At 42.7% G+C, this 72,089-nt stretch overlaps 1 protein-coding gene and 2 long non-coding RNA genes across 4 annotated transcripts in view; 1 reads left to right on the top strand and 2 right to left on the bottom strand.

The window, feature by feature from the left end:
• The window catches only part of LOC130167298 (uncharacterized), a 9,711-nt gene extending 8,654 nt beyond the window's left edge, over positions 1-1,057 (bottom strand). The window contains exon 1 of the long non-coding RNA XR_008827260.1: positions 986-1,057. This is a non-coding gene — a long non-coding RNA (uncharacterized LOC130167298). The remainder of the gene's footprint in view (positions 1-985) is intronic.
• Positions 1,058-14,718: 13,661 nt separating this feature from the next.
• Positions 14,719-62,145, bottom strand: LOC130168280 (uncharacterized). Of its 2 annotated transcripts, none has more exons than XR_008827407.1 (3): positions 61,642-62,145; positions 18,607-18,710; positions 14,719-15,882 (listed from the first exon to the last, which is right to left on the bottom strand). It is a non-coding gene; the product is annotated as an uncharacterized LOC130168280 (long non-coding RNA). The 2 variants fall into 2 exon arrangements; XR_008827408.1 differs by lacking the exon at positions 61,642-62,145 and adding an exon at positions 21,076-21,206.
• lhx1a (LIM homeobox 1a) lies at positions 21,401-30,576 on the top strand. The gene is made up of 5 exons (XM_056375016.1): positions 21,401-22,395; positions 24,375-24,598; positions 25,211-25,494; positions 27,326-27,491; positions 28,500-30,576. Exons 1-5 carry the CDS (start codon positions 22,226-22,228, stop codon positions 28,877-28,879), a joined length of 1,224 nt encoding a protein of 407 aa, XP_056230991.1. The 5' UTR covers positions 21,401-22,225; the 3' UTR covers positions 28,880-30,576.
• Positions 62,146-72,089: the final 9,944 nt, after the last annotated feature.

Genomic DNA, 72,089 nt, shown 5'->3' with positions numbered 1-72,089 from the left:
TCGCCATCAGCCAATGAAAGAGTGAATTAAAATTCATTTTAAAAATCAAATGATTTGTCTTTATGCAGCCGTGGAAACTCAAAGCTGCAGCAGAGGTGCATCTCTCCTGGTGGATGGAAGATATAAATTATTTGCTCCACACTCCACACTACATACTATATTATATATTTATATATACTATTAGTATATATGAAATAAACAGACTTAACTGCACAATACTGACAGGAAATGATACAACAACTAAATTTATAATGACATATCAATTTAATCATTAAAGAGACAGAAATTACTCCAAAATACTGAAGTTTTTTTTTCCACTTTGTGTTTTTTGAGCATCATTCAAAATCAGTTTTCATTTTTTGGTCCAGTTGTGAGTAGAACCACACGTTCACTTTTACTTTTACTCATCAACTTCATTGGTGAGACACAGCAATACAACCCTCAGTTAGGTTTGTTGCTAGGCGACCTCTGACAGGACGACAGGAGCCAACGAGGAAGTCACGTGACGTATTGTAAAGAGCGGTAAAGTCCGTGTCAGGGGGAGTTTGTGGTGGATGGGTGAACATGGACACGTGTGAAAGCAGCAGTTTATGTTGTTTCTATTATCCATGACCGTTTGTTGTTATTATTGTAACCATGACGACAAAGATCGTCTAATGTTGAGGAAGCACTTATTTTAACCCAAATCAACATCTTTTCCTAACCCTAACCAGGCCATGACCGTTATCATGGTAACCACGGCGACTCTTGGTACAGTCCACTCCGGTCGTATCGTTGTTACCGTGACAGTGAAAGTCTGGTACGCTCCTATTGGTCGTATCTGACCAGTACGGTGGTTGAGGATGGAGGTTGTTGCTGCCTGACCCTAACCACCATTGACACTGAACTCCTCGCTGCTGTTCTCCAGTGGGGAACACATCCTGCACCTTCTCTGATTTCTTGTTTTCTCCTTGTAAAATCTTCATTAAGAAAATAAATGTCCTACCTTCTGGAGAGTTTGTGTTTTCAGCAGCGTGCTACGTGGTAGTAGTGACCAGAAACGCTCAGCTCCCGGGAGGTGATGCAAAACCTGGATCTGGATCAGGAGTCCAGTGTGCACAGACAGAGAGCAGAGACAGTACAGTGCATTTAGTTACAGAAAGAACTGGTGTGCTGCAGACAGAACAACGAACCAGCAGGATATTTTCAGTCTTAAAAGTCACAATTAGAAGCATGTAGTTGAGCTCACGGGCCAGGTGAGCGACGTGCACACGTGCTGCTCTGCGGGGCCCGAGTTTACACGCTTTCTTTCCTCCTTTCTCTCCGCTCTTGTATCCGGATCGCTGGTCTGTCTGAGAGAGTGAAATTCACAAAGAAATGCAAAACAGCATTCTGTTGCTCTGCGTGATCGGCTCCTAAAGAGACCTAAAGCACTGGCTAGAGTGTTTTGGCAGACATAACACACATCCTTTCATTCCACCTGGGTATTAGAAGTTCTTCCTGTGCGCGTCCCCTTTTGAAAAACCCCAGACTTCAATTATCCATACGGCATTGGAAAGGTATCAATGAAGAACCCGGCGGTGACATCCGCAACTTTCCACACTGTTCTTTAATGATGAATAGATGCAGATTATATTTCTTTTTGTGTCGTCTCTTCTCCGCCATCGCCCTCACCTAAACCCCCGCCACCACCCATCGAGGTAAAAGAAGGTGTCTTGTTGAAATCCCTCCCAGCTCAGAGCGGTGCCTAATCTTGAGTTAGTGGTTGTGTGGATGCAGCATTGACAGGTCTCTCTCTCTCTCTCTCTCTCTCTGTCTGTCTGTCTGTCTGTATGTGGCATTTGGCAGACTCCCCTATTAGTCTCCAGGTTTAGCGGCAGGAAGCGGCGAGATGCTTCAGCGTACTTACCACTCTAACAATCGGGGATGGAGGCTGTGGGGGTAACACTGCAGCTGAAAATACAGCATCCGCCTCCTTTGTTGGGCGATAAGGGAAAGGTGGAGGGTGGGGGGTGGTGGAGGGATACATGCACACAAGGAGCGATCTTGGGAGCTGAACAAATCTGAGAGCGGCATTATGGGTTGGTAAACATGAATGCCATAAGAGGCTGCAGGATTTGCCGTTTTCCTATTTTCTTTTCTTTCTTTTTTTTTCTTTTGGAGGGCTGGAGCGCCAGGCACAATGATGAGATGGAGGTGGTGCGAGTGGAGAGATGGAATGAGACAGACAAAATGAAAGGCAGGAAAAGAAAGAAAGGGATAAAGCAGACAAGAAAGTGAGAGGGGGGTTGGGGGGGGGGTAGGACAGTGACTGAGGAAAGGAAAAGGCCTGACGGAGGAGGAGATGAGGAGAGGGCAGAGGTAACCGAGCACAGAGGAAAAGTTGAATGTAGTAGCTCTTTCATGCACTTTCACCCCCCTCCAGACGTGGCGTCGCTCCACGGGTTCGGTCTGTGGCTGCAGCTCGCCACCACGAAACTGTTTTAAAACGCTGAGTCCACATCATCAGGAACAGAGGCTGATGAAACCCCCTCAGAAAACCACAGATCCACGCAGCGATCAAGATCACGGACGACCCTCTCCACCCAACGCAACATCTTCTCCAGTTTCCCAGCAACACCAGCGCCAAGCCCAGTAACAACAATGGTGGACTACATCTTCTCTTTACACGTGTGGCTCTTGGGTTTTTGACACCTATGAATATCAGATCTGCCCAAACTCCACTGCCACTTAACCATTTAATCTTGTCCTTTAATTAGATATTATCTGTTGTATAATCGTTTTTAAAAGCACAGTGAACGACCTCTGTGTGTGATGACGTGCCACACAAACATTTTGATGTTGATTTTGAACATTTCCTAATTTAAGGCAGCAGTCACAACGTTTTAGTTGGTGTTGGTCATGATAATCCCCGAGCCTCTGACAGAAGTGGTTCTTTGGTTCTGGAGCAGCAAAGTTTCTGGGTTCTTTGTCTTTTGAAACATGAAGGCGGGTTCTGAACTGGGGCCCGAGTGTCATCTTGTGACAACAGGACTTGTCCTGACCCCTCTGCTTGCTGCTCTGGCATGTCCAGAGAGCAGCCGCCGGTCCAGTTGAGTCCGGTTCAGCGCCCCCCCCCCCCCCCCCCAAAGGCAACAGATGTTGTGGTGTTTGCTGCTTCATCTTTTCTTTCCCTGCACATTGTCACTCATCCACTTTTCAGCAGCTCATTTTCAAACCTCGCATGTCGGAGTCGTCTGGAGAGAATTTCCACTTTTTTTTCTTTTTTTTTCATTATCAAAGTGATGTTTAAAAAGTAGACAGAGTGAGACGCACTGAACATCTCTGCGCATACAAAAGCCTTTAATCTGCAGTGCTTGTGTCTGTTGTGATCTCGATTTGTTCTGGTCTCTGTCTTGACTCGGATCTCCTTTGAAGCTGGTCTTAAAATTGACTTGATGTTCTTCTCCACAGATCCACATCCACAACAGCCGGCTGAGTTTAAAGCGTGTATTTGGACTAGCGGGGAGAAGTACATAACAGCTGCGTCCCTGCCAGCGTTCAGTGTTTTGGCTTGAGGGAAAGGAGAACTCTCACCCTGCCGTCGGCTGCTCGGTGGAGATAAAAGATTCTGAGTTTTTTTCACCTGCGTTTGTCTCTGCCACTCTGTATCTGGGAATTACACCAGGGAGCCGGTCGATAACGCCACTACAATCAGGCTCGCCACAGTGAGTAGCGTGTTCTCCTTTCAGGGCTGTCACAGAGGAAAGACAATGCAGCACACCTGTAGGCTCCACCGAGAGCTTCCTCTGTTTTATTGTCAGCTCAGCGTGCTGGGACTGAGGCGAGAGCCGCCGCTCGCCCCTCTGGATACTCTCTTACAGCGCACAGAAAACACTGCAGACTCTCTCTGTGAGACACGTGCTGCTCATGTGCAAAATACACATGCTACTGCTGAGGTGGAGGCTCGTTTCCAAATAAAACATAATATACAGCTGAATGGTAATCTTGTACCTCCAGTTTCACTTACCCACTATTTCTGTAGCTTTCTACTACTTATAATTTTGTTTTGTTTTCTTTAATCTGATTTTATTTATTCATTTATTGCAGGTTCTCACATTGTGTTACTGGTGTTGAGAGCAGGTATGCTGCACACCTTTCAGCAGCTGTGACGATAGTGACATTGCTCTGTGTATTTCCCCACAGGACGGGCAGAGAAGGGAACAGCTTATTTATTTCCATTATATGTCAGATATCTGATGTTTTCTCCCAGATGACTCTATTTCTGTTTCTTCTTACTGAAGACAAACATGAACCAGGTGTTTCGCTCTTCTGCTGCTTTGTTTCAGGCATTTATTAGACAGACGGACAAGAGACTGGTGACAGGAAATGGTCAGAGAAAGATGGCGGTCTGAACCTCCTGTGGTGCCGATATTTTATTTTCGATTAGCTAACTTTGCTAGCATTGTCAACACTTCCAATTTAAACGTCTTATTTTGAAAAACATGCAGGAAGTGAGGCGTAAGAATCAATCGTACCTTTATTAATCAACATCATCGCAGCAGAAAATGAAGAACGGAGCTGAACCGGAGCCGGGCCTCTGCTGGGACAATGTCATCTGAGTGACAGAATTACTGTTGACAAACTGATCAATAGGGATCAATAAACCGATAGAATGCACAGAGGAGTGGCGTGACAGCGGGCCTGAATGAGTGTTGTAGAAACACTGTAAATCTGAAGTTGGCTAAAATCATATTAACTATAACTAGTCGGCTGCTAACCGCCGTGCTGACTAGTATCTTTAGTTGTGTCAGACACGAACACGCTGCAGATCTGAACCTTCAGATTAATAATCCATCAGAGGGAACTCATCTGGATTTATTCTTTTATGCTCCATGGTGACAAGTGGCTGATTGTGAGGCGTTCGTGTGCTGCTGCCAGGCTCAGAAATCTGAGAGATGAGAGTCGAGAATTAAACTTGTGACGCAGAGAATGTGAATTGGTTGTTGTTGTTGTTTTTAATCTTGTGTGATATTAAAAGACACTAGAACAACCGCAGCGCATCAATATCCCAACAATGTGAGTGTCAATGACATTGTGAGCAGCCGTGACTTAAACCTGGAGTCCACACACTGATGAAAGGCGAACAGGATGCTGAACTTAACTGAACCTTTGCTTTGTTGCCTACAGACACGAGAGGAGCAGCGTCTTCAGACAGCAGGTCTGTCTCCCTTGACGTAGTCGAGCGCCGCACCTTGACAGCGGTGGATGTCTGTTAACGTTTAGGTCACGTGTGGCTTCTGTTTCGTTCATGTATGATGAGACAGAAGCGTCCAACCGGACACGGTGAGGTGAAGTGTAATGTGGAAGTCCCAGGTCATGTGTGGACGTGAGTTTCTCCACGCGCTGCTTCGATCGTGTCACACGGACTGAACTGTTACAAACACATAATGAGATATGGCACAAAAGCAAACTAACCTAAGGTGAAGGCCGCGTGGAGAACGTCCTGGCTGCTGCCCTTTTATATCCTGAGGCCACTCCCTCTTCAGGTGTGAGCTGGGACCCTCTCAACACCGGCACTGCTGGAAGACAGACACCTGGAGGAGACTGGGAAGGAAGACAGGAGAGAGATGGAGAGACGCCGGCTGCAACATCTACCACTACGTCCCCCGCGCTCCTCCTGCTCAGTATTTATTCATTATTCTCAGCTGTAGTTTGCAGTTGCTCTGAGGGGATTAATAAAGTTGTGTTGTGTATCTTTGTATCATCTGAATGAATGATGGAGCGTCTTCCTTTCCATCCTAATTCTGCCTCTCTGAATTTCTACTTTTCCCTAAAGAGCCGCGGAGCCTAAAACAAACTTTATTATCCTCAGCAAACGAACACACACACACACACACACACACACACACACACACACACACTCTGCAGCTGCGAAGCAAAACATGGTCAGTGTGGATTTTATTGATGCTACATCATTAACCATTAAAACACACTTGTTTTCCAGAGGTGAGAGCGATGCAACTTTGACACAGTGTGTACGCACGCCAGCTAGAGAAATGAAAAATCATTTCTCATTTCATTGCTGCCTCTAAACTAACGGTGATTGCGAGTGAAGGATAAAAAGTTCTCTGCTTAAATGAGTTCACGCTGGTTTTTCTCTGCAGATTCCTTTTTGTTTTTTCCTCCCCGCGTTCGTCTTTTTTATTCAAGTTCTACTGAGTTTCATCTTCTCTTTGCATCATGATAATCATCCCAAAAAAAAAAAAAAAGCTTGCAACTTGTGAACTTGAGGAGCGCCCCCACCCCTCCCCTCTCAGAGGACAAACACACACACACACACACACACACACACACACACACACACACACACACACACACATAGACTTGCACTCACGCATAAAGAGTGGCAGGGATCTTATGCATTCACGGGCTGATGATTCCGATAATCCGAGTTCAAATACAATTCCTGGATCACAGGATTTAAATGACATTATATAGAAATTAGATTTCACATCTAGAGCAACTGAACCTCCCCCGATCCCATCGCTTTCTAATTATGCTACTTTCCCCTGAATCTGCACCAGACTCTTTCTTCTGCTTCCCCCCCCCCCTTTTTTTTTGTTCATTCTGCTTGAATACAGACCGGGATATTCTTTAGCAGCACAATGCATCTATTACAATAGAAAGTAACCCAGGAGCTGCTATATATTCCCAGCGATGGCTCCCCGGTGAATTGGCAGCGTGTTTGATTCACGGTGGGCCGCAGTGTTACAGAAAGCGGGGGGGGGGGGGGATCCAGTCGTCTACCTGTAACTGACACAGTGAGTGTTTACAGCAGGTTTCAGCTGAATTCATTCTACATCAGTGTTTAAACTGATCTCACACAGGTGATACGAGTTCTTCCGATTCCCCAAAGTGATGCGAGTGTTGACGCGACCGAGGCCGAGGTCAGATTTTATTTACGTTTACACACATTTTAAAGGCGGTCTGAAGATCATCTACGCCACACTGAAGTCTACTGAGTGTGTGTTTGCCCACATAGTAAAAAAAAAAGGGAACCAAACTGAATCAGTCTTCTGTAGATTTAATGGGTCCAGAGTCTCAACGGCCTCTGAATATACTGAGGCTTGAACCGTATTCTTCATATTATAGAAGAGACGTGGGACTGGGATCAGGTTACAGCCGCTTCATGGAGTAAGTACGTTCATAAGTTCTCAGTAATTACTAGCTAGTTTCAAATGAGTGATTTATTTCATCGGGCCATCTTGAGAAATGGGATTAGCCAGCAAAGACTTCAGTCATGTGTAAATCAGTTGCTAGGAAACATCTGGAAATGTCATCCAATCAAAATCAGAGTAAACAGGAAGTCACTGCAGCATCACAAGGGGAGATAACTTCCAAAAATCTAAGTGTTAGTTTTGGCTCATGTCTGCACACGGAGAGAAATACAGTGTGTGTGAACTTGACTGACATTATTTTATCATTTATAATAATAATAATAAAGCATAAAGTTTATAATGTTAGTCAAGTTGAGTACTTTTTGTGAAATGTTACATAAACTTTTAATTAAATTTAATCAGATTTATATTGATATTAAACGTGTTGTTGACCGTGTATTCTGTGTTCACCCTGATCGGCGTGTATTAGCTAACGTTAGCTGTGTTTAGCTGGTTCAGTTGGCAACACAACAGCCACACCTGGAGGTTGTGGGTGCAGTACAATCGTCTCTATGTAAGAATTAGTTCACGAGGTTCAAACCGGATTAATTTAGTGACGCGTGAACTTCCACTGAGTAAACGCTAATTCACAAGCTTCACAAGTTCCTACTGCACGAGAGACCAGGGTCCACGTCCTGGTCTGCACATGGGATTTGTTTTTGACAGTAAGAATAATATGGAATAACTAGATTTATCATGTGAACCTTAATATTTCTGATTGATCTTTCGGTGACGGTGTAAATGCTGCCAAATAAGACAGACTGAATATTGGCAACTTACTTGGCAAATGGTCAGATTTAAAGATGAATATCATCCTTAAAACATCAGTACTGCCCCCCACTCCCCTCCCCCCTCCCCTATCTTGGTTACATATCCATCAGTGGCTATCAGCCGTTTCAGTGTTTGTCATAAGAGGAGTGCGGGACTGTGTACTGTGTGTGACCAGGCTGAGATGGACCCAGATAAAAGGATTCTGCCAAGTCCTGATTAGATCTGCTCCCATGTTTGTCTTCCAGTATCAGGGATTACATGATTTGTGTGTTGCAGGGTGTTAACTCTCCCACCTACGCCCCCGACGGGGAGCGCATTCCAGCAAACTCCATGCAAATGAAGCCACCATCTTCTCTCTGGTGTGTCCCCCTGGAGCTGCTTTAACTCTGCCCCCCCGCCCTCCCAACCGAAGCACCGCAGATCATCTCCCCTATTAATGAGCTGCATGATGCCAAATAATCATCAGAGAAACAGGCAATCGATGAAATGCCAGGAGTGAGATTAACTTGTTTAATAAAAGCCAATTTACTTTGTAATGTGAGAGTTTGTGAAAAGACAGGTTTGTAGAAAACACAAAAGCAAACGATGAATCTGAGATCTGCAGACTTACGTGATCAGATCCAGATACTAACGTGATGTACACGTTGGCAGCTAAGTAGCAAAAAAAATGTAAAATTGAAATTTAAAAATGATGTTTTAAAGTCATTTTTTCATTGAATGAACTCCAGCTGCACATTAACACTGAGCTGAGTCCGTCACTGGTCACAGATTATTTTAAGCATTAAAACTTCATTAATGTTCATAATACGGACTCATAAACCCCCCCCACATACACACACTACTTCACTTTAAAGTTTATTATAGTTCAGTACTGTTAATAGATATTTATACATTTTATAGTATACTTTCATTTCTCAGCAGTATATAAACACACACTAGTAGATGTAGGAAAACATAAGGACATTTTAAATGTGCAGTAATAATTATAACTTTTATGAAGACGTATTATGTAACGGGTTCGCGGGTCAGAAAAGGTGAGAAACTCTAGTTTACCTGCTGGTTAAGATCTGAACTGTTGTTTTGTGTGTATGGGAAGAAAACAACAAACACTGGCAGCTCACGCACTTAAACATCCCTGAGTAGGTCAGTGATCAGAAACATGGACATTATTTTTAATTCTAGAGGAGAATCCAAAGTTTCAAAGACTCAAAACATGTCAGAACTTTGAGGAAGTCTAAGACGTTTACATATTTCTATTCCCATAAAAGAAATGTGTCATGGGTTTGAATATTGTCGTCACAGGAAACTTTCAGCCAGAACGTGACGACTCTGACGACCTTAAGACGACCTGAGAGAAAACCTGTGAGTTAATTTCAGTGTCGTCGTCAGAACCTTGAGGCTTTAAGCCGAAGCTTTGTAGAAACATGAACTACGACTGTAAGTTGCATGAGAGGGCAGCGACCACAGTCTGTGTGTTTACTACATGGGAATAAATCACACGTGACGTCCAATAGGCTGCAGTCCTCTCACGCCTCCTCCTCCTCCCTCGGGGGCTCAGCTGGACGTCCTAAGCGGGGGTCAAGGTGGGTGCTGTTCTCTGAAACTACTGCTGACCATCAGTTTGCCGAGCCGGCTAATTTACAGCCCACCCTCCTCCTCCTCCTCCTCCACCCTAACGTCCAACCTCCAGCAACCTCCCCCAACGACCACCCACCCCTCCTCCAAACAACACTTTCCCTCTGTGCACACACTCTCTCTTTCTCTCCGCCCTCTCTCTATTTATCTCTATTTCTCTCCTTCTCTCTGGCCGGGTGTGAAGACACCAGCGGCACGCTCCAGTAGAGACAAATCAGACCTTGCCGGCCATGTCATCGTAAAACATCCCCCAGGAAGGTTGTGACCCCCTCACCCTTTCAACTCATCTGCAGGCATAGCGAGTCGGGAGAGGAGGAGGGTTCTCCATGCAGCGGCATAACTACCTCATCCACGTTTATCAGAGGAGAGGAATCTGGAAAACATATGAAGTGAATACGAGCTCAGCAGGGAGGGAAATACGACTAAATACTGTCCAACACATGCATTGTACGCAACGCACTGTGGAAAATCAATGCAGAGGAAATGCCAATAAATACTAGGTGACTGTTCGCAGTCACCTTGCTCCTGTGTACGGTATTTATGTCCCGGTTAAAGGATCACTGAGCTCCCTACACACAGACCTGATAGAACCACCGGAGATCCCACAGCTCAGTCAGCAGGAGAATATCTATCTGCAACTCCAAATCATATATTTAGTAGTATATTTTTTCATATTGAGTCACTGTAGACTGTTGACTGTCAGCACCATCATTTCTCCTGAAAACTAAAGTATGGATAAAGGAACAGTTCAATTTTAGGGATGTTAATTGAACTGCTGGGAGCGTTTGGTTAGCCTAGCTTAGCATAAAGGCTGGAAGCAGGGAAACATTCACCTTTGCTCTGCATTGACCTGCGTTTGAACATGTTTAAAATGGCAGTTTGTAGTTTTTAGTTATACGTCAGTGCAGTGATCGTGAGCAGCTTCCTGAAGCCTTGTTGCTATGGTGAGGTTGCCAGGGTTGCTACCATCGTACCTGCACAGAAACCAAACCCTAAACCTGTGATCACTGGCCCTTTCTGACAACAGAAGTACTGTTGTTTGTCAAGAAATAGCTCCTGATCTTTACTCCCTGTGAAAACTACAAAAATACTTTGGACAGAGCCAGCATAACCTTTCAAATCTCTAATCTTAAAGCTAAGCTAGGCTAACCACATCCTTACTCCAGCTCATAATGTCATAATTTTGTCATCTCAGTTTTAGAAAGACTAGATACAAGTAATGTTGGACTATTCCTATCAATCTTTTCTGATTATATTTTCGGCCCTTGAGGACTTGGCTAATGTTAGGGAATCCCTGAACATGCAAAATGTCAACATTGATTCGATAAGACAGAAAGCGTTGACTTTAATATTTAACCAAAACCACCGTTTTCCAAACAGAAACTCTAATCTACAAAAACACCTCGTTGGTCTCGGCCTTCCAGAATGACTTAGTGAGTATTTTCTAAACTGGAACCCCAATCAGCAGGAAGAGACTGTCCACGGCTCGTCTGTGCAGCAGGTATTTATGACCCGTAATATCATCGTATCGGAGGGTTGACAACGTATGCGGTTGCTGGTTGATGGAGGAGTTGCTGAGCGGGAAGCATCTTCTGCGCTGCATGTGACCGGGTTCAGATTATGAAGAAGATCGTGCTTCTAGTTCAGAGGAAAGCAGTGTTGGCTGTTGATGGAGACAGGAAGCAGAGTGGGACTTCATCAAGAGAACGCCAACTGATGGACGACCACATGAGATTCAGTGTTGGGATGCTCATGTTTTCTTAAGGAGGAAGTCTGTGAGTTCTTTGTTTTGTAGTTTGATGCCTTTAGCATTTTTTTCTGAGGTGTTTTCTTTCTTTTTTTTTTGTTTTCATCTTAGGTGCTAACAACTGAGTGAAATGGTATTTTTGCTTCCAAACAATCACTTTTCAAGCTCTCCTTTAACTGCTCAACTTGGTTGTACAAAGCATCGCTCTTTACTCCTGGAAAAGATCACCCTGCCTCTTCTAAAAACACACACACACACACACACACACACACACATTCAACCTCATCCAGCGTCAGACTCCCTGTTGCTCTAACCTGATGGAGCCATCAGCCAGAAGCCAGACAGGGAGCAGTTGTTCTCATGGTCTCATCCCTGCTGCAGAGCCTTGACACAGGGAGAGACAAACAATTTGGCCTCCCTCCCACAGTCACAGCTCTGGGAGCCAGCAGGGGAGGCGACTAGGGGTTTGGTGTGTGTACGAGTGCGTGACAGAGAGAGAGAGGCCCCTCGGTGTAGGTGCCTTTCAGTCAGTGAAAAAGAAAAGACAAGTCATATTTCTGAGAGTGAGTGTGAGCTCCAGAATGGCAAATGTCAGATACAAGCATAGAGGATCTATTTGCAGCCAAATAATTTCCTCCATGAATGTTAAAGGCATTTGCTTTCAACAAGTGGGATATATTTCAACTGTATTCTTTGCATATAGACAACCTCTTTTGTCCTTTGCAGGAACAGAGGGTGTGCGCATGCAGGTTGTTTGGTCAGCTTTGAATATTACCTCTGGCACGGTAAGACCGCGAGGCTTTTGACACAGGGGCTAGGACAAAGGGAAATGGGGTCGTGTGGTGAAATGGTTAATGTGAATCTTAATAGAGGCGGCAATGTCATTATCTCCAAATCCCTCTCGACCGGGGGGTCGCGCCGTCGACGGCCACTTTACATCCCGAGCGTGTCGGGCCGAGAGACCGGGGGCATGACTGCCAATCCCATCCGGAGGATTTGTGTCCTCCTCCACCAAATTCAGTGAGCGCATGCAGGCTCATAAAGGTGTTGAGAATTGAGGAATTTGTCTGGGAGACATGGCCAAAGTCAACAAGCTAGTTTTGCCTTTCAGCTGCAAGAAGGAAAGGAGGGACGGGGGGGGAGGGGTCCAGGCCTTGTGAGGCAACCCAGATCCGGATTCTCCGGCCACTGAAGCAGGCCTGAGCAGAGGAAGGCTGCCTGCCCTTAAATGAGAGTCAGATTTACACACTGCCATGGTTTCAACCAACCCATGATAATCCCTTCCCAGAAATAAATTGTCCCATTAAAATGAAATGTTGCCCATATAGGTTTAATAAATTGAAAACGCTTGTTTGAATCCTCGGTAATTTGGACAGAATCCCAAGCACATAGCAAAGGCTCCAGCAAAATAAGATTATTTGCTGTGTATTATAATGTATGCAGCAGTTTTTATGCGACCAAACAGTGTCAGTGAACCCCCCAATGAAATGTGTGCTTATTTATATGCAGTTATTCAGGTATGCAGTAAATTCCAATTACTTCTTAAGATTTCTATTTAGCATGAGGGGGAAATGTGACAGGGAAGCTCTGTGTTTTGAGCAGCATTGTAAATCTCGTTAACTCTTTGCAGCATATAGCGAGAAATCTGCATTCATGTCAGGCAGCGAGCAGTGCATACGATTTGAACAACTAGCTAATAGTCCTGTACGGGGACGAGTTATAGGGGGGGTGGGGGGGTCTGAAGTAGATTGAGTTAATGTGGAGATTTCAAGGCTGATTCCAGCAGATTTGTTTGTGTGATGATGCTTATATTTTGTAACGCTGTTCAAAATCTGGAAATGCATTAATACACTGAATGTAAATTGTTGGAAGAGAGAAGCTTCTGAAACAGCGTTCAGACGTCACAACTCCCCAATAAAACCTCGACTGTTGAATAATGTTCAGGGTTTGCGCTGTATAAACCACTGCCGACCCCCCCACATGCACTTATTTATAAAATAATGTTGGAATACATTAGATCTTTAAATGAAAAAATATTTTAAAACAATTCAATAAATGAATTGTGTGAGATTTTTCTGATGCGGTGATCGGGGATGAATTTATAACTTCCTTGGCTGCTCAGTTAATTTTAGCAAAAGTGCAAAATGTCCTGTTTGTACTTTTCATTATAATTTTGTTATTTATTAAAATTCAAAATATCAAAAATTTTACTGAGTTGATTTATCTCATTCTTCACCCTGAACTATGTTTGAAAAAATTGTGACTCCGGTTCTATTAACTAACTTTTTTCCAGAGCTTTAAAGCAACGACGACAACACGAGTTTCAGTCAGTTGTCGTCACTGGTTGAAAGCTCTGGAAATACTAGTAAGTTAACATTAAAATGACTCACTGTTTTTCTGTCAAATTAAGAGTTAATTTGGTTGTTTGCTGGTTTATTGATATGAGCTCACTGCCTTCCTGAAGCCACTAGTAGGACCTATGATAACATAAATGAAGGTCAGGTGGAGGTGGGTGGGGGTACTCTGGGGGCTGCTCTGCCTACGGCCCCATGATGACTAGAACCGGACCTGGATTTTCAGCAAACCAGTGCATCATTCCACCGGAGGCGTGTGTGTATCTGACGTTATATGTTCTACTGTGTCATGAGTTCTCAGTCCATGATGATAACATGAGTTTGATTCAGTGTCATCGCTGGTTGAAAGCTCCAGGAAAAGATCATAAATAATTTAATTAATTCAATAACTGTAATTATAGTTTATTGCAGATTTACAGAATTAATCTTGAAACTGTTAGTGGATTTAATTTTCCTTTTTTTTGGTTGTTTATTTTTTGGGGGGAGGTGGGGGAGATGTTTACCTTACTTACTTTCAGCACACCATATTCCTCATGGCTCTAATGTGATCTGTACTAATACAGAGGAAGTTTTTTTTTTTTTTTTTTGGGGGGGGGGGGGGGGGGGGGGGCTGGATAAAAGCTGGGAGCAGCTCATTCACAGCTCCATCTGTGTCTTTGACTGTGTGCTTGTGTACATGAGGTACCGACTCATTCAGGGGCTTTTCCACAAATGATCACTGGCTGAAAGCTCCGGGAAACCAGTCAAACAGATTCATTTAATTTACTCAATAATTGTAAAAATTATTTACTGTTGTTCTTTATACTGATTTTATATAATGGGGTGGGGGGTCCAATCAAGACTGGGACCAGCCCTGGAATTTTATCAAAAGGCCAAAACTGAGAAATAATGTTCTGCTCTAACTGAGTCTTTAACTGTGATATGAGCTTCAGTGTGTGAGTTGAGGCCGGATGCTTCGGTCCTCCATTCCCCCCCCCCACCACCACCACCAGTACTCAGTCCCCCGTGTTGGACCCCCAGGGGCCCTAAATCCCCGCTGCTCTTCCCTGCAGCCCCCCTCTGACGTGCAGCATGCCGAGGCGAGCAGCGCTTTGCCTATGCATTAGCCATCCATTTCCCGCGGCTGACACCTCTCCAACATAAAACCGTAAGGCAGAGGTAAAATATGTCTCTCCTGGCGAAAATAAAGCTTTGTCTGCCTGCTGATCTATTGGATATAAAAATAAAGCCGCGGCTTTGATGCGGGCTTTACCTTATGCGCGCGCCTTTCTTTTTTCTTTTCTTTTTTTTTTTTTTTGCGCACACAAAAGCGCCAATGAAGATGGATCGCGCGGGGATCGGTTCGCGGTGCGTCCGGCACAGCAGCAGCAGCAGCCTCGCTCACTCCACTTCTTCTTCCTCTTCTTCCTCCTCCTCTTCCTCCTCCTCCTTCCCTCTCTCTTTTTTACTCAGACGTCGTTGAGGACTGTTTGTTATTGATCAGTGAATGTCGATAATTATACAGGGATTTCCAGACTAATCGGCTTTGGAAAAGTTGTGCGCGTTCACATTAAAGAATAATGAGAGGCTTCTTGATTCTTGTTTTATGTCACTGATTTTTTCTTTTCTTTTCCATGGGACGTGAGAAAAATTTCCAGGTTCCATCTGTGACATCTGAGATTCCACAATAATACTGGAAGACCATTTGTACGGGCCTATAAATACAGTTAGACAATGCACTTGCAGGATTTCTCCCTCTAAACACATCTGGAGATTACAGGATATAACGTAGGCCACGAAATATTCACTTCTACTAATGGTTTGAAGAATGTATGTGACTATGATATAATAAAGCAGCTGTATTCGCTACAAAACCACCTTTAAAATAAATCAGAGTTTAGCTTTTATTCTTTGAGTTTCAATAAAAATCATCCACCACAGAGCATAAATCATCTGAGGCCACTCAGTCCTGCAGCAGCTCACAAAAAGAGGCTTCAGGAGGAAGTATTATTTTGAAATTCAGCAGCATTAAATCACATTTTCAGAATCGTTCTCAGCTTTTTGTTGTATTTAATCAGTCTGTTTTTTTTTTTTTATTCCATTTATTTTATTTTAGGTTTTGATTAGAATTCAGGTTTTATATTGAGGGGGAACCTTTAAGACGGGTTTCTGCTGGCTTCCTTCAGTGAGCTTTTCCACAGGCCCTGTTTGCTTGGTGCTGTAAAACAAAAACACACCACATGTTTCAGGTAGAAGCAGAAAATCACAGGAACATTTTTTTTTCTTTTGTGTGATTTATAAATATATAAAGGTGAAATTAGAGGCGGGCTGGAGAACGATGCGCAGGTATTCTCCTCCTCATCTCTTCATTAATATCCGATAAAAACAGCAGCTGTGGAGCAGTGTGCTCGGGCCGCTCTCCTCTGCTCTGCTGTATATTTGAACCCAGGTATCAGCAGCGGCCAGTTCTCCCTCTCTCACGCTTCCGGGCTTTTTTTTTTTTTTTTTTTTTTTTTTTTTTTTTTTTTTTATTTCAGAGCGCAGAAATCCGTTGCGGCGGCTGCAGCAGCGGCAGCCGCATTGGCGGCATGAAGCAGCAGCTATCTGCCGCTCTGCAGCCGTGCAGCTCGTCCCCTGAGCATTGGCCAGCGGGCGATAATATCTCAAAGGGAGTGGTTATCGCCACACATTATATTATAATCATTAGTGATCCTGGCCCTTTCACCCCGACTGCAGAATAAGCGCCGAGTACCATTAATCTAAACTAGAGGAAGAAGCTTCAGAGGCTGCGCCTGCACGGTGTTCATCTCTCACTGACTCTGTCTGGAGCATTTTAATGTGAAGAAATGAAGCTTTTTTACTTTTGATTTGCAGTGAAGGTTCTGCTCACTGTTCTCAGCCTCGTGTGGTGGAGGTGATGCAGGTTCTGTCATTTGTTCTGTTGTGCCTTTAAGAAATCTGCAGATCCGTTCTGTATCTGTAAATACTGATTTATAGGTTGATTTTAATGGTTTGAAAATACGTTCAAAGGCACTGAAACAATGTTTTTCTACATAGATAGATAGATAGATAGATAGATAGATAGATAGATAGATACTCAAAATAAAAACAAATATAATTAATATATACAATAAAAGCCTTAATCCAGTTTTACTTATACTGGAATAAAACTGGCTGTTTCTAACGTTTTATTCCGAAATAACGCCGGAAATGAACGTGACTTAAGGTCGTAATAATACAACAGTAACAATAATAGTATCATGGCCTGTAAACCCTTTCGTTACCGGATTGAATTCGCCCCCTAGAGGAGTGAGCAGGACCCTGGTGGTGGTGGTGGTGATGGTGGCCTTGTTTCTGGGTGACCTCGGAGACTCACACTGGGTCACTGTTCTGGAACCAAAGCCCCCCCCCTAACCCCACCCCTCCCTTCCCCGAATTCACCGAGTCACATGATCTCCTTGAGAAAACGCACAGACAGTGAAGACAGTGGAAGTTGTAGCTGTGGATAGTTGAGGAGCTCAGATCAGGACAAGCTTCTGAATATCGGCTAGAGTGTGTGTGTGTGTGTGTGTGTGTGTGTGTGTGTGTGTGTGTGTGTGTGTGTGTGTGTGTGTGTGTGTGTGTGGATGGAGTGGGGGGGAGTTGACTGACTGAGAAGGGACAGCTGTAGGGAGATGATCTATAAATCCCATTGGATTTCTCTCAGCACAGGCTGGGACCGGAGTTGAAAAGTCTGGAAAATGTTTGCGTAGAGTTGCTGTTGGCTCAATAATCCACGTCGAGTTCACATCGGCATATGTTTGGCCGCTGATCTACAGGAGGAGGAGGAGGAGGAGGAGGAGGAGGAGGAGGAGGAGGGTGGATGGACACAGCTTAGTCAGTGGACTGTGGGACTCTGCGTGCTCTGCGTTAGCTGCTGCAGCCTCCACACTCCCGAGGGTCAGAACAGAATTTCCCCAGATGTGTGTCAGCTACCGGGGCCTTCTCCTTCTCTGCTGCGTGAGCGTGGCGCGCTGGATGGATGGATGGATTTCAGTCCTGGGAGTGCGTGATAATGCGGTGCAGAATGATTGACAGGCTGGGGGAAGGCAGCCCACCTTCCTCCCCCTCCCCCTCCCCAGTCAGTTCATGAATATAACGGTAAACTTTGCGTCAAAATGTGCGCGCTTTTCACGCAGTTTGCGCAGCCAAGACAAAAGTTGACAGGTGATAAATGTTTACAGAAAGCACCGATAAGCACAGAAAAAACTTTCTATATGTGCACGTGTTGGGTCAAAATATTCCATTTAAACATTATTTTATAGCTTTTGAATTGCAGATTATTTTCTTTCTTTTTTTTTTCTTTTTCTTTAAGAAAAATACATTTTTGTATTTTTTTTTTTTTCGTTTCAAAAATTCCTCTTTGTAATTTCAAGTTAATTAAATCAAGATTGAAATAATTTCTTCTATTCCACAAGGTGGAGTTTCCGAGCAGGAATAAAGATGAAAATGTACATGATATAAACTGAGCGACTTTCACGGGAAGGAGTTTTTTTATTCCTGGAATAAACGCGTTAATAAAACACGATGATCAGCTCTTGTTATGAGTTGTATGAAATATTCTTTTGTAAATAAAAAAAATATAAAAGGGTGCAGCAGCAGAACAGAGCAGCGGACCGGTACCTCCACCCACCGCCACCTCCCACACCTCCACCCCGGTTCACTCAGTCGATCAAAGCTCCAGTCGGGAGTGATATTTCTCTCTGTATCACGGGAGTCACGCTTTGGCCCCCCCGGGCTCCCTGGCCCCGCTATAAGGTCACAGCCCCTGTTTTCTCAGCCCGGTCACTACATGTATCTCATTCTCATGTTTTAAACACCTTTTACCCCCCCCCCCCCCCACCCGCCCCCCCCCCCCCCCCACCACCACCACCACCACCACCACCACCACCCATCTAATCACCTGCTCGCCTCAGTATATTTAGTCTTTACTCCACAGTCCTCTCCTTCCTCTAAAGCCGAGCTCCTCTCACACTGCTGCGGTGACATTGTGTCACTAAACTGAGCCTGGAGGAGAGAGGGGAGACAAATAAACGTGTCATGATTAGAATTAATGATTGCATGCATCTTCACAGCCTCATTCATTATCTCAGATTAATTATCTCGCAGTGTACCAGTTCACTTGTCTGCACTTCATAAACCCCAAATCTCCTGGGCTGCTTTACAGCACTGTGGCCCTGATACAAGAATATCCCCTTCTCTTAACTGCTGGTAGCGTGGCCTGTAGTGGACAAAATTACACTCTGGAGGAAGTAAAACAAACGCATTCAATAGAAAATGTGAATAAAATAATAGCAACGTTAATAAAAAAAAAAAAAAAAACGTGAATTCCAGATTAATTCCTGTGTTTAGATTTTAATTTTCAGCTGCTGTTATTGCTGCGATTTTTGTTTTCTGAGCAGGCCTGCTGAAAGGCCTCCCGCCATCACATCCAGCTCCACTCACTGAGATTAAAGCGAGAAAAAAAAGGAAGTTTTGTTTTCCCTAACACAGAAGCTGCGCCTGCAAATTCCAATTTACAACTTCTTGCCTGCATCAGAATGAAAATATGAGTGAGAATAAAAAATCTATCGCTGCTGACGGATTACAGTGGTAAGGTTAAAACCATTTTTGCATTTAATAGTGTCTCTGCCTGGAGGGGAGTTGAGATATTTTTAAGCCTATAGCCTATATTTTGATTTCCTTCTATTCGTGGATTAATCTGCCTCTGTGGAGCCTGGCTTTTTCCCCTCTCTGGCTTATTCTAAATCAGGCAGAGATTATCCCTACTGACAGACTATCAAGGCATCTTCTACACATGGAAATAACAACAACTTTTGTCGTTTTACATGCTGCATTTACAAGTTTGTGTAGTAGTGGAGGTGGTGGTGGTGGTGGAGAGTCAGGCCTGCAGACTGCCACGTTTCTGGGGTTATTGCCGAACAAAAAGAAAAAGAAAAAGAAACGTGAGTTTTGTAGTCCAAAAAAGAAGTATTTCCTCTGCTGATTGCCCCCCTATGCAGAACTATGGCCCGCCAAGTTGTCACGCTGCTCAATGACCCTCAGTGTCTGTGTGATGGAAACATAACCAGATGCTCAGCAGCAGAACGCGCTCCACAAACGGAGAAAACATGGGAGCAAAAGAAGGGGGAGGAAAGAGAGGAAGAGTGGAGGAGAACAACAGGACTGAAGAGGTGGTGACGCGAAAACAAAAACAAAAAAGAAGAGATGGAGTCTGTGTGTTTTGAAGCCTTATCTCTTTTTCTTGCAGCCAGTAACACATGTCCTGTTGAAGGGGAGCTCCCCAGACGCCGAGAGGCAGCTGGACGGGGACGGGCTGGCGTTTTGCATGAGAAGCAGCCCATATGCAGGAGGATGCTGGCGGGCTATTGGGTGAGAATAAATGGGTGTCCCCCCCCACCACCACCACCACCACCCCGCCCGGTTCGCCACTCTTGCTTTTAAAGTGCGTAAAAGAGCTCAGCCGCCGAGCTGAGCTGAGCTGAGCTGAGTCCATTTTAAAAGACGAACAAAGACAAATACAACATTTTCTTATTGCACGTGCGTTTATTAAGCTGTTGTCTGCAGAGGCCACAACACAACAGTTTGTGTAAACAAACGTTTCAAAGATTAATTACTCCAAACTAGTTTCCTGGCAAATGCAAATCTTGGTTAGATAGTGGAACGAAACGAATTTGTTCAGCAAGCATGTTCACCCCCCCCCCCCCCCCCCAAACGAGACAATCTATTTTCATTGAGCAAAAAAAAAAGAAAAGAAAAGAAAAAAGAAAAACAAATGTGTGAACTGTGAAAGATTGCAGGCCTGAAAATCATCCACACAAAAGACCTGACTGATCCCTGTGATAGGAAATAACTAATGACAATCCAACAGGCTGTTATTAGCCTGACGGTGTTATTTACTTAAGGTGGACATTAAGTGGATTGGACCCCCAACCCCCAACCCCCCCCCCACCCCTCTAAATGAATTGTCCGAGGTGTCTGGGCCGCGAGCTCCTCACGGGCTGAGCTGTCAACTTTAGAGCCTGTCTGTCTTTCACTTCCGCGCCAAAGAGAAGAAGAGCTCCACCGCTGACGCGCAGGGAAACAAAAGTACAACAGCGGTAACATCATATCTGCACAAGCCATCAGCTGAGAGAGGTCACGGCAGAGCAGCGAACATTTCATACTTGAACGTGCAGCTGGTTTATTAAGCCTCCGGATATCCTCACATAATAAAACAAACATGCCCAACTCGTGCGTAATTTTTTTTTTCTGGCGCAAATAAGTAAGTTGACATGAATACACAGGGAGCGCGCCATGCAATAGGCTATATATATAAATATATATGCGCCTCCAGCTTCTCCATCCTGAAGACGCCACTCACTGTATCTACCTGCTCAGATTCCTCCTTCATGTCCCCCCTTCATGCTCTGAAGACAATTTGCTGAGCGGCTGAGAAGCGGCGTCTCTCCCCTCCGCGCGGCTCGCCCCTCCGCCGAGGCTGCTTCCTCCAAACACATTCACTTACATATGACAGTTTGCAGGGAAATTCTTGACAATTGGTGTCTTGAGTGTGCAGCATAAATAGCAGGCAGAGCCCTAGCTGGGTTATGATGGGCCGGCTTGATGGTCGCTGGCATGGCGCGGCGCTGATTGGTCGGGACGCGGCCTGACGTCAGGAGGCTGGGAATAAGGCTGGGCTGGAGCTTTAGGAGCAAGACAGTGTTACTGGAGGACCCAGCGCATCCCAGCATACACACGGTACTGGAGACTGAGGGCATCCCAGCATATATACACACTGACTACTACCGGAGCCGCCAGCGCATACCAGCATCTCCCGCCACCACAAGCTGAACATCCAGGATCATCCGACAGACCGAGGGGGGAAAACACTCTTTCTTTTTTTAATCCTTTGGGTGTGTGATGTTGTTTCTCGCCGGGCTGTGAACAGTGGATACGCTGCCATGTCAAAGTGCACTGAATTATTTATAGGCGTGCGTGTCTTGTTGTGTGACAGCTCTGCCCTAAAAGCATTTTATTAGACGCCTCTTCCAGCAGTGACTGGCACACGACGCTCTTCTCCTCGGCCGATGCGTCACTTCCAAGAGCGCCGGGACAACCACGCCGGCTCCGGTCCTCTCGTCTGAGCCGATCTGCAGCTTCCTGTGTTGAAATCTACATTTTGGTTGAATTCGCGCGTTTTGTCTCCGGATGCACTAAAGGACTGCTTTATTTGTTCATTTCCTTTTGGCTTTTTCCACCTGAGAAAGAGAGAGAGAGCGAGGACGCTGTCGCCATCCATTCCTGTCTGTTTTTTTTTTTTTTTTTTTTTTGGACGCTGAGCCTTTTTACGCATGCAGGGAGAAATCTGTGGTGACACCTGATCGACTGGCTTCTCCGCGCACATTGACCCGGGAGCTCCAGGCGAATCAAGGGGAGGGAGAAAGCAGATAACTCGGTCAATGCTCGGCCTGTGCTGTTGATTTTGTTTGTGTGTGTGTGCGCGCTTCATCTGTGGGGTTTGTTGTAGCCCAGCCAAAGCCATGGTCCACTGCGCCGGCTGCGAGAGGCCTATCCTGGACCGCTTTCTGCTCAACGTGCTGGACAGAGCCTGGCACGTCAAGTGCGTGCAGTGCTGCGAGTGCAAATGCAATTTAACTGAGAAATGTTTTTCACGAGAGGGAAGACTGTACTGCAAAAATGATTTCTTTAGGTAAGCCCGGGGAAGGTGCAGGAGAACTCACCAGCAGTGTTTCTGTTTTATTGTGTGTGTGGTTTAATGTTGGAGCAGGGCAGCAAACAGCAGCAGGTAAACATTTAGGAAATGATATAAATACATTTAAACAGGAGCATAAAACAGAAGCAAAGGTGCTGATGGCGCATCATAAAAATAGATGGAAACAAACATTATATTCAACTAAAAAAAAAACATTTTAGACTTTTGAAGATTTTGTGCTTCATCTTTACTCTCATTTTTAACTTTTAAATTAGTTTTATTCTTTATCAATCTCTAGAAACACGCAAAGTAATGCTCATAAATTCAGACTGGCTGTATTTTTCAGACAAATAAAATCTATTAAATTAAAATAAACATAATAATCTTAAAAAAATATGAAGAATTTGGCACCTGTGTTCATGAGCAGCCGCATGATTACAGGTATTTACAGTGAATTCAGAGTCTCCGTTTTATGTATTTCTTTTTTTCCTCTAAATAAATGAAGAGAGCGACCGGTCCGTGCCTGTAGGCGGGAACGAGGACTTGGAGGTGATAAGCTTTGATTAAGAGCGAGTAATTAAAAGCTTGTTAATTTGAATTCTTATGCAAAACAACAACAAAAGAGAGACAGCAACATTAAACGCGTGTGCACTCTCTCTCAGCGGGGAGAAGGGGGGGGGGCGGTTTGTTAGGAAATCGAGGAAATCACACTTGGGGTGTTTTTTTGGGTTTTTTTTTTTTTACAGCCAGTATAGAGGTGGAGGTGGAGGTGGAGGGGGTGGGGGGGGGCGCAAAGGATCAAACCCCGGCCAGAAGAGCCGCTGCCCGGTGTGTTTGCTCAGTCCGACTGAGGAGGACGTGATAAGTGGATTTGAATAGTAAACTAGTTGAAAAGATCAAGTCCGCAGACAATGCAATCACAGACGTGCAGTCAACAAGCAGTGCACACACCACTCAATACACATTGTTTAACGCTGCAGTCAATGGCAGGGCGAGAATTTATTATTCTAAAACCAACCTGCCGAGTCAGGGAATTAAAAAAAGAGCCCGTATATTTACTGAACTCCAACCGTCTAAAACATGTAGAGTCTAATATGGAAACTAAAAGCTTGGAAATGTAAACTACAGATACATTTTTTTTTTAAATGTAATAAAATAAAAGCAGTGTCTTCAGCGGGTCTGTGCAGAGCAGTGTAACGGCCTCTGGAGGAAGAAATCATATTTTATTATCTTAAAAATTATTTTTAATAATCAGAATCAGCTGATGCGCAACATCATCACATTTTCTTTTACAAATTAAGATATTTATTTTATAGACGTTTTCCCAAAATGAATAAACACTAAAACACTGAATAATACGTTTAAAATTGTTGTCGTCACTAGTGATGGCCATTAATATTACTAATATTATTATCATTATCATTATTATTGTTTGTAGTAATAGTATTATTATTGTAATTAAAATGCCAGTATTGAGGATGGAGGTTAATTCTTGATTTCAGAATTAGCAAAAGATCCAAAAAAACGCTGCTAATATACGTTTTTAAAAGTTTGACATATTAACTATAGACTAAAAAAACACATGGGCTTTATCTATAGAGACTTCTTCTATTCACCATGTTATATTTTACATATTATATGTAAGACACATTATTATATGGTTCGACTTCAGAACACAAATTGCCAAAGGCTCATGTAAAGGATTATAAATTATGTGTATAGATTTAATCATAAAGTATCCAGTATTCTTTTCTTACACTTGAAGCTTTACTGAGTCAAGACAACACAATTTAAAATGTGAATCGACGTCTACACAAGGCGGATAATTCCGTTCCCTCGTCTCCGCCTTGCCTCCAAACCTGGCTGGAGTTTGATTATTATTTAAAAAAATTATTATTGTATGTGTGTAATATGATATATTGTAAAATATATATTTTATAAAAAATAATAACCCCAGCCCCCTTTTTCTCCTGCAGGCGGTTTGGCACGAAGTGTGGCGGCTGTTCGCAGGGCATCTCTCCAAACGACTTGGTCCGGAGGGCCCGGAGCAAAGTGTTTCACCTCAACTGCTTCACCTGCATGATGTGCAATAAGCAGCTCTCCACCGGAGAGGAGCTCTACATCATAGACGAGAATAAATTCGTTTGCAAAGACGATTATATCAACAACACCAGTGTAAAAGACACCAACCTCCTCTCAGGTAAGGAAGAAGCTGTGTGTGTGTGTGTGTGTGTGTGTGTGTGTGTGTGTGTGTGTGTGTGTGTGTGTGTGTGTGTTTGTTTGTGTGAGCACAAGGCGGAATAAATTGTGATGGATGTGATGTGTTCAGCCCCGCAGTGGCTTCATCATTTCCATGACCAGGACTCAGACGGCACTCAGAGTAGAACCCAACAAAAACCCCAGAGCTCTGTCTGCTGCTCATTCTGTTTATTCTCACAGTTAAAACATGCTGCTTTTTATTTGGGCCTGTGATGTAAATATGCTGTGCTTTATTCTATGTGTTATTAAGTGTGTTTGCATTTTTTTTTTATCTAAATATTTAAGTTTTTAATGGAGGAAAGAAGCAGATAAAATAAGATGTTAATTAGTACAAATGAATACGTAAACATGTGTCGTTTTAAGGCGTAAAACCAGAATGAAACTTTCAGAGAATAGAATTTATTTTTTATTCATGTTGGTGGTAGTTTTGCATCACAGACCTGAGGTCAGAGTTCAGCCACAGTTAACTGACCGCTGCATCCCCGCTGAGTCCACACTGATAAATAACAACGCGATGGGTCTGATTCTAAATCTTCATATCTCATCTGTGCAGTAACGGCGTGCAGCGACCCGAGTTTATCACCGGACTCTCAAGACCAGCTACAGGACGACGTGGTCCTAAAGGACACGGAGATAGCCGCCCTGTCCGACAAGGAGACGGTTAACAACGAGAACGACGACCAGAACCTCGGAGGGAAGCGGCGCGGCCCGCGGACCACCATCAAGGCCAAGCAGCTGGAGACGCTGAAGGCGGCGTTCGCTGCGACCCCCAAACCCACCAGACACATCAGGGAGCAGCTGGCCCAGGAGACCGGCCTCAACATGAGGGTCATCCAGGTAAAGGAGCTTCTGCTTTTAGCATCAAAGCTGGGTTCTGGTTGGACTCCCACAGAGGGTTCACTCGGATTACCCCTCTCCTTTCTCTATGAATTCAGCCATTCATAGAGAAGAAATAGATAAACAGCCCAGATTTATTAGGAAATGAGGCTGTTTCTCAAAATGGAAATCACTGTGTGGATCAGAAGTAGACGGGGGTCTCGTGATTGTGTCTGAGACTCTTATGGATTCAGGATTCAGGGGACACCCACACGCTGAGGAGGTGGGCTCGCACCTTTTTTTATTTTATAGGGTGTTACGCACCCATTAAAAGGTGTGATGTAACAGCTTATATTTTATGGAAAAAATGTCCCTGCCAAAAGCTGCCAGACTGCCATGACCGTGCAGGCCTCATCCCATCATCAGGGAGGCTCCACCTACCCCCCCACCCCCTCTCACATCTTTCACCCCTCTTTAAAGGAGGCCTCTTCCCTTCAAACTGCGCAGTCACATTGAATTCATTAAGCCAAAGATTTTGGCCCCGACCGACGGGGGCTGATTTGGAAACGGGTAATTTATATGGGTTTTTTTTTTTTTTTTTTTTTTTTGATTCTTGGCGCGCAGGAAGGGGCAAAGTCGCCAACTGGCGCCGGGGCTTGCTGGGAGCGCTGGGAGCGCTGGGTAGTCCTGGCACAGCGCTGCCATCACGTTTTGCGACCACATTTAGCCATGCTGAGAGCATTTCTAGCCAAGTGGAAAGACAGAAATCTGTTTCAGGGGTCTTCAGACTGTTTCCTCACAACTCTGAATTACAGCAGGGCCGCAGCAAGTCGAACAAGGAGCAGCACAAGCAACACATTATTAAAATTATGATTATGATTATTATTCTTAGCTTATTATTATTATATATATTATTATTAATTTTGCATTAGGAACAATTTCATATTTTATTTTGGTGATTTCCAAATATTGTTCAAGTGCTTCTTTAGAGGGAATATTTACCTATTACGCATCCGGCTTTTTTATTTTTTATGAATGTGATTTTTTTAAAGGGTTGGTAAAACTGGGGTGTGGGGTTGGGAGGGGGCAGATCAAAGGTAGAAAGGTTTAGCATAACAGATTAATAGCGATAAAGTGAGAGTGACGACGTCGGGGTATCTAATATGTATGAGCATGAGGGGGGGAAAGGAAGAGCGTAATTAAAGGAAGCCGGCCTATAGATTAGGAAATGATAACCTCCAAGAGCCCGGTAATATATTGGTAACAACCCTCCTATTAAGTATTAATTGGAGATTTTAAGCCCCCGCTGCTGTAGCCTTCAGTCGGAGTAAATGGAGGGTTAAAAGACCATTAGGGAGGTTAGATGTGACTGTCGCTCCTGTAAAGATAATTGGGCGCAGTCGTCTCCGCCGCAGAGAGCCCTTGCGGATTTAAGGCACCGGCTCATCACGCACGGCGCAAAACACACACAGAGAGCGCGCGGTTATTTACTCCAGCAAGGAGCCAATGTGGTGCAGGTGCCAAGGTAAATATGACACCTAATTACACTTTCTTTTGAATGGGGGGGAGGGGTGCGGTTTACACAGTGACGTTTATTTGCATATTCACAAAAAATAACAAGGTGCCATTTTTTTGTTGTTGTTTGTGTTTGTTTGTTTTGATATTTATTTATTCAGCCCTCAGCCCCATTTCTCAATCATCTGAAGCCCCCCCTCCTCTCAAGGAATATTGACGTGCAATCAAAATGGCGTCAGCAGCCCATACTGCATCTTTGCTGAGTAACATGAGGTGACCCATATTACACACATATATCTATATATTAATGTGTGTGTGTGTGTGTGTGTGTGTCCAGGTCTGGTTCCAGAACCGACGTTCCAAAGAGAGGCGCATGAAGCAGCTGAGCGCGCTGGGCGCCCGGAGGCACGCGTTTTTCCGCAGCCCGAGGCGGATGAGGACGCTGGTGGACCGGCTGGAGCCCGGGGAGCTCATCCCCAACGGGCCCTTCTCCTACTACGGAGGTATGCTCACAATTTAACTCATTTTGAAGAAAAACTTTCTTTTTTTTCTTAACTGTATTTTCCTTTTATGAAATATCTTTTTTTTTCTCACCCAAATTAAATTTTTTAAATGTATTATATTTTAAAATTCATATTTGCATCTTTCCTCTTTTTTTTTTTGCCTGTCATTTGTTCTATTTTTCTGCACTTATATGCTGTAAGGAAAAACTGCTGCTATATTGTTCTATTTTACCTTATCTATATATCCCATCACCAACGTGTTAAATAAGAAATAAGGCAATTTAATTCAGGTTTTGTTATTATCTTATAAAGGCACTGCCTCAGAGAAATAGACTCCATGTTAGGCCTGTGTTCTGTTGGCTTTGTGAGCTCTTTCCACAATTAAAAAACATGTTAATTTAGTATGCAAATTTAAAATAACAGCTATATAAGCATATACGGTGGCAGTGACCAACCACAAGGCTCTTGAGTTTTTAAAACAAAGTCGAAAGCGATGTATTATTCAGTCTGGGTCACCTCGTCCGCAGCGTTGTGGAAATCAGTGGCACTGAGTGAAGTTTAAGTGAAATTAGTTCACATCTGACTGATTTGATACCACACCCCCTCCTTCAAGTGCTTTGAAATATCTGATAATTTTCAGAGAATTTCATTTGTGCTCAGGCCTTTGTCTTTTCTGCTGAAGCAAAAACTCTAATAATATTCTGCTGAACTTATAAAAAAAAAAAGAAATCGGTCTCAGTAGGTAGAATCGCTGATGAAATGGCCCCCACTTTAATTAATTTTGTGGCCACGTTGTTCTCCCCACCCAATTGCAGTTTTGATTTAAGTGTAACGTGCTCTGTGACTAATGTAGCACGGCGAGGGTCTTTCTCCCTCACTAATACAAATCAAGCTATGTATATTCAATGAACTCCTCAACATCTCTGGAATTATTTCTGCACAGCCATTGTTCTCAGAGTCAACGCTGATTTTTTTCTTCTTCTTCTTCCTCTTCTCTTGGATCTACAGATTATCAAAGTGAGTACTACGGCCCGGGAGGGAACTACGACTTCTTCCCTCAGGGGCCTCCGTCGTCGCAGGCCCAGACCCCAGTCGATCTCCCCTTCGTGCCCTCCTCAGGCCCCACGGGCACCCCCCTCGGAGGTATGGACCACCCCCTGCCGGGCCACCACCCCTCCAGCGAGGTGCAGCGCTTCTCCGATATCATGTCCCACCACCCTGGGGACTCTCCCAGCCCAGAGCCCGGAATCCCGGGGCCCCTGCACAGCATCTCCTCCGAGGTGTTCGGCCCCAGTCCGCCCTTTACCTCACTGTCGCTGAACGGCAGCGGATACAACAACCACCTGTCCCACCCGCCCTCGGAAATGAACGAGGGCACCGTGTGGTAGCTTTTTGACCGAGCAGACTTTACTGGTGACAGATTCGGTGACGGAGGAGGGTGGTGAGGTCTGGTGGTGTTGGGGGCTGGAATCCAGAACAGGGACATGGATATCAACAGGGTTAGGGCAACACCATTGAATCATTATGATTTTTTTTTTTTTTTTTTTTTGGTGTTTTCATATTTATTTATTTATTTTCTCACATGATTTGTTGATCTCTGTGGGGAAAGCGTATCTGGCATAAAAATTATGCGCAAAAACATTGTCTTTAGTATTGTGTTTGGGTGTTTCAATCGCTTCTTTTGCCCACTCCCTGCATCCAAAACTGGACTTGAAAAAAAAAGAAAGAAAAACAACAACAAAAAAAAAACAACAAAAAACAAACAAACAAAAAAAAAAGACAAAAAATGAGCAAGACTGCTGAACTGCCCCTATTCGCCCCCTTTCCTTGGGCCCCCCGGGGCTCCCTGTCGCCCCTCCTGAGTCCTGTCAGCGGCCCGGCATAACGACCAAACCCCCTAACATTTAAAGCTGGGGTAGAAAACAACCCTTCTGAAATCTCCTATTGTATGTTCGGAACACGAAAACATCATTAGCTACTGTCAAAGACTTCAATAGCTTTACAGAGAGAATAAAGGGGCTGAGGATTGGTTGTGTGCTGACCTGGCACTGTAGGAAGGCTGAGCAGCATTCAGACTATGTTCGAGGCACTAGACATGGCCCTTGTATTTATTCAGAAGCTCCTCAGACCTCTTTGCCTCTCAAGGCTCTGCCATATTGACACTTAACCTTTTTGACACTATGTTTCCGAAGGCCAGAGGATATGACAATTTTTTCCTCCGTCTGGACTATTTGTTTCCTCCTTTCTTTTTTTTTTTTCTCCTTTTCTTAATTTCATAATTTCCACCAAATCTGAAGAAGGTCGCCTTCAAAAGGCAAACAGTAAAACCCTCTATGGATTGCAAACCCTTTATTTAAAATGGAAGTGAACTTGAAATGTTGAAATGAAGTCTACCTTCTAAAAATCTTCTACCGGGGTTCTAAATATGGGACTTAGAACAGTCAACTGTTTACGTAACCTATTTAATTCAGGAGTCCAGAAGTCTCGAAAAACCTTGTTTTAGAACCTCTTGATCCATATAAAAATGTTCCAAGCAACCAACCAAACTTTTGTATTGATTTCATTTATATTGTATGGAGATAAAAACACATTTGCTGGGGTTGTGGTTCACTGTGCTAGTTTGTACAAGATGTTGTTTACAAAAAAAAGGTTGAAAAAAAAGAATAAAAAACAAAAGTAAAGTAGACATTTGCCAAATTAAAAAAAAAAAAATAGCACAAATACTGTTAAAGTGCTTTGCACCATTATCTGCAGAATGTGTTGAGACAAAATGTAAGTGTTAAAAGGAGTAATTGACTTCTTAATTTTTTAGTCTGCTAATACATTCATAAAATTGTTAATATAACATACTTAGACAGGTTTTATTTTTGTGTCTTCAAAGGAGAAAAATCCAAGCTATTAAAAATTGATGGTCAAATATGCAGCTAGTAGCTGCTACATCTCTTTGAATATCAAGCCCTCATGATATGTCTTTTAATGTTCCAATAAACCTAAGCTTATGTGACCTCCAGTGCATATTAGACCATTCACTGTATAAATACAACATGTTGACAAAAATGTGTTTCTAATAAAACTAGAAAATATGCTTATGAATTTTTTTTAACAGATTTTCTTTGGCAGCAGCGTTATGACAGTATCCCCCTGACGTTACAGTGTATTATGCATCACGCGGTGTCGGTGCAGCCGTACATCACAGGGCGTCTCTGTGAGCCACTTATCAGGCCAGTGTCACTCGTTTCATAATGAACGCTTTTTGTCCACATGTCTGCTTTTTCCATTCACTTGGAGTGTGAAATAATTGGCCTTTGCAGACGTAGTGACAGGTAAACATTTGTTAATTCTGATTAATGGGATTCAAAAAAAAAAAAAAAAAAAAAAACCTGAGTGAAATTGAAACAGCAGTTGGTGGAAAGTGATGAAAAGACACAAAGAAAGAAACAGGAGAAGAAGCTTTTAGCAGAGTTGTAAAAACACACTATCATCTGACTTTGATGCTAATCTGATTTTCTTCCCGCTGCAGCGTTTTGCACTAGATGCTGATGGCTTCAACATCTCACAGACAAACACAACAACAAAACATTTTCTGTTGATTTAACTTTCCCCACAGCCATGGAGGCGTTTAGTGGACTGGCTCGCCGTGGCTGACACAAGGGGGAGCGACTTCACAACTTATGCTGATGCCACGTCTTTCCCCAACCACATCAGCCCGGGCCTCAGATTCCTCCATTCACTTGCTCGAGCTCGACAACTAATCATAAGCAGTTAGCTGTGCAACTGTGAAGGACAATGATGAAATTGCCGTGACCACGGCTATCCTGCTTGTTATGCTTTTATTAGCCCGCTCCTACATTATTATTCCCTGCAGCTTACTGTTCTCGCAGTGCGGGCCGGCGGCTGGGAGGGACTTCTCCTAACTTATTTCGGTGAACACAGCCGTAATAATAATCAAGGAGGCCAAACACTGAGGCGTGATCTTCTGCGAGAAGGATGAAAAAATTATTCATACTCGTAGGGAAATGAGTCGGGCAGTGGGATTGTGGCTTGAATCTGGAGAAACCTTTATCTCCCTAACCCCTCTGCGTGCAGTTAGGACTGCATGGCATCCCAGTTTTCTCCCCTGCCTCCAGACTGTAATCCACCATGAATTAATCATGGTCTTGAGTGTTAACCAAGCTTGGGGAGGTGGGGGTGGAGGGTCTGTGGAAGGATATAGGTCTCTGTTGAGCCCTTGGGCTTAGCCCCCCCTGTGGTAACACCATGCACCGGCAACTGACCGCCCCGGGGCCACAGCTCTTTAAATTCAAATCTCCTATTGATCGCTCATCAGCTGTTGGTGCAAACTGACCTTGTAGTCTAACACTGGAAAAATAAAACAAGCCTTAACTGCATTTAATGGGTTTTAAATGACGTTTTAAATCTCTGAGTCAGGATGTTTGAATAGTCCACACACCCACTGGGATCCAAAATCCAAAAGTGTACCGTATGTGCATGTGTGTTTGATGAGAGGAGGTGACGGGGAGATAAATGCTTAGAGGAAGGAGTGGGGAGGGGGAGGTGTACAAAATGGTTTACTTTAGGGTACAACAGGGGTCAAAATATTGAGCCAATAGGAAGATCAGGCCCAGCAGGCGAACACCGAGATACTTGCATTCAAACTGAGAAGGGATTTTTTTAGAGCCCCTCTCCATATGAGAAGCATTTGGCTGCTAGTTTTAAATGCAGAGTGGCTCAGCTGGAGGTGTACCCTCTCCTCAGAGCCAACGTAGCACAAGCACACAAACACATGGCACCGGTCCTCGTTTCTCCTCAAACAAACGACACATGTTGAGGGAAGCCAATCTCTTGGCCGGGAATGAGAAAACGCTATTAATCAATGGAGCGGGTTGGTTGATCGCTTAGCCACGTTTCCCCGGCTCAATACTCAGCCAGAGGATGATACAAAGATATGAGGCGTCCTGATAAGATAACCGCTGCTGACGAGCTGCTTGTTTAGCCACCTCGTTTCTCTACACACTTCCCCATCTTTTTTTTTGTTGTTGTTGTTGAACCGGGAAGAAACATAAGTGAGCAAAGAGAGGCACCTAAAGAAAGTCAAATCAGTGGGAAAGATAAAGAGTGTTTGATAAAAGTGATTTCGCTTTTCAGTCTTTCTGTCTCCAAACACCTGACGCAGCAAAATGAAAGAAATGAAGTGACATGTGACGCGTTACTGTGGCAGATTGTATGTACAGTTTGAGTCAACAGAGAAGGTTTTTCCTCATGTTTAAATTTGTCGTATTTAATTATTCAGCTAACTCCTTCTTCACACAGCTGGGAATAAACTGGTGGAGCTTATAAAACTGATTTGACCCCAGAGTCGTGACCGGAGCATCATCCAGCTCTTAACCCTGATCTCGATCTGGTGCTTTTTTTTTTTTCCTATTCTTTTTTAAAGTTATGTCGTGTCAATCACAATCTCCCACCCATATTCTTCAGTGTTGGGTCAATAGTTCAGAGTGAAAAGCGTGTTAATGCTGTGGCTCTGCAGTATCATGGTATTACAGTTCCTCAGCTGCTGAGAGTCCAGTTCTAATGTCAGGGAAAGATGTGGACGTCTATTGCCGGAGACTTGGTTTAAAAATACAGAGAGAAACAGACAAAATGAAATGAGCACCGCATGTTGGAGGACTGAGTAGTTAAGTGTTCAACCACAACCACAACACAAAGACAAACTGACAGGAGGCCTCACTACAGGACTTTCAACAAGATTTGAGTGATATCTACAATTTAATATCTCGATACAGTGCAGCCCAAAATCACAGTATTTGATATTATCATGTGGGGTGGGGGTTGAGGGGTTTATAATACAATTACATTATTGTAAATTCATGTTTCAGTTGTTTATGTTATTTTTAATTAACATAATTATATTATTGTATTTTACGTTTCAGGTATGAGCGTTACTGTCATTTTTTCTATACTATGAAAAAAATTGCAAGAAATATCACAATATTCGATAATATTGCTATTATCAAATATCTCAAAATATTCTAATATAAGTCAATATTATCGAATATCGCAATATTTCCCAACATATGCAATATTTTTCATGTATATTCAATATTACTGAATATGAGCCCAACACTACTTACAACATATCACTTGCGCAGTAGTTGATTGTGTTGCTCTTGATTTGTTTTTGTCTTCTCTTTTCTATGTTTGGCCTCATTCTTCCATTTAAATATAAAACAACTTCACATTTCTACCACTGTTTCAGTCCAGCCTCTTCATAACTCCTTGTTTTTATGCTAGTTTAAATGTACATATCAAAGTAATGCTGCAAAGATCTCAGCGCCGCCTGACAATTCAGCTAAAAATGACAACATTATTGCTGTATGCTAATCCATAAACCCTTCTGTTAAGATGATGGGCTGCTAATGAAAGCCCCGTACTCATGCAGAGAAAAAGACAAGTTAATAAGAAGAACTTTATCCAACAAAAATACAAGCTAGCGTTATGCTAACAAACTGTAGCTACCCTCAGAGTTTAAACAAGCACGCTGGTGTAGATATTAAATTTGGCTAGCAGCTGACATAATGAAAAACAAGTCAGGGTCATAACTGAGGTCGTCTTCATCACAAATTTTCCAGGTAGATAACTTGGACTCATTCAGTTTTTAACTTGAAGTAATGAATAAATCATGGTATATACTGGGTTTGTTTCTGCCTTTAGTAGTTTGCCCCTGAGAAAATGTGCATAAATGTACCTCTAATTTGCTATTCATAATCAGTATAAAACTGAATGTTTTACTTATAATTGGTATGTAACCCACCGAAGTACAATTTACATAAAGAAATTGCCCACGTAACAAACAATGCATTCACCCAGGGAGGAAAGTATACTCGTTTAGCAAAGTGGAAAGTACTAATTTCCCCCTGGAGGATGTCCTGATGGTATGTGAGGTCTGTAGGTTGGCCTGATTAGCACAGAGCATGGAGTGTGTCTACACCATCTGACCCACTGAGTGATATTCATTTGTCATTCACATATTGGAGACCAACTGCTGTGTTTTTTGCTCAGGGCAAGGGTTTTCTCAATGAGTTGTTTGTGTATGATTGCACTGGCAATTTCCCATCGTGATATTACATGGAAAACACACTTCAGCGCAAAATCTGTTTATAATTTACACAAGCTGGTTGTTGAGTTGGTGTATTTTCTTTCATAAAATAGGGTGTTTCATTTCTGATTGGAAATGCATTTGGTCTGAAATAGCTCTTTAATGAGCACGTCCATTATTGTGTACAGTAGTCACACTGTTTGAAACAGTGGGGAACATTGAGTTTGTCTTTGTGTTTCTTCTGCAAAACAATTTGTCATCTGATTTCAGAGAAAAGTGTGATATCAACATCAAATGCTCAAACTGGAAACTGGTATTAGCAACTACCTACAACTAACCACATTTCCCTGCCTGTCCAGCACCAGTCCTCAGTGAGTCCTTGCCTCACCCCAGTCAACTGACCCTACCCTGTCCATACATCAGCTTTCCCCCAGTTCCCCAGTATGTACATCAACACTGGCTTACTGGCACTAGTCCCTTGCCTGATCATGAGTAAAGTGCACCAGCCTCTGTTGTTGCAGGTTGATGGTTCCTGCCTGTTTTTGCTTGTCGTAAATGACTGCCTGCCTGTTGCTGACTCCTTTGAACCCTACCTGCTCTGTTCTAGAGTCGAAACATCCTTTACCAGAAACTCAACACTTACAATATTGTTCTTTTTTCCGAGTACCAAACACAAAATCACCATTATTTTGAGTTTCACTACAGCTAAGCAAGGTGTTGCTAGCATGGTGACATGATGAATTACATTCAAAATGAGCAAATCATGAAGGTGCATAACTGTCTTGCTGGTTATCAGTAGAAGACTAAAACCCTCTTGATGACACCAACCATAATGTGACAAACCATGACCACATAGGTAACTGATTTCATCCCATCTGCCAGTGGGTGGGAAGCCAGTGAGGGATCATGTGGCTGTACTGGTTAGTACGGGTGCTTAAGCAGAGGGGAATGGGATTTAAGGGCGAGGGTGTGAACCTCCGAGCACTACGCCCACTGGGCGCAGCCTGTCGCTGGCACGTGAGGAGAAGCAGCTGGTGCGACAGCTCATGTATTGCGGGAGACACAGTTGTCCACACTCTCTGTAAACCTACAGTGGAGTCAGCGGGGACGGGGAGTGCTGTTCACGGGGAGCTGGACATTCCCATTGAGGGAGAAAAAGGACAGAAACAGGCAACATGAGAGGAATGTTGTACATGTACAATACTGCATTGGGCCCCACTATGTCATTCTTGACAGACAACAGTAGTGTTAATATTGCTGATTCCATGGCATTGCTTGGCCCGGAACAAGGCGGTCTTCTCTTTGGAGGTATTAATTGTACTAATCAATGCAGATGCAGTATTAAAATAGTGATTACTGCTGTTCCAGGAACCGGTCTCCAAACTGGGCTGAGGAATGAAAAGCATAACCCATGACAATGGCTACCTTTTATGTTATTTCATTTTGTTTCCTGCAGTGGAAAAGGGCTGTTAGGGAACTGAGAAACTCATCAATATTTACACACATTGTAAAAAAATTCTACTTTGGTAAAAAAAATAAAAGAAACTTCTAATGGAAGTCACAGGCTTGGATATTATGGAATAAAAACAATTTTAGAAATCAAAACTTCATGAAGCTCTGTGTTTGGAAATCTACAGTAAGAAGCAACATTTCTTACTTTAAGACACAACAAATATATATGAGAACAAGGAAACCCCAAAGCCAAGACACCAAAGCTCTAACACTCTCATTTTTATAATTGTTCACTGCTTATTGCGCCTCCTGGGCAAATTGATTTTTGTTATTTTCTGCCAGCTTAGCATTTTCTGCTGCGGCATTATCTGAGTGTGTTTGAGCAAGTGGCTAAATGCACCACCGAAGAAAGCCCTTATCACCCAAATACACTGTAACTTCAGCTCCAGGTGTTCGCTGCCATGTTACTGTACCCAACACACATGGCCATGTTGCTAATTAAAGCAATCCCATGCTTATCCTGAGAGGGAAATACCTGGATTAGAGGGAGATTTGCAACTCAAACCTGAGACATGCCTAATCAATTTAAAGCCATTAGACAATTAATTCACTTTGGTGGAGGGTGGATATTGCACATTCACTAATCTGGCCCCTAAGTTGTCACTGTGTGTACTGATGAGTATTGAGTGCTCTGTGTACATATACAGTGATAGGAACGGGCGAGCAACCCATGCAGAGGAAAGGAATAAACAAATCATGTTTCCTGCTTAAGCATCAGGTCATCAGGCACCAGTGGATTACATCACAGCCATGAAAGTAACACCCTGATTAACTGTGAGAAGCACAAGAGGCCAAATATCAATAAGTTATACTGCGTTCCACCCATTCATTCATATATATTAGACTTTTTATAAAGAAGAATTTAATGGAATATTGAGTCAGTGTGTCCAAACTTGTAAACGTGGATGGAAGAGTTTTTCATGATGTCGGTTACTATCACTGTTACATGTGGATGTCCTCTTGTCGATGACCTTTGACCTCTTTCCAATGGACGTTTCGGTCTGGTGCTTTTAGTCTGGTATTCGACAGATGATGTTGGCCGTTTCCTGTGTTCATTCAGTTTGTGATCAAGCAGAGATGTGTTTAGGGGTTACGCTGTACATGGCTGGCTATTTATTTTGCAATCTAACAGGGATCATGCAGATAAATATTGTTACAAACATATAAAAACTACAACTAATGTAATGTTTGTAAGGCATCTAGCTAATTTTTAGCTAATTTCTTCCTTTGAATGTGGGTAAAAATAATAATTTTCCAATCAAAAACAAAACAATCCCAAATTAATTTTTATTTCCTGTTTTTGTTGATCACAACTAATGAAACTCAATATCACCGGATCCTTGTGTGTTCAGAGTACAGTGGATGAGTAATAACAATTGTGGTTAATAACAATAAGACTGAACAAAGCAAGGTCAGTCCGAGGTCAAGTACATGTGACTGCAGAGTCTCATACAGTTTTACCATCTAAGTAACTTTTGTCTTTTGCTGGAAATCTTAATTTTATTGTTAGGGGATCTCTAGTGGCCGTAGTAATTATGATGGGAGCAGAAGACGAGGAATCTAGGTGACGTAGGATAGAGCAACAAAATCAGGATTGGTTGGGGGTGGATGGATGGTTTGTCAAAACGCAGGACTTTCACGGAGGAGGCCATTGTTCGTTTCCTGCTTGAAACCGATGGTCAGCGGTTTCTTTTACCCATGACCTTCCTACACTCATAACTGTGCATTTATTACTGTAACCATGACGATAAGAGGTCCTCAACCTGAAGGAAATACTTGTTTTCCTATACCTTACCAAGTACCATTTGTGCCTAAATTTCAACCAAACCCTGACCCTTCCACAACCTGAACCATGCGTTTATTATTCGTATCCAAGTGTAGGGACTAATAACCTGCACGGCCGTTAAGGTTAGGGGTTGGAGGACTTGGTGATTACATACCATATTTGATGATTGGCCAGAATTCATTCTCTTGTTTAGAAACGAAAAATATCTAGAGTAAAATATGCAAAACTGTATGGTGTTTATATTTGGTACATAATAGATTTATCTTTTTTTGATGTACAGTAAGCTGCTATATTCTTCATTTCCATTCAATACAATGTCTCGGGACATTTGTCCTTATACATACTGTCTATATTTTTCATACAGTAGCTGCCGAGGGATTAAAACTGACTAATAGTTGAGCCACACATTTTAAGCTCAGAAAAACTGGCCTGAATATTTTTTTTATTGAAAAAAAAAAAACATTCATTCCAATTAAAGCAGGCCTGCGCAAGTGCAGCCAAGCAGCTCTGTTATTCAATTCCATTAGAATGAACGATGCAGCGGCATGCAGCCATGCAGTTAACAGGAATTAAAACCATAGGCGAGATGACGGATTATACTAGAATAGAGGTGTGTGTCTCTGAGTGTGTGTGTGTGTATGTATGCATCCATGCACACATGTAATTTTTTTTTTTTTTTTTTTTCAGATTTCTATTTTGCCAAAATTGTACCTATTGAATATTTTTACAACACATGTACTTGAATATTAAATCAAATAGGTTGAACACTGAAACGTGCTGTTAGGTCTATGCTGTGGCATGGCTTCAGTGTACTTGTCAGTATTTGCCAGCTGTAGTTATTGCATGATGTATGGCTCCGTTCTTGATGCATGCATGACAGTTGGCAGTCATTAATCATGGTTAGAAGATAGGATATGGTATAGGGTCCCTTTCCGCGCTCGTGCTAAGTCGCATATAAGTTAGGCTGGTGTTCTCTAAGTCCGCGCTGCTGCAGGGACGGTGACATGCACAAAACAAATTTCGTATCATTCAGCTGTATGAGAATGCTGCTTTGAAAAAATAAATAAATAAATACAACTCTGGCTTGTAAACACACACGAGCTGGCAAACACTGAGCTCCTGTTCCTGCACTTTATTGAACAACCACCTTGTGTGTCTTTGTGTTGGTTTTTCTGCAGAGGAACTTTTTTATTTTTTTAAACTTTTCCCTTTCCCAACTTTCCTTTGTTCTGCTGCTCTGCATCATGTTTCTTGTAGACACGTGGGTGTGACAGTCAGGACCGGCCTCGCCGAGTGTGTCTGTGCTGGTAAAACAGCATCGTCGTGACACACCCACCTTCACAGAGTAGACTAACCATGCATTTAATTAGAAACAAAAGCTGGAAATAATTAATTAGACGGCAATTCCCTTTTTTTTTTTTTACCCTTGCCAAAGTTTATAATGGAGAAGATAGGCTGCTGGAATTTCACAGAAAATAATTCATTAAAATTAAAAGTGAGGGGAAGCCACAAAGACAAATGGTCACTGTTCCACTTCAGTGTCCCTCGGTCGTGCTTGGAAATGTTTTGGTGTTCTGTTGGTGCATGTGTTGATATGGTCGGTGGTTCAGTTCCCTTTGAGAACAGGCCTGCAACACACCAAAGCAGCTCTGCTGTAGTTAGAGTATGTTACTCTGGCAGACACATGACGGCCTCACCACCACTATGAATTAGTATTTTAACACAGCTGTATAATTAACCATTAGAGTCAATACCACAACTGTGTAGATGAAGCACGAGGTCACCAACATGAATAATCTAATGCAAACTCCTCACTTGAGTTCAGATTGTATTTGATTGAAGGACAGTCAGCTGTTTTGCAGGACCGTGTTTGGTCATTGTTTATTTCAATTACATCCATTACACATGGAGCGCAGCACTTAGTGTGATCACAGTCTGAGTCAGAGGCGGCTGCTGCATCTCCTCCTCATTCTCTGGTCAATCAGGTGGACCAGGGTGTGGAATTTAGACGGCTCGTCCACCATTAATACTAAAGTGCTAATCACATGTTCCCATGTTTTAAAAATGATTTGGAGTTTTTTAATGAATTAAATGTCTCAGGTTATGGTTCTGAAAAACTGAAAGTAGAAAATAATGCGTACAAAAAGGACATTTACTCGCCTCAGTTCCTACTCTCCCTCTATTTCTCACGGCACTATCCATGGTACTGAAAGGGGGATTTAATTCTGTTAAATTGAAGTAGCAGTTAACCCTTTGTGATGTATGATCACATTCCCAAAGTATCTGCATGAGGAAAGGACAAGTCACATGGTCGGACTGGGAGAGAAAATCTGCCCTGGATTTATCTGCTGGTACCAGCCCAATGGGGCAGGGATTAAAAGCACTCCCCCTCTGATTTCGATTGATCGCACCTTGGCAATAAGTGCCTTCAAACCTGTTACAAATGGCCACTGAGTTACATGTGTTTTCTGATAATGCCACCTCTGTGGTTTGATTCATTTTAGGTATAAAAACTACTTGGTTAAAGTTAAAAATTGTGGTCATGGTTGAAAGAAACCAACGCTGACTCTTGGTAGTAGATTGGAAACAAACCACAGTCAAAAGTCAGTCATACGATTTGTTGACCCATCTGTTCATGAACAAGTTTTAAGGTGCTATAAGACTCCCATGCTACTTACACCTTTGTCATTATTCTCTTGGCCACAGAGGAGCTTCTCAGGTAAACACAAGTTCTTTGAAGGTTTCAGTTTGCTTCAAACAATGTAGTTGCCCTGAATCAAATTTAAAGGTGAAAATGTTTATATTTGTTGTAGAGGTGTTTCACTGTGATAAATCGTTGAAATCAGGATAATGGCGCACACTTTTCGACAGTCTCCTCTCAAATGTGCTCCTTGTGTCGCACTGTAAAGTGTGAGTGATTGTCGGATTGTTTGGTTCTGAAAACAGGATGGGATACATACTTTTTTAAATTAAAGTTTAGTCTAGCATGGTCTAGAAGAATGTAAAACCATGTGTTGGTTTTAAGTAGTATGGGGCATTAATCTATGTAATTATATATCTTGTTAAAAATACAGAGGATTGTTTTATAACTTCACTTTTTATTGTTGTCATTATGAGAACAACCATTAGTACAACAGGACCTATTCTTGCACCTCCACCAATGGACATTTGTTTTCTGAACATATTGAATGCTTTTGTTGATCTGAACTTGTTGCCTCTTTATCAAAACGCACTGTAAACCACAAACTGAGATTAATGGCTGATCTGACTCGAGCTCATTTTAGTAACAAGATAAGAACAAAACAAAACAGATGCAAGAGAAAGGACACATTTACACTCCAATTAGTGCTTTTAAAGGCCCGTGCTGTATCAAATGCAGAAAACAGAGCTTGTAGCCTCCTCCATAATGAGTCATTGAACCATGGCTTCCAATGGACCTCCTTCGTCACTGTCAGGTCCACTGAGTGCCTCAGTCACATTCAAATTGGCCCCAGGTTCACAGACATTGATAAAGGGTCTGCGTGTGGTGGGAAGCATGCAGGCTAATTCCTCAAGGCTGGGCCGAGGCAGTCCAGTCGCTGTCCATCACTTCCCTGTTATTTGCATTGGCCCCAATCAGCCCAGAGTGTTGATCAATGCGGAGTCAAAGTGAGCTTTCTTCCAGTATTAGGAGCTGCTCTCCATCACAGTTAGGTGCAGCCCAGCAATGTTTTACCGCTGAACAGACGTTGATAGGACTGCCTGCGCCAATGTGGTACAGCTGTGTAAAGGTGGCACCAACATGGAAGTTGACACAGCTGTAGCCGCATCTGTATAAAAATCAGTTTCCAAAACTGGAGTTTACATCCCACGAGGGCTAGACTGTGATCAGACAGACATTAGTACTGTGGCGTCCTGACACACAGAGAGAAAGAAGAGTTGTCTGTGACACAATGCAAAGTCATCCGTCACTGCACTGAAATGGAAAGCTCACATTCCTGGTAGATCAGTGGAAAAACATGAGCGGCATATTTTACCTTTCACCTTCAGATCATTGTCACAAAGAACGTTTCCACCGCAACAACTTTCTAGAGTTGTAAAGTCCGTCCTCATTGTATTACAAACTGCTCAATAGTGTTTTGGTGTCTTACAAGCCTCGAAACAGCCTCTCAGATCATATCTCATGCTCTCATCTTTACTTGTAGTACGTCAGCAGCATTGAGCACTGTGAGAGGAAACCGTTAGTAACCGCGCATGGGGCAAAAGTAATACCTATGGCCGGCCAGTGGATTCAAACTCATGACCTTCTTACTGTGAAGCAACAGTTCTGACTAGTGACATGACATTCTCCTTTAGGTTCTATTTACCCTTTTTACTCTGGCAGTGACAGTCGATCAGACACTCATCAGTACGAATCCTAACGATCTTGATGAACCCTGACTTTTGCTCTAGTTCCACCAACAGCACATTTTCTACTCATGCTCGAAGGATGACCCTGAAATTTAAGTGCTAATGTCAGGCTACACTCTCCTGTGACACTGTATGTCACGATCACATTAACAAATCAGTGAGTGTGAAGACTTTTGAACACTTTCTAGCTTCTAACATCAGTGCGTCTTAGGACCTGTTTGTTTAGTATTGATAGGTTTAATGATCATTTAAGCCTCTAGGGGGCACTAGCAGGAGTTTACTTGGAAAGCCTTATGTAGCTCGTGCTGTTTGCCCCCATGTACGTTGTGTTGCATCAACCAAAGTGGCAAGTGCAAAGTTGACATGACCTGTAGTCGAAATAGCCACAATTACAAGGCAGAAAAATGTCAACGTTTAGTTTGGTAAGGAACCTGAAATAACAGTATTGATCTGTGTATGAATTATCATATAGACAAGTATTTTATTAAAGACCAACAAATACATACAAATTGCTGGGATTTAATAAAAAATGGAATATAATAAACTCTGTTTAGGATAAATAACATGTAATAAGATTTATTTCACAGGATTATTATTTGTTGTATTTTGTGTCTGAATTTATTCATATTATCATTTTTTAAACTAACTTGTACATTCAATGTTTTTAATAGTGAACACTTATATTAATTAATTAATCTGACAACACAAATGGGACTTACAATGACATTGTGAAGATTTTATATCTCACTTTATTTATTTCTTATTTCTTTTGTCTGAGGTTTTCAACCATTCTGCTCCATCCTCCCTCTCTCTCTCTCTCTCTCTCCCTCTCCCCCCCTGTATCTCTCCCTCATCACTCCACTTACCACGTTGTCCTGTTTCCTAAAGTAGCCAGTTCTGCTTGATGATTTACAGTAAAATTGCTTACAAAGTGGAGTGGAAAATGTTTTGCAGACCTGGCAGCTTTCAAGTCCTGCGCCCATTTGTCACTCGGCATTTCCTTTTGTGTAACAGCACGAGAATTAATTAGGCTGCATGGCGGCAAAAATTTACGGCTATAATTTATGGGGAGATGAGATTCCTTGGACACCATCTCGGACCCGTGTCAATTTATTATTTTTATTATATTGTAGTGTGAGTGTGTGTGTGTTTGTGTGTGTGTGTGTGTGTGTACACAGTCTGTGAATGAGGTTCCCCTGTGTTGATAGCGGTAAAGCAGAGATTCATTTGCACTACTTGGGGTTTGTGGCAGGGCAAACGTATTCACCATGAAGTGCAGACAGGCTAACGGGGAGGCATAAACAAAAATAGACTCCATAGTAATATATTCAAAAGCACATTATGCATAAATATATGTACACATAAGCATGCAGACTGCCTGCAAAATCCTTTTTAGCAACCATACACACACACACACACACACACACACACACACACACACACACACACACACACACACACACACACGCACACACACACGCACACACGCACACATACTGGAGCTGGACAGGCTTGCACTTCTGTTTGTATGTATGTGGGTGGGACATAATACTTTTATTTTTAATATAACTTTTATATTTAGTTGTTAGATTTCTTTTAAATCTAGAAAACTGCCCCTGACATTCTCAGTAGGAGAGATGTCGTCCCCACATTTTACCCACAATCCTGTGATTTTAATCTTCCCTAGCATAACATAACTCAGCACAACTGAGTTGAAGTGAAATCTTGGACTGAATGAATCCTATAATCACCCTGGTGATCTCCGACCTTTTATCTAGCTCTACCATGAAAGTCAAAGTCAAGTTATTTTGTTTAATATTTTTCTTTGCAGTCAAATACCTGCAAATGTAACAACATGTAAATATTAGCATACTAGCATCAGCAAGTTACTATATACTAATAGTTATGGTGCACTATCTTTGCAGAGAGTATACAAGAAATTAACCTGCAGGAAATTATACTGGATGTTAATGAAACTGCGTCTAGAATGAAACTAACTGCAAAATGTTTTACCAAAAAATATAGCTGTGTTGTCAACACAATTGTTTCCAGCTGTGATTAGCTCCTCCATTTATTTTGTGTATTGCAGTGATAGATTCAAAAAATCTTCATTTGTTCGTGCATCATTGTCATCATGAAAATGTTATCATGAATATGTTAAAATTTATCCTAAATTACCACGAACTCTAGGAGCATTGTCAATATTTTCAAGTAGCACTCTGGACTTATTCATGCGACGCAGCTGGCAACCCGGACAGACACACACATTCACCAAAGGCAGGCTGCGTCTGACCTGCATCCAAATCCTGGTCAAGAGGAGGGTCATCACGTCCTGACACACGCTGACCCTTCCACACAGACTGCTGACGGATTTAAGCAGCATCACAGAGTCCGTCTAAACGGGGGGCTGGTCGTTTTTAATCCGTCTCTTGTGAGTCCCTCAACTTTACGGAAGTGACTGGATTACCCCTGAAACTGCTGTTTTGGGCTTCTTGTATAACTATTGCTGTGTGTTTATGTATCAGAAAGCAGCACCAACCTGGATTTTATGAAGCATTTCAAACATGGAGGAGATTTTTACTCCAATCAGTCGTCATGATGGTGAAAACTACAGATATATGTGGAAATATAAGCTAATATAAGATATTCCTTTCTTAGTCCCACACTGGGGAATTTTCCTGCGTCACAGCAGCAAAGTGGACAGTACAAAGAAAGAAAAACAGCTTGTCAAATGACAAGAACCAAATACTTAAAGAAGATAAATACTTGAATAGAATAAAATAAAATATGTACAATTAAATACTAAATATACAAGATACAAAATATAAAAAGTAGCAGCAGATGACACATTGCACATATTGCACATGGTGGATTGTCAGTCTTTGGTTTGTAATTATATTTATATATAAATTAGGATCAACAAGCTTTTAAAGCTTGTAATGTGATGTTCATATGTAATTCTGAAGTTTAAAGTTGTAAATCAACCTTTGTAAATCTGTAAAACAAATCTACATGAGGAAATCATAAAAATCCGATTAAAAAAAAAATGAGAAAGGATGTGCTTTATTAAACATCTGCGTGCAGACACAAAGCAGAAAAACTAAAACTCAGCGCTCAAAGTTCCCACACTGTCTGATGCTCAAGTTAAAAGCACCAATTTTCGCCCTGTTTTTACACCTGAATCTGATTGGACAGTGACAGCAGAGGCAAACTGTCCAGTCACAGCAGAGACGGTTCGGCGGCCTTCATCTCTGCTGCTGGTCCTGGAAGGTGTGGTAGGTTTTTAAGATGGACGGCAGCTCTAAAAGGTCAAATACAAACCCTTTCTACACAAACTTGAATTTCTCATGCAGATGTATTTTACAGGTTTACAAAGGTTGATTTAAAACTACAAACTGGAATTAAAATCTTCCTGACCCTAATATGAGCCCATAGAAATTAGTCCTAGCTTGAAAATAAAGCAAATGATCCTTTAACCTTGAGGGAAATGTCCTCCCGGTGTCTCCCCGCTGCATTTGCAAGAATGTCCATGTGGGTTCTCCCTTGTGGAGGTAAGTCCCGTGCAACAACAAAACACACACACACACACACACACACAAACACACACACAAACACACACACACACACACGCACACACACGGCTGCTCTTGGAGCTGTAGTCGGAGGTGTTTGGGATCAATTGTGGATAATTGGGTCTCCACGCAACATAATCTCACATTAGTACAGCCAGCTGTGCAGCAAACATGCACACTCCATGTTTACCGAAGGTAGGGGTGGTGGTGGTGGTGGTGTTTGGGTGTTGCATGTGCATGTGTGTGCCTGTCCAATACTCTGAATATAATCTAAAAATAAAAACCAACAAATATTTATTCCCCATGTTTTCTACACTGAGTGAGTGAGAAGCTGACCTACACCGCAACCTGCCGTATCTCTGCTGATGATAAACACTGGGGTTATGCACATATGACATCACAAACCCTATCTCTGTCATTTCCCATCTTCCACTTCAACACACACACACACACACACACACACACACACACCATACAAGCAGCTGTAACTTAAAAAAAAAAAGAAAGAAATAAAACGGCGCTCACACCAATTTTGTAATCAATGCCCACAGAAAATGGGATTCCTTCGGCCGCCGGCAATTAATACATTTGTGTCCTTTTTTAACACTAGTGAGTTGAGCTTGAAATTACCAATGACTGGCTCCTGCTCATTTGCATATTTATTGCAGTGGAGGACGAGGTGGTTGTGGTGGCGATGGTGGTGGTGGTGAGGAGGGGTGGGGGTGGGGGGGTGAAAATTGGGGCGAATGATTGATGTGGAGTTCGCCTCCTGCATTACAAACAGCCCATTATTGGGCAGACAGAGGAAGAGAGAGAGAAAGACAGAGAGAGAGGAGGAGAGAAGGGACTGAAAAAGAGAGGGAGGATGAAGAGCAGTCTAGCATACAGCTGATTAAAGTTGAAGACAGTGGGATCAGTCTGCGCCGGAGGTTTTTGTCCTCCACCCCTCCTTCCCCCTGCCTGTTTCCCTTCTCCCTCTGTTTTTTTTTTTTTTCTTTCTTCCATCCCTCTGTCCTCTCACTCCATATTTTGCAGGGAAGATGGCTGGGGCGGGAGCATTAAAGGCCTGTTATAATGGATGTTGACAAGGAGTGGACCAACAAAAGCCCAAGCCTGAGGATTTGCTTGAAAAGATTCAATCAGACATGTTTTCACTGCGATTAATTGGCGGACTCAGAGGGGGAGGGATGGGAGGGATGTGGGATGAAGGGATTGGTGACGGAGGTGTGAATGAGTGTGATTGTTCAGAGCGCAACCCCCACCCTACCATCAACCCCCCCCCCCTTTTCCCCTCTTCCTCACACACCCCTGTGCTTCCCTCTGTCATTTTGAGCGATAGTTTGGAAATGTCCTTTGAATGATGCTAAAGAGCAAACTCCTCCGCCCTCCCACTTCCCTCCCCCTCCTCCCCGTGAATTATGAGTATTATTTCAGGGAGGTGGGATGTGGTGAGCCAGAGAACAGGACTACACCGCTTTGATTGGATCTGACCTGCCTCTACTTGTGTCAGACACACACACACACACACACACACTAGATAGACTGCTAGCATGTGTGTGTGTGCGTGGTGTATGATTAGCTTAGACAACCATGTCCTGATCATGACACAGCTCAAGAGGTAAAAGTGCTGTTGTTGACCTAACTCTGAACCTCATACCTCCGAGCACCTCTCACACACACACACACACACACCTTAAGACATTATTGGTGTTGATGCCTGTTTTGTTTTTTAATATGACTTGACATGATTTGTGAAAGAAAAGAAACCAAAATTACATTGAAAGCAAAAGTCACCTATTTTTTTAAAAATCAAATTTAAACCTGGTCTCAGCAGCATTTAAAACGGCTCAGTTTCACACTGAAATCAAGTCATTCCAATGGAACTGACACGATTTGTGGATTCGCTCCCACAGGCAAAGTAAATCTTCACAAATTTTTTGGTGGAGTGCCCCGGTACACTTGGGTTTAAGGCACCAACCATGAACCGCAGTATCCCCGGTTCACATCCAGCCAGGTATGTGTTTTTTTTTGTTTTTTCTCCATATTATTCCCCTTTTCTCTTTGTTCACTTTTCCTGAAATCTCTCTGCTGTCATTAAAGGTATTCCAAAGCATAATTATTAAAAAACAAAATTTAACTTGTTGGTGCCATTGAGCAATAGCAATCTGTCTTAAGAGTGCTGACCTTTTACACTTTGTTGCTCCAATCAGAAACAAAACCTCAACTATTTTTCAGTTGCCATATTTTAATTTAGTACGAGGAGCAGCCACTTTGTGTTTTAGTCCTATTGGACCCAAACAGAGTTTCACGAGTGGCATGTTGGTTGTAAACTTGGTTGTAAATAAGCCTAAACAAAACTTATGTTATTTAACTAGTTGTGAAAAAATAATAAAGTAAAACCAATAAAAACCCTGAAAATGTACATTTAATGATATCTTGCATCTCTCTGTGCAGATAGCACAACATAATCTATAGTAAATATGTACTTTAGAAAGTCCTGCTGCATTATTAGCATTTTTTCCTTTGTACAAACAATTAACCGATATTATATATTTGATACTGAAGGAAAATTCTCAGTTTATTATAAGCAAAGATCCATTGGTTAACTGCTCAGTTGGTGAAGTGAAATATCTTGACAGCTGTTGATGGATTGGCACAACGTTTGGTACAGAACATCCTTGATGAATTGTTTTAACTTTGAGGATCCTCTGACTTTTCATCCAGCACTACGATCAGTTTAATAGTTGTTCTCTTCGTCCAATTCTCTTTAAATAAGATGATGACCATGGTAAACATAATTTCTGCTAACCATCATGTTGATATATACATCACATCAGTATTTAGCTCTGCTCTGTGAGTAAACCCTAACAGAGACACTAGTATTACTGTAGGTTCTTAACCTTTTTTAAATTGATTATTATACGGACATTTATTGACTTCTAAATGGATTTATGTACATTTATTAACAAGACACCTGAGACAGGCGGCACAACCTTTGTGTTGATTAGGTTTTAAATTTTCTCAAGATAATACATAATATAATAAATTATATGGATGTGTCAAAGTTAAATAGTATAAGAAGCAGCTGTAAGGTGACCCGAAGATAACAAGAGTTTCCACCGGGTTTCACTTTCTCTATATGCACCTGTAGTACCTTTGACTCACAGAGTATATTATGCAAATCCAGACGTGACATAAATTCTGCAATGACATTAGCACTGTGATCTTAAGCTTGGGGGAGGTAGGGATCCCAGGCAGCATCTGTGTCTGCTCGTTCCTCCTCCCAGCATGTATCTCCGCCTCTCCAAACTTCAGATCCTCCTCAGAAGTGTTGCAGCAGTCGGCTTTGGTTTTGCGGGGGGAGGAGGAGGAATAAGAAGTGGGGCAGAGAGAGTGCGCATACAGCAAATTGGCAGCTCCATCAAATTATACTGGCATTAAGGGGGTTTCGCAGGGCGTAATCCACACGCCAAAGCCAGCCCGCCCCTCCCTCCCTACAACATTTAACTTTTGTCGACGTAAACGCCACATTTCATGCTCTGCCATTAATCTGTCAGATTACAGGTTGCAAGCAGTTTGAGCAGGGTTTGGGTGGGGGCATAGGAAATTGGATGAGGGGTTGATTTGCAATGAATTCACTCGATCTTGGTTTAATGTGGGGTGGCGGGTGGCAGAGGTAGCTGGATGAGGAAGGTACCATAAGACTCTCTGGTTAGAGTCACATGTGATCTCTGTTGTGATCTTTTCCATGAACCCAGAATTTATCAGACTGTCACGCTAAACCATCTCTGTGAGCAACGAGCATGAACGAGGTGTGAAATGTGCCCCTGTCTCCGTCTGCCTCCATGTTACGGGCTCTTCTCTCTCATAAAGGGGGAGGTGAAGTGATGTTCCCGGGGTGTGCTTTCAGCGGATAACCCTCCTGGGGACACGAACGGAGAACGAGCATATTGTCACATCGAGTGAGACTCTGCCCTCTCTCTCCTGGGTATGGAGGACCTCACAGTGGGGGTTAAGGAGGATCCAGGCATGGTTTCCTATAGATGGGAGCGCTCTGGGAATAAGTCGACACATGCAGGGTTTGAAGATGCCACTGCACTGGGGAGTGTGGCCCTCATCCTGGGGGGTGGGACTAGAGTACACCAGCTGGTTTTAACTAAAAGGATTAGTCACTCAGTATCTAATAGATTAAACTGGACATTGATTGTGGGAGAAAAACTCATAATGTGACTTCATGATGGTTTCACTGGTTTCTGTTTATGTCCCATCATGTGGATATCGCTTCAGAGAATATTCTAGTCTACAAGATTTTTTTTTTTTATTTGGCACATGTGGTCACATTTTAATATATAGACTGTTACGAGGAATATATTCTAATAAAACTATACTGATATAGGACAAAAGAAGCAATACACCTTTTAAATACTTTCCAAAAAAGTTGAATTACAAACTTACCACTGAGATTTGTGGGAGTGTGAAGAATAATTCAGTAAACACCTGATTTTAAAGACATGTTTTCATGAAGTGATCATGAGGTTCTTATCCTTTAATCTGGTTGAAATCTGAGATAAAAAAAACATCAGTTATTTGTTCTAATGCTCAAACGTTTCCCTGAGAAAGTAAGGTACAGTAAACTACAACTGTTTGCATCTTATGTCCTACAATCAGCGTTGGTTTCTGTTAATGATTACAACTGTTCACTAACCATAACCAAGTAATTTTAGTTGCCTAAACTTAACCAAACCTTAATTATAGAGGTGGCATACCAGATAACGCTCATATGATAAAATATGTATTTGATATTCCCACATGATGAGTTGTTGGAACTACGCCTTATTGGTCTAGGTGGAGTCTAGCAGCTCTGTGAGTCTGTACAGTGCATTGAGCTCAATGCTAACATGCTACTAACTATGCTACTGCTATACTAACATAAATATTTAGCAGGTATGATGTTTAGCATTTGCTTGCTAACACTGACTAATTAGCAGTAACCACAAAGCAAACCTGAGGCTGATGAGAACATAATTAGTTCTGCAGGTATTTGGTCATAAACTAAAGTATCGGACAAAATGAAAATGTAAATTGTGATGCTGGCACAAGATGAGGAGTCAGGAGATCATCAGAGTTATCGCAATTATCCTGAGGGGAACATGAATATGTGAATGTGACGGATGTATCACAGGCATGGTGGCACTAGAGGAAAAGTGGGTGGACAAACATGACCGACATTACCATCCCTGAAGCCATGCTACTACCATCGCACCTCCACACTGGTGACTTGTTCCCTGATCATTTAATTTATTTCGTGTTAACATTAGTAAAGGTTTCCTTCCATATAGAAAACATGGGGGATGATGGTGCATATGGCACCTGGCCTGCTCTGAGGGGTTCTTCCAGAGGTGAGGTGAGAAATGAGACTGGCATCTTTCTCCTCATGGTGCTGAGGGCCACTCATACCCACACACCCCCACCGTCACTGCTCTTACCCTCTTGGGAATAAATTGAATGTCTGTGATCTCACCATAGATCAAGACAAATAATAAATCACCCACTTACTTCTACCCTCCCTCCTCTGTGGATATACATTCTGCTGGCTCCCCCTCTGCTAACATTACTGCATCTCTATCAGCCTTTTCACCTGTCTCTTTTGTTCTCTATCTGAGTTTCCGTTGCAGCCTCAGCCTTCATACTCTGCTATATCTCTGTGCTGTTCTGCCAGCTTGTACTGTGCAGAGTCTTCTGTTTGAAGTGAAGCGGTGCAGCCACCTCTTGTTACTAATGCAGGCTTCTTACACATCTTTCTTACACTTGCAGATCTACAGTCTGCAGTATACACAAACTGCAGTATTTATAAAGTAAAGAAAGATATTAGTGTGCGTTTTCTGTATTAGTACTTTCAATATCTCTCTAATATGTACTTAAAACATAAGAAAATGTATCTGGTAGTATTTCAGCAGCACGGGAAAACAACTGACTCTAAGTCCTGACAATATAAATGACGCCATGGAGAAGTTCTAAAGGCAAAACCTACTCGAAAAGCAAATTTCTGGCTCCACTTAACTTGTGGTGAGTCGTGTTTTCTTATTTCTGTCGATTAGAGGACAAACAGAAAAGATATCACAGCACATGTAGGATTCTTAAATTTTATTTTCTTTCATAGCTGCATGAAAGTTCTGTAAATAAAACAATCACAGATGAACGTCATCTTTCTGGGGCCGGACTTGATCTTGCACTTACACTCGACAATCACACAGCACCCTGGTTTCCATCGCAGTTTTGCGCAACATAGAAGTGATTTTTTTGAACAGTCGACAAAACACAATGGCGAATGGTTTGTGTTTTCACTGAGTGATGTTATGTGAATAAAGCTGAGTTTTCTCCTCCCGCAATATCATTCCAATGAAACGTGACAATGAATTTACAGTAGTCTGCCAAGACTTAAGATGTGAAAAAAGTGTTTCCATTTCAGTTTTACGAAATATTGCTTTGTCAAATAGTCTGAAATAAAAAAAATAATGCGAGCGTACAAACGTTCAGCTTGCAGATCTGTAGATGGTAGCATGTAAACCATGACACCCTGTTTAATGTCGTTAGTTGATTTACAATCCGGCAAGATGCACAATGTCAGCGTTTTCTCTTGTTCACTTATTTCAGCTAACCCTCTTTAGCATTTCTAAACTAGATTAAACTAGTTCAGCTGTTGTGTTGTGCTTATTTCATGACCCAATCCATTATTACAGGTTACTGTAGATTAAGAATGAGAATTATTTTCCTCAAAGTTCAGTTCCTTCTGAGCTACATTAATGAAAAATGGTGTCAGAAAAATAACCACAAAAATGACGACTGAGTATAAATGAGGTCAACGCACATGTCGAGGTTGTTGCCTACAAGAATAACATCTCTTAAACTGTCAAACTGTATTTCTTTGATCGTTGTGTAAAATGTTACATTAATTGCTGCAATCAAAATGACCTTGGCAGGACAGATACGTCCCTCATTACTGATTGGTTGGTCTGTCAAACAGAAATCTGCCACCATGAGCACAATGTCAGGCTAAGTGAATAAAGAGAAACAAAACAGCAATTCAGTCTGATTATAACCCCCATTCATTTTGTGGACAAAGTTAAACGCTGAAAGGTTGTGCAAATTTCAATGAAATAGATTTTCAGTGGAAGGAAACTTAATTTTAGATGATGATGAAAGTGTATTATAGTCTATGCATAGGCAGTGAGACGTAATGTCACCCCTAAGCCAAACCTACTAAGAATATTTAACTAACGCCTCAGTTCTACAGCTATGGTATTTAAGACACGACAGACCTGCGAGGTTAAAGGCAGCATGCTATATTCTGTAACATTATTAAGTGATCACATTTTACATTTTAACATGATTATAATGTATTTGCCACCTCTTCAGAGCAATGACGAGCAGCCTACATGAGCCTCACAATGTCGGAGCGTCTCGCTGCTCCTCAGGAACGCCGGGGCCTGTCCGCTGAATTTTGCTGCGACTCAATTCCAGAGCTTCGTCACCCCTCCTAACTGATCTTAACACAGAGAGGAAAAGTACTGCTACAGGGTCGAGACTGCTGGTAGGAACCGCACGGAACAAGTCTTGACTACTTAAATCCGCTTTGATCTGCGTTTCCTGGAGAGGGGATTGTCTGCTCGGTCCTGTGGTAACACTTTTGTACCAGCCAGTGCTCTTTGCATCATCTCTCCCTGCGTGAAGAAGCCTTGCTTTGCCGTCCTCTCCCTTCTGTCTATGTTTTGCCCCTATCTCACACGGGCATGTGCACACGCACATTTGCAAATCCACATACACACATTTTTCTGTCAAACACATTCACTTTCTGTCTTTCTCAGCCCCCCCCCCCCCCCTCCTCCCCTTACTCTTTTTCTCTCTCTCCATTTTCTCTTTGACTTCCACAGACACTAATTCCCTTTCTTCAAGGACAAGCATCTCACGGCACATCATCTGAATAAGACTTTGAGTCGGCGTGGCCTCCCAGGGCTTAAGTCCGCAGAGCCCTTCTTCCCGATCCCCTTTTTAATGTTTTAACACCAGCCTTGTGCCGTCAATAAATATTAACATCCTGAGGGATGAGATATGCTCTGGTTAGGCCGTCTGTTCACCACATGGGTCTCAGGGTGGCTGTCTCTCCGCTGATACTGAGGAAGGATTGTTGAGCTAGTGACCCAGGCTTCAACAGAAAAAAAATCTAATCATCAATTGGGCCACTAAACCAAAGGATATCAAACTGTTGTTTCAGCCAGAGTTGATTAACTTTGAGCAAAGTTGTTGTTCACATTAACAGAGATAGTAGACTTATAATAACTACATTTGTCCACATCCTAATGTCACTGCTGCTGATGAAAATGAGCAAAGCAGGTTTGAACTGGACGTCTCAGCTGGTGCATTTGTCTAGATACAGAGACTACAGAAATGATGTTACAATACAACTAAACTACAACAGCAAATACACCTTATAGGAAACATAATTACTGGCTGTATAGCTATAGATTCAGTAGCAACATCTACATTTAATGATAGCAATGGAGTCGCAAGTGGTTAAGGTTCATGAAAGATGGTGGTTTTGGTTCAACATGTTCTGTCTGAAGTCACTGTGAACTTGTTTATGTATTAAACCAGACCTAACAGTAACCTAATACTGTGACCGTATAATAATTCTGTCATCACTTCAAGCTGTTTTTTTGTAAGATCAGGCATTTTGGCAGAAAACAAGTCTGTGAACACTTTACTGACATGTTCAGTATCAGCATATTTCCAACTTGCCAAATATTTAAATTCATACAAACATAAATATTAGGAGACGGGTCAATTATTCTTCAGGTAAGAAGGGCAATACAACAACATATTTCTTGGTTGAGTGGAATATATTTTAATCCAACCTTCAGTAAGCTGCACTAATGAACACTTCCTCTTTCATGTGATGAACAGATTTCAGGACTTTTAAGTGACCTTTCAGTCCTAAATCCACCTCTCTAACCTCTAGGATGCAGCCGCCAAATTTTGAGGCCAGTTCAAATTAAAAACATTTTCTATTTTAATGTACGGTGTTCTTCCAGTGCTTTTTAGTACTTGATTCTCATTCCAACCAACACGTCAGTATAACACAAACAGTTTTATCCATCAGAAACAAAAGCAGTAAGGTCGGGTTTTAGACTTAGACCTCGGGTATCGGAGCTCTAAGTTCAGGTGTGAACGCATGCAAGATGAACTGAGGAGTATTGAGATCTGATCGTTCACATATCGGCCACATTCTTTCAGCAGTGTGAACATAAATGTGTCCTGGGCAACACTGAAGGACGGCCTACTCAACTGACGTCCTGAGCCACAGTCTACATTGCCCCAGCTTTTTACACTTCTCCCAGTGTTTCCCATACATTGATTTATTTGTGGCGGCCCGGCACAATATGAACACTGACTGTCACATATTGATTTTCAATATTTTTTTTTTACTCTTTCCTTGTATTGCAGAGCTGTGTGCAGCGCATTGATTCGCTCAGCCCCTCTTCTTTGACAAACACACTGTCGACAAACCCTTTCAGTCATAGTCCGACTGGCGTAACACAACAACACATTTGGTCTCTGCAAACAGAAACGATCTATGTATTTATTTGCATATAGAGCAGGGAGGTGAGATGAGGAGATGTATTCTAATGCCAGGTGTGAACTGTACTTAAAGCTAGAGTCTGGACTGACTGAATTAAAAGTAAAAACATTGCCTAGCTGATAAACTCTGGTGTAGGATTATCAGTCAGGGGAAGCATCTTCTTTCGTTATGTTTCACCACTCATTTATTGGGGGTTTCTCCTTTAATTTGTCTCCATCTGTGTTATGCCTGTGACTCTACTGACTTTGAAAATGAAGTTATCAATCAGTCCACCATGTTAAAAAGCCTGATTCACTGATAAAAACCCACCTAGGAAACACAAATGTTATCAGAAGTGCTCTCTTGTAATCAAATCAATACGTGAAGAAGAAAACAAGTCAGCGTTTCTAAGTTTCCCCTCTAATACAGTACAAGCCTCGGCCTGATGACTGTAACTCCAGCAGCCACCACCACAGGATACTGTCACACTCAGTCCTCTTCCCTCGTCCCTGACTCCCAGCTCCCACCCCTGAGCCCAGATTCATTACAAGCTGTGGCCAGGGTATTAAGATATGGCCGCATTAACAAAGTTGTCTCTGTATCTTAATTGAATCTACCCCCGCCAGACCGAATCTGGATTATGTTTACCTGAAATATAAGCGGCTCGGCAGACGGAACACGGCCCCACTGATAAAACACTGGGTTGTCCCCCCTCCCCAATCCTAATCCCCAACTGTAATTTGTTCCTCGATGGATGTAGCCGCAGCGATGGGAACCCCTGATTGGGATTCATTCCAAGAACAGGGAAAGCATCTGCAGGTAAGTTCATCTATTAAATAGTGATGGGGTGTGTGTGTCTGTGTGTGAGTGTGTGTGTGCAGTAGGTTCACATAAACTGTGCATGGATCTGCCTCTAACAGCCAAATCTAAACAGTATTCAACTGTTCCTCGTGATGCTTTCATCATTGTGTAACAGCTGTCTTACAAGTTCATTTGCAGGATTCACGGAGGCTTGTCGTTCCAGAATGATCTGAATGAGATTTCAGTGTTTCCCAAAACAGCCCAGATTAGAAAGACATCATAAGTCATGGTTGAAAGAAATCAAGTTTTAGTTTGCCATTTCCCTAGCGGTCTAAAGTCATGTGATCGCAATGTCACAGCACTGGTGGGGGCATGTTGCTTCAGCTATTGGTGAGACAATGAAATACAATCCAAGGAAATATGAGGACAGATTTTACTTTGTTTTTCTTAGCAATGATCACCAGTCAAACACTGCATTGTGGCTAAAGTTGAGAGAGATTTTTGGCATTTAAATGCATGAGGGGTTGCAATTTTTTCACGAAGGGCTGATTGATCTGAAGGCAACATGAGAGGTTTAGTAGTGCTATAACGACGACAGGCTAATTCTGCTTTTGCTCCTGAGAGGAAACATTTATTATTTACATGTTTTTCCCTGGAGAGGGGCCTGAAACATCTATAAATCCTACAAATAAGACAGAGACCATCCCACCATCATCATAAAACATTAGGATAATTTATCATTTGAAAGTCACAAACAAGTCAAAAACCAAAGAAAATGTCTTGTGACGCCGATAAAATGTCCACTCCTCATTGGTTATATATCTGAATCTGTGCGTTTTAATCTTTGATTAAACCACTAAATGAAAAGTGACTTTTTTCTGATGAGTATCTTTTTGGAATAATAGGAACTGATATTGTTAACATTTAGTTAAAAACTGTGATTTGTTTGTTAGTCTACACACATGCAGTATTTAAGTTAGGGCTGCACAATTAATCAAAATATGATCAAAATATGGCCAAGTGCAATAACCAAATCACAGGAGCTACAATTCTTTTAAGAAAGGTAAAATGTGTGACAACACATTGTTGTACATTGTTAGCACCATAAGTGTTGTGGTGCTACAGAGACGCCCCGGCCTACGAATCATATTCTCCAGACGTAAAGGAACATGTTTGTTTGGTACAAGACCAACAAAACTAATCATCATTTGAAATTTTTTTCCAGCAAAAATGAAATACAAAAACAAAGTTACATCTTTTAGATTCATGCATGATATTAAAGGTAAGGAACTGCCAAGCCGTGGAGAGAGCCCAAGTGTAAGACCACCTTGCTCAAGGGTATACTCCACTCTGGGCCTGACACTCCACATCCCCCCACTCAACACACACACACACACACACACACACACACACACACACACACACACACACACACACAACATTAGATTATCTAATACACAGAGTCTGGCTGGAGACCAGAGACCCACAGTGGCACAGTTCCTTTGTGTAAGTGGAGGATGGACAAGCCACCGTTGGGGGTCCAACATGAGGGATGGCTCTTGATGGTGACACTACGGAAGGGCAGGTCCTTCGCCTTTTTGTCCTTCACAGGGCACCGTCCTCACACAACCCCTTTCCTTAAACCCCCCACTAACCACCACCTCCACTGCCACCTTTTCCCATCCTCAGCTCCCTTCCCCAGGGCTCTTTAGTTTGCATGGATGTTTCAGTCAGCAAGTCACTGATGCTGTCACTGTTGATGTCATAAATCATGTCTTTGTGTGTAAGGGTGGGGCGGGGACGAGGATATGGGCGAGGGATGGACTGTGATTCATATAACCTTCCCCTATAAGAATTCAATTTTTATTTTTTTTATTGTTCTGCCAAATAAAATGCGTTGATGATGTTGATCCTTCCTCATGAAACTGCTGCTCAGGATTTCTTCCTGAACAGTAAACACCCTCCTTAAAGGATAGGTTCATATTTTTTCAAATCTTTCAAAAATAATAAACCATTATAATATGCCCAGGTGTACATTCACACAGGTTTTGCTTCTTGAATCCAGAAACTGAAACATGTTTTTACACAGAACAAGGAATGTGGATTAAACAGGATGAAATATTGCAGCAAAAAGAAAAAATTCCAGTATTCATATGTTTATAAGTCTAAAAATTATCAAGAAACTGCACTTCTGACCGAGGGAAGTCAACAACTCATCTTTACTACCTTTTCCAATTCATTATCTCTGGAGAAAAGTTTCTGAAAATTAAGACTACATTTCCCATAAACATACTTTGTTTGTTCCTGTATGTTTTAACAAGCATGACGATGGATAAGAGTGCTAACAGACTTGATAACAGTTAATATGTATTAAGATAAGGTAAGGAATGTTTTGTGCCATTAGATTCACAGTAGGCCTGTGATTTGGTTGATTTGATATGAGCTGATATGAAAAGGGCTTATCTAACTTTTTCTGAACACACAGTTTGATGATTACTGCCACAGCAGCTCTGTACTCTTTTACTCTTTTTTACTCTTTTTTACTCTTTAGTGTGATTTTTTTTTTCTTTTACTACTTAGTGTGATTTCTTCTCGTACTACACCGACACTTTAAGCAAGTACAGCTATGGGTGTTTATACTTTTACAGTCGTGTTTTGCCTCTTGCTATTTTTTGAACTTTTTGATGCAACGTCGGGAGACTCACTCTACCACGGACCCATTGTTTACACTCGGGACCAGCTGTTAGCTATATCCCACACACCCCTTCACTATGCTGTGCGGCCAGAGATCCCTGCGGAGATCCGGAGAAGGAGGAGAGGCTGTAGAGCTGGAGTGAAGCGCAGACAGCGGGAAAAAAACGGTATAAACCATGTTTACAGTCTGTCGTCATGGGGAACGTAAGATCACTCCCAAACAAGATGGAAGAGCTTACTGCGCTAACCCGGCTTCAGAGAGAGTTTCGCGAGTGTAGCATCATGTGCTTCACGGAGACGTGGCTGAGTGAACTTTCTCCCGACTCACATGTCACACTGGACGGATTTCAACTGGTACGGGCGGACAGGAAAACCACGGAGTGCGGTTAGAAGAAAGGAGGAGGGGTTGCTGTGTTCGTTAATGAGAGATGGTGCCACCCTGGACACATCAGTGTCAAGGAACAACTCTGCACTAGAGACTTGGAGCAGCTAGCGGTTAGCATGCGGCCATACTATCTCCCGAGAGAGTTTTCACATGTCACTGCGGTGACTGTGTACACCCCCCCCCTCGGCCGTCGCCGCTGCAGCCACAGACCAGATCCATAGTGTTGTCTCTCAACTCCTAAACCAGCACCCCCATTCCCTCCTCCTCATCTCTGGGGACTTCAACAACACGTCCCTGTCCTCTGCTCTTCCTACCTTCACCCAGTATGTGGATTGTCACACCAGGGACAATAAAACTTTGGACTTGTTGTATGCTAATATCAGGAATGCATACACCTCATCCCCCCTCCCCCCGCTGAGACGCTCAGATCACAACGTCCTTCATTCCAGCAGCTGTCAGACTCCACAACTCCTGCTCTTTTTGACCATGTGCAAACTTGCACTTTTTCATGTACATATCGTGTGTATTGTGTATATTGTATTTATTAGTGTATATTTGGGATATTTTTGTTGTATATTTCCATAGATGTTTATTCTATAGAATATTTTTTCTGCTGTGGTAAATGAATTTCCCATTTGTGGGATTAATAAAGTTAATCTAATCTAATCTTATCTAATGATACTTTCCCATCACTGATTGAAATGATTTAACAACAAAGCCTACATACCAGACAGTTTGGGCTTTTACACCAACTATAGTAATTAAAAACTAAAAACTTGCATTGGTTCTAATGTGGCAATGTCAGATGACATGCGGTGACTCATAGCTCATCAGGCAGAACCGAACAACCAACTACGTCCGCTATATACACAACCTACATACAGAGCTATTCCTGAAAGGAGCTGCATTACTTGTGTAACAATATTCTGTCTCAAACTAGGAATAAAAACTATCAAAGTAATTTTCTAATATGCGGCTTTAGTTTCCACACCATTATTTTCCATGCATGCAATCTCAGAAATGTAGAAAATCCCAGGATTAACCTCAAAGTGCAGACGTCCAAAAAATGCTGCTCCCCCCTCAGCTTGACAAACCCCAGCCTTAGTCGATGGGACACGGTCATGCCAACGAAAACGACAGAGAGTATAGATACAAACATCTGGTAGTCAAGCTAGCTTTCAGAGACAATGGCCTGCTGCCACCAAAACTGAACAGTGATCAGATCAACCAGGGAGCTGCCAAATGTAGGAGAACAGATTTATCTTCACACTTGGACCTCAGGACCAGTGATGAAACAAGGTGTTCAAGTGATTATGAAACTGTAGACAGCGACAAACAACACTCACATAGCAATAGTGTAAATTTACTACAAAAAAATGGGAAGTAGAGCGAGTGCAGCCTACTTGCCAGTTGCCGGTTTATTAGGTACACCCAGCTAGAACTAATGTTATCCATATATATCCGTGCTGCAATAAATCCTACCTTGATGAAGAATATAAAGTTAAGTTTGTGCAGATTTGAACTGTTTTGCATGGGATTTGAATTAAGTTCATAGTAATTTTGGAGGCTATAGTTCGAGGTGCTGTTGAACTGTGTTGCACTGTCCTGCTTTACAGTTCCCTACTTTTGTTTACTTATACACAAAAGTATTGCTAACTGTACTGTATAACTCTAATAATAGTGATTGTATTGAGTGGGTGTCTACTTTGTAAAAGAAGGACTCTCAAACTACAATTATACAACAGTTAGTTCCAAACAAAGTCATTTGATTGGACGTGAGGCATTCCATGAGTGCTGATATAGAGAATAACACCACTGGGGTTTTTAACTACATGTATCACTCCGCTTCACAGGCGATCTATTAACCGTTAATAAGCATCACATTATTGGTCGTTATCTATCTTAGATTGTAACAAATGAAGATGAAATTATTTCCAGAAATAACATTTGAATTAAATGTGTGGTCGTCAGAAGAGGATGATGGGATGAAGTCTGGATACTTCAGCACACACACACCTGAGGTACCGTGTAGACAAAGTAGCAAGCTAATGTGCACTGTGCAGGTCAGGAAAATGTTTATGTGTTGCTTAGCAACAGTCCAGTTGCGGAAGTATTTGTGTTGGCGTTACCAAATAAAGGATAAGATAAATTAATAATAATCTGTTGTTGCTTATTTAACTAATATTCTTGTAGAATTGTTGTATAAAAGCAATATCACACTCAAAACGTGCAATAACAGCACGCTAAACACTCACTCACATACTCATAAGTCCTATACAACTGGTGGGCCCATAAATACCTGATATATATGGCGGATGTGCGTTGGCCCTCATAAGATGACGTCCGCTGAATGTGTCCATGAAACAGCTTACTCTCCCTCCAGGAGTCCGGTTTACAACGGTCCTTTTCCCTCCAAAAATCCGGCTCCACACATCGGTTCCTCGGCAAATGATGGAGTACGTTTCTCCTCCCTCGTCGCCAGAGGTGCACCTGAGTTTTACCTGGTCGCCAGGTGCGCTATCTGGTTTTCCAGTCGTCCCTCCCTTGCCGGGGCTCACTGAGGTGCTAGCTGACAGTTAGCGCCAAAGCTAATTAAGTCCAATGTCGACTTGCGCTAGCTTGGCGGTAGCGCGGCTGTTAGCTTAGCCGTAAACACACATTGAGCGTCGACGGTTTGAAAACACCGCATTTAACTTAAAATAGCGGCGACTGCAACAACTCAACGTGTCTCGTGACTTCACTATCACTCATATTGACGCAATTACACATCTATAACAGAAATTCCTGGAGCTTATCTCCGTCCGCTCACCGAGAAACGGAAAAAGCCAACGAGGAAATCGAACGAACTGCTCTCACACACTTTTAGATCACGCGCTACTGTTTGCTCCCGCCCCCCAGCCAATCAGTGGCCAGGAAACTTTGACGTTACTTCCTGACTGCCTAATGAGACGTAATATGCAACAAATTAGCAAGTTAGGTTTTAACACCCTACCACTACTTTTCGAACAAACTTTTGATGTTGCATTCACTGTCATCGGTAAATTACAATATTCACCAAGTAAATATTTAACAAACATTCAAACCTCATTTGGCCATACACACAAAAACGTGGAAAACATCCTAGGGTTTATATCCAATATGACCAAAGGTTACAGTTTTACACAGAGAAGTGTATTATTTAGCCTACCCTCACTGGTGAAAATGATGTGGCCTGTCTTGGGCAGGCTATTCTTGTGTAGTACTAGTAAATATGATAAAGTACATATGGTTATCTGAAATGAATCAATAGCCTCCAAGCCGATCAAAAGTAGGTAGGCCCACTTATCCATATTGCAAAATAAATCCGGCCCATACTTGGGGTAAATGCTTGTTTTCTTCTGGCCCAGTATACACCCAGTTCCACAGCCGAAGATGCTACTTCCACCAGTTCATACAGAAAATCTTACAGCTGTCAGTCAATACTGGAGGATAACAGCCAGACTCTACCCATATGTGAGTATATGGGCTGGACCCAGGCATATGTTGAGCGAGAAGTTTCACTTTGCTATCTAGTTTTAAGAGCTGTTTTTTTTTTTTTTTTTTTGCACTCTCATGCTTCCTCCAGCAGATAGATGAGTCATTATACTACAACTACTAATTTTTTACATGGCCCTGATTTATTGTTGAGATTAAACAAAGGTAAACACAAACAAAATGCCATCAAAAATTTTGATTCCTATAGATTTTAAAGATGCAATAAAACTTGTCTTACAAATAAAAAATGTTTGTACAGTACGTGAAATCAGCCAAAATAAATAAATAAAAGTGAAGACCTGAGGTACAGTAGGTTTGGTGAATGGTTATTAGATTAAAATCTACACAACAGGCATCAGTTTTAAAGACCTCTGCTCAAAATATCGATTTTCTTGATGGAGTATTACTTCAGATCGCTGCTGCCCACTCCAATTATACAAACACTCTTCAGACATGAAGAAAGGCTAAACAAAGATACTTCAGCATGTGTACACACTTAATAGTCTCAGCTCTGTGCTGGAGGGGCCACTTTGACAGCTTCCTCGCTCTAGACCTTCCACAGGCAACGAAACAGGTGCTGCAGACGACACACATACACTCGCTCTCCACACTCCAACCACACACTCTTATCTCAGGCAGGAGGGCTTAAGATAGAAAACACGCTGTACAGTAATTACCACCTCCTTCCCTCTCCCCATCTCTCTCTCTCTCCTCCTCTCACCCCCCCCCCTCTCCATCCTCTACTACTTCTCCACTCTCTCATCTTCCCAACTTTCCCATCTTTCCTCTCTGTCACTCCCCCCTGTGGGACATCTTCATCCTCCTCTCCCATGTTTGAGCTCCCTCTACCTACCTCCTCCACCTCCCGCTGGCCAAGACTAAGCCATGTGTAGCCTCGCTGCTGGGATGTCGTAGACAGAGAGACAGAAGGCCCCCCAGGGCTTCACGGCGAGTCAGGCGCAGTCAGCATGCACTTGACGTGATGCCGCCTGTCCTCGGGTGACAACACTGCATCCTTGGCGGTTGTGCTAACCCCCCCCCCCCCCCCCTTCTCCCGGTTCCCTGCTCTGTCTCCCATTCCCCCCGTCCTGAAACAGATGCTCGGGACTAGGGCGGGCGCCAGTCAGGGGGGACGTGGGTTAATTGGGGTAGTACTGGGGGTTAATTTCAATTAAAACTTCAACTAATGGAGGTCAAGGAAGCGTCTGCAAACACCTGATTAAAACAAATGGTCCTGCCAGTCAAAACTTTATCTTGGTCAGCCTCCAGCAGAGGGTCCTGGAGTGAGAAAGAAAGAACAAAAAAAGGGGGAGCAGGCGGAGAGAGAGAATGACTAATTGGGGAACACTTGTTAGCGCAACATCTGCACGGAGATCAGTGAGTTACTGAGTGTTTTTGCATGTGTGTGTATTTCTGCCTAAACATTGTTGATAAGGATTTTTACATTTTCTTGGCCAGATTTTTTTTTTTTTTTACTATTTCATTGCTGATAAAATCCTTTTCCAGCAGCTTTAAGAGAACTGAAACTCCGTCAAACACAAGATAATCAAGACTCAAAATCATCATTTAATGAGCTTCAAAACAACCTGGATTTTAAATGTTAATGGGAAGATTTAGTTAAAACATCAGCACCAGTGGGGAGGAAAATGTAAAGTCTGTCCTGATGGTTGCAGGTGAGGAAAGGTCATGGGGTCGTTTTCCAGTGTATGGATAAATCTGATATTTTATATTTTGGCTTGAAGCTGATCCTTGAAGCATTAAAAATGTTGTAAAAGACCACAGGTGTGTAAGTGCTGTGGCGCTAAGATAAAGGTCAGTCAGACATTGGAGTTCATCCTCTGGGGATCAAGAATATTCATGCCCAGGTCTTGGTATGCAGTATCTTGCTCTACATCAAAGTGCTGGTAAGCATCCAGCCAGAAGGAAGGAAACTGACAAACACTGTTTGTTATGACACTAAATAAAAATTGTATTTACATGTGTAACCCTCCTGGTCGTCGGCGTTGTCCAATCTCTCTGGTGTGTGTGCAACAAGCGGGCCACAATTTTCTTTACCTGTCGTCTATAATCACCACTGATAAATTTTATCCTGCTCTCTTAGCAGGACATGTGCATCCCATAGACTGTCACATTCACACCTGTCCCCCTGGAAACAATGGCAGGTGGGAACCAAAAGTGCTCCACACTGAAGGGGTGGTAAATAACCAACTTAAATGTTACACCTACAAATTATAATTTAAATGATAAAGTGCTGCAACTGATAATGAAATTATATAATACACTCAATGAAGCAATATGAAATATGAACTAAAATAATATCGCACCACTTAATATACGACACAAATTAATATGTTAAACTTGTGTCCAATAATTAAGGTGACACATCTAAGGGAATTGAGGTGATGACTTTATGCAAGGAAACTCAGAATGTGAAAGTAGGAGGAACCAACAATGATCAGTGTCGCTCCGTGTCGTTGAAATGAATTCCTTCATCCTGTAGGAATCGTATGTGCTCAGCAAATATCATGAGGATCTAGTCTTCATTAGTCCAGACTGTTGTTTCCAGTGTTTGTTTATTCACCACACACTATCAATATTCTGACTGTATAGATGTCAGCTGTAGCTAGCTCACAGCATACATGTGGTGAATGTGTGTGTTTGTGTGAAAACAGAGACTCTCGCCATGTTCACAACAGATATAAATATGTAAATATCTGATCAGAATCAGTTTGAGTAGAAGATTCCCACAGATAATCAACATAGTGTTTTGTCACAAACACAAAAATGTAAGTTGACAAATATGAAGAGACGATCATGAGAGGTGGATCACACTGACTTGCCCATGACTTTCCTCTATGTAAATAAAAAGCCAGTGTTATTCCTGCCCTCATTCAAGCTGTAGTGTGTATTTCTGCTTATGCGTGAATGAACAGCAGTTGGTGTGATGATGGTGGGGGCAGGGGGGTGGAGGGGGTGGTGGTGTTATCCTCACTGTACCCAGGCTTGCTGTGCCACCCTGCTGCCAGCCTGCTCTGCCAGGCGTGCCGCAGCAGCTTTCGACATCTGGCGCTGGGCCTCGGGGAGATGGCGGGGGACCGGGCGCCCCGCCGCGGCTAAATATGGCGCAGGGTTACGCCACACGTCCCTAATCACTTAGCCACTGTCTGGCAGCTCACACCACCGCTTTCCCAGATCCCTCATATATCAACACTGCTAGACATCTGTACAGCCACTAGGCATCTCCTCTCACTGCGTCCCACCACCTCCCTTTCCTCTTTACTGTCCAATGACAGCTCGGCTTTACATCAGCTCCTAATCCCATTTGTTTTACCATAAGATCACTGACTCGCTCTTATATCCTGAGGGCCGGTCTTAGTGTACCTACTGGTGAATATGAGCTGTCCTTCTTTAACCTTGTTACGTCTCTCAGCTCTATTTTCTCTTTCTATTTCTTTACTCATCCTCGTCTATTCACGTTTGCTTCAAGTGTAGTTTTTCTTCTCTTTTTTTTTTTCGGTGTGTGTAAGTCATTAACTCCTTTTCATCTTCAGTTCCACAGCCATCATATTCTTGGTGTGATTTTTTTTTCTTCTGAAGACCAGTATAATGAATCATTTAACTCATCTACTAATTGTCAGTTTGAGCTTCTCGTCGTGGTCAAGCAGCTCAGAAAACGTCCTTCAAATTTCTCGGTTGACCTGCTTTCATCTCGCCCTCTCTACACTGTCTGCTCCTTTTCATACTTCTCCATTTGAAGCCGCTGTGCAGTTGTTTTATATCTCGTCCACATCTTCACTTTTGGGTTTTCGCCCCATTTTTCCTGCTCTCCTCTCTCCACTCGTCCTGTCTCCACTCTCTCTTGGTTTAGGTGGGTGACATGGTCCAACGCTGCGTCTTTGTTATAATCCCTCCATATCTGTTCTTTCATGTCATTGCAACCTGATTGAATCTTTTTCAACAACCGTTTTCTTTCAGCTGGAGTCAAACAGCCGAGTGGCTGCGTGTCTGTATGAATCATTTTCTCTCTGTTATTTCTCTGGATTTTGCTCATTTTATGGTCAAGGTTTATAACTGGTTACTTTTTATTTTTGGCGATTAAAGAACTGAGGCGACTTTCACAGTTACAGTTCACACTTGTCAGGAAAAAAATCAGCAAGTGAGTGAAATGACGTGACGGTCATGTTACAGGATGTCCTGGTCCAAAGCCGCTCGCTGTGGATATTCATAGTTCCTGAGAGGACGGATGCTGGGTGATTCTCCGCACCACCTTTATCCTGAAGTTTTTTCTTAAATAATTAGAAGATTGCTGTGAAATGTCTGAGCACATTTAAGCTCCTCAGAGGACTCATCATAACACAGTATAACTGGCAGTTACAGCTGAACATGCAAAGTGATGCAAAGTGAAAAATAACTAGACTGAACATGTGGCTGATCAGCTGTCCAACCAGCAACGTTCATATTTCCATATTTGTATTATATTCACAGCAATGTTGTAAAATGACCAACTCCCATTCCACTACATGGAGTTTAAGGACTTCTGCAGTGTTAGCCGTCTCCCAGTTCCCCTCATAGTGTGCGCTGTTGTTGTGATATAGCTCTGATTGTTAGCTTAATGCAGTTAGCCATGTTCAAGCTTTCCACTTACAAGCTGTGTCCCAACTCAGGCGCCGCGGTCCTCTTCGTAAACATCGTAGACTTCCACGCCTTCAAAGCAGGTGGAGCAGTTTGTGTATTAAAAGCATCTGCTACATCTCTGTATGACCTGGTAGACCAGGAAAACACAGCCACGTAAATTAGAGAGCTGGTGTTCACCTGATAATAAACTCGTCGTTATCTCTTGCTGGTGTTAAACTCCAGAAACGGGGCAGGAGAGGAGCAGGAGTGATGGGTTACAGGTGACAGAGTGAAAAAAGGTGAGAAAAAGTGAAGAGATATCAGATTATAAGAAGAGGTGGTGGAGAGGGAGAGAGAGGGGGGGGGGGGAGAGAACAACAGCTCTTTCCTGTGTGTTGCTGTTGTAGAAGAGCTGTCACTGTGAGTAGTTTTAACTGATGGGATCCCAGATCTGTGGCTCACCAATCATTATCCCTTGTCACAACTGGAAAGCGTTAGCACAAACATACAGGGGCAGAGAGATGGAGAGACAAGGCGCTCCTCTGATGACAGCGTGATATACTGCGCTGAGGCAGGGAAGGCTGCGTGTTGGTCAGTGGAAAGATTAGGACCCTGCATACTCACATGAGGAACATTTATCATCTTTTCATCGCAGATGCTCCGGGACAGACGAAGAAATCCTCTGTGTTTTCATGTTAAAAGCTCTGATGCAGACGCAGACACAGAATCAGAAAAACTTTATTGATCCCTGCAGGGAAACTGCTTTGTTTACAAAAGCACATGGCATGAGTAAAAAAAAAAAAAAAAAGTTAAAACTACTATTAATTAGTAATAATAATAATTAAATAAATAGAAAAAAATCTACAAATGCAAATGTACAAAAGGTAATAATCAAGGTAGAATCACCGGGGTTCTTTAAAATCAGCAAACAGCAGGTCCAGTGTCCATGTGTCCTCTGGTAGTTCAGTCCACAAACTGAGTCAAAGTGAGTCTTGTCCAGTTGAAGTCCCAGGAGATCATGAAGTGTCTGGGTTCTCACGGTAACAGAGTGGATGACATCACATGAGGTGGAGGTGTGAACAACAACCAAGATGGCGTGTGAGAGCTCCCTGGGAGTTCAGTATGGACGACGTAGTCCCACAGCCGACAGTTCAAAGGCTGGGCTGCAAAAAACGTTTCCATCCTGTCCTCCTGAGCCGTGTACGAGACGAGATCTGGAGTCACTTCCTGTAGCCATGTCTCTGTGAAACACAACGCTACACTCAAGGAAGTCCCTCCGGGGCCTCACCGGCGCCACGATCCCCTGCTCTCCATCAGTCTCTGGTGTCTGGACCCAGCTCTCACTGCATCCTCTTTGAGTCCTCCTCCTGGTTTCTGAAGGGTCGTCCGTCACTCTTGCGCCATGTCGGCCGGCATCAGCACGATCAGCTGGTCCCTGGTGTTAACGATGCGACTGTGGCTCTCTCTACTGACATATTGGAAAGAAATGAATGGTACGAATCACGATACAGCACAGTGATATGATTCTCCGTCATGATCGGATCTGACGCAGCTAAATATTTTTTTATCTTGACAGAACATGTTTTATTATTCTACTTGTATTTGTGACAGATGACTCCCAATTATTTCAATCACTTGTGCATCATATCGTAGCACGTGCTCCTGTGTTCTCTCTCAATCTACTGTGGAATCACTAATCTGTCAGATATATAGTATAACACTATATCTGCAGGGACATAGTGGCAAACTGACCACATGTCCTTACTGTTGATGAAGTAACACAATTCAGTTTGTATGTTGTGAGTCTGTAACTTAGAGAACTGTCATGATAACTTGCCATCACTTTATCCTCTTTATCAGTGTTTTTATCTGCTAACACATTTTAATCTTTGCCTCACTCCCTGTTTCCACAACCTCTCCCACCCACCCCAGCCCACCTTTACTCCCCCCCTCCCCCACCCAAACTGGCAACCCACACCACAGCTCAGACTCCCCATTCTCCACCGATTCCCACCCATGATAGTGCTGCTAATCCTGAATGGAATCTCTCTGGTACACCCGCCATCACTTCACGTCTCCACCCTGACAGAATGGAGACGATGAGCCTGAAATCTGCTCTCTGCGGTGGAGGATTTAGATGTGTGTGTGTGTGTGTGTTTGTGTGTGTGTGTGTGTGTGTATGTGTGTGTGTGTGTGTATGTGTGTGTATGTGTGCGTGTGGTAGGCGGGGGTGGATGAGAGCATGTGTTAACAAGCCTATCTGCCCATCCAAGTGTTAATCTGTGAGATGCCAGCTGATACAGTAGGACAGGGTGGGCTCGGCTCCCTTCATGCCTACCTGCTCACCAGTGCCAGTCTGTCCTCCCTGTAGAGACGCGGGACTTTGCCCTTCGATCTCTCTGTGCTCGGGCACAGGTGGCACTCAGTGTGCATCAACACCCCAGCCTCCCTGTGTTTGTCAGAGCTCAGACTGTGTGTGGCTATGTGCGTCTGAGCGAATGTGTTAGCCTCAACTTTGTCACAAGGAGGATAATCTCCCATTCCCCCCTGCAGGTGGTATTGTTTGTGTGTGTGTGTGTGTGTGTGTGTGTGTGTTTCTGTGTGTGTGTGTGTGTGTGTGGTCCAGGTATTACTCGTGTTGTGGGGACCTAAATCTGTTTACTCACATACATTCAACATTATGGGGACAAAAGAAAGTCCCCATAATGTAAATCATGAGATCTTCAGGTGAAGACATGTTTTAAGGTTAGATTTAGGTTTAGGTTCAGTTAAGGTTACGTTTAGTGGATGTGGTTAGACCGATGTGTTGCTGTGATGCTATATCAGGCAGATACTGACCTTGTATTAAGGCTTCAAAACTCTAAATTTTCAGCTCCTCTTAGCTCTACATTTTAGCCTCATGTTTATCCCATGTTTTTTGTTTTTTTATGAAAAAGTAAAATGACCAACTGTTTGTTTCCTGCCCGGCACCAAATAGAGACAGATATGTTTTACTGGAGTTGATTCAAATCAAACATGACCACGAATGAGTTTGGAATGAAGTCACCAAATTCACTTAGGTAAAAGTGAATAAGGTGGAGGTACGTATGCACACATTCACACAACATACCCTCTTGTTTCTTCTAGTATATCATGAGTGGGCGACCCTGCAATAATCCACTTTATCGTATTTAAATAAATAGTGAGTAAAAATCAGTGAATCAGGGTGATTTGTGGTGTGATAATTGTTGAATTTAAAGATCCAAAAATACGATTATTGACCTTCATATATCCCATAACGTGCTGCAGAAATGTATGAGGGATGTATGGGTCTCTTCCCCAACACTCTCTGAGTTTAGGTAAAAGTCAAACGTAAAAACAGTCAGTGTTGGATATTTTCTCACTTCATTCTAACTGCATCAGTGTCACCGGCTGAACCCGTGCATGAACACAGGTGTGTGTGTGTGTGTGCACATGTGCGAAGTGTGTGTGCAGCTCAGCATCCTGTGGCTTCTCTCCATACCCGCAGTGCCTCGCTCAGCACAGCCTGTCCTGGCCATCTGCCACTACGGGCCCCAGGCAGCAGAGCTGTAGGCTGGGCATCGGGGCCCCCGCGGGCCGCTGGTGGTGCGGGGTACATGGAGCACAGCAGGGCCGGGCATCTCACTGTGTTCAATGAGGACTACACTGACTGATGGTATGATGTCAAGTTACTTATCATTATGTGCAATATTTGATTCACAGTTATTCAGGAACTACATGGCAATATATATATATATCAATATAAGCGGCTCAGTAGGGAATGGTGTGCTATGACTTTTCTTATTGATTCAAGTAACCATGGCGACGCAAATGGCGATAAAAGGCGAACAAATTCCCATAGAGAATGAATGGGGCGACATCATGAAAACAACCAAACCCACCCCTCTTTGGAGTTCTACTGCTGCGTCATATTTTGACATAGAAAAATGGTTGAAGCGTTAAACGGGTCGCAAGACTTCAGACTCTTTTGGGTCAAATCAGTATTTTGATTTTGTATTATGGTTTTCACAAAAGCATAGTTTACGTTTTGTGTCATTTTTAGACAGTTTCAGATTTTATAATGGGTGTGTATTGCACGGAATGTTCAGCGCCAGAGTGGATGACATCACACGCACTCTAACTGCCATCCCTGAAAACTTTCCTAAAAGAAAAATCAGACAAAGTGTTTAAAATTCCACAATTTTCAAACTTCATTAACAATTTTTATATCAAAATGTAGAGATTTTTGTCCTGCATCACCCAGTTTTGGTTTCATTCTGATATCTTTTATGGTTTTTGAGGAAATCCCCCGTAAGTGCAGAGAGGGCTGTCCAAAGCTCCCATAGACACCCATGTTAAACTGAGCTCTGACGCTCTTGCCCCCAACAGAGTTGAGGGGAGGTTCTAAACTGCGATGAAACCTCAACCGTAATCTGTATGCACACATAAAAGATATCAATCTCTTTATTGAAGCCTTAGGATGGCTGTGGTGAGAAGATCTTTCCAATAGGACTTGTAGTTTTCCCTCTGTGATCTAATTTCCGGACACAAGTTTCATCTTAAAAGCTGTTATCTGCGGGGAGACAGAGGGAATTGTGTATGTATATTGTCCCCTCCTCC

The sequence above is a fragment of the Seriola aureovittata genome, chromosome 4 (genome assembly GCF_021018895.1).
Source record: "Seriola aureovittata isolate HTS-2021-v1 ecotype China chromosome 4, ASM2101889v1, whole genome shotgun sequence".
In the NCBI taxonomy this organism is placed as follows: domain Eukaryota; kingdom Metazoa; phylum Chordata; class Actinopteri; order Carangiformes; family Carangidae; genus Seriola; species Seriola aureovittata.
Note: the sequence above shows the minus strand (reverse complement) of the source record. Positions and strands in the feature narration are given on the sequence as shown.

Coding starts and splice junctions, on each gene's coding strand:
- lhx1a (XM_056375016.1), top strand. CDS start 22,226: ATGGTCCACTGCGCCGGCTGCGAGAGGCCTATCCTGGACCGCTTTCTG. Junction 25,495..27,325: donor TCAACATGAGGGTCATCCAG/GTAAAGGAGCTT, acceptor GTGTGTGTCCAG/GTCTGGTTCCAGAACCGACG. Junction 27,492..28,499: donor GCCCTTCTCCTACTACGGAG/GTATGCTCACAA, acceptor TTGGATCTACAG/ATTATCAAAGTGAGTACTAC.